This window comes from Diadema antillarum, unplaced genomic scaffold, assembly GCF_040938485.1.
Source record: "Diadema antillarum isolate AM-2024a unplaced genomic scaffold, OU_Dant_1.0 seq00000657_RagTag, whole genome shotgun sequence".
Taxonomy (NCBI): Eukaryota; Metazoa; Echinodermata; class Echinoidea; order Diadematoida; family Diadematidae; genus Diadema; species Diadema antillarum.
Window position 1 is genome coordinate 203,937 of NW_027271569.1, and position 60,948 is coordinate 264,884.

At 39.8% G+C, this 60,948-nt stretch overlaps 1 protein-coding gene across 1 annotated transcript; it reads right to left on the minus strand.

The window, feature by feature from the left end:
- Positions 1 to 37,987: 37,987 nt before the first annotated feature.
- On the minus strand, positions 37,988 to 49,223 carry LOC139736583 (uncharacterized). The gene is made up of 12 exons (XM_071647330.1): positions 49,065 to 49,223; positions 47,587 to 47,729; positions 46,472 to 46,617; positions 45,860 to 46,008; positions 44,412 to 44,472; positions 43,691 to 43,820; positions 42,950 to 43,088; positions 42,264 to 42,371; positions 41,547 to 41,642; positions 40,795 to 40,952; positions 38,714 to 39,955; positions 37,988 to 38,222 (listed from the first exon to the last, which is right to left on the minus strand). Exons 1-12 carry the CDS (start codon positions 49,206 to 49,208, stop codon positions 37,988 to 37,990), a joined length of 2,751 nt encoding a protein of 916 aa, XP_071503431.1. The 5' UTR covers positions 49,209 to 49,223.
- Positions 49,224 to 60,948: the final 11,725 nt, after the last annotated feature.

Here is a 60,948-nt window from a genome sequence, read left to right on the forward strand (position 1 = left end):
TGTATGATGCTGTGTATGTTTGGCTTAGCAATGCATAAAAGTAGAGATGCCATCCATAAATTTATTATATATATTTTTGTTTATGATATGAATTATCCCTTTTTCCTGTCAAGTTAAGGAAATATGTTGGGTTTCGTTTCAACCAAACTTACGTAATTTCTGATATCTTATGTAGTATGCCATTGCTCTAGAGAGGTATGTAAGTGGCAGTCCTGTATTAAAGGTGTTCATCAAAAGACTATTTGTTCCTCCCCAACCGCCACCAGGTCAGCCAGCACTGCTCTGCCCTCACACAGCGCAGGATAAGAGGCCTAGTGGCCGGTGCCAAGTACCCCTTGTTGGTCTGGACCTTGCTTCTTTTCCTGGAGGGTTTCTCCACCGCCGCCATCTTTGTGAGGAAAATCTTCGGAGAAGGTCAGCACACCTTTAACTGTTCGTTACAGCTCAGAGTGTGATAGGGGATTCTTGCTTTATTCGTTGTACTGTAATTTGCGGGAATCACATAAATATTGTGAAAGTGGAGATTTTTGCAAGACAGAAATTCTTTAGCATTTTACGCAATGTGAATTAGCACAAAGATAAAAGTGCACAAATTGGTTTGCTTGGTCTATATATAGTGTCGTTTTACATCTTTGATTTCAAGATTGGTATATTGTAGGGGTATAACTGCCAGTTATTTATAGCTGGCTTCATGTTCTCTGATCCTGTAGCATGAGTGACTAATATTGAGAAATTTGAAGACTATATAGCAAAGACCTGACTAAATGCCTTTTGCCGTAGTACATGTTGCCAAAATCTCAGCTGCCAGGACAGCAGTGAGCTGTTTGAAGTGTTTGCTCAATCTTGATTGTCTGTTAAAGTCAAAACAAGCAAAATTCATCTTACCTGGCCAAGCACAGAAAATTACACACTAGAAAATTTCTGCTTTTAAGGTAATTGTATCCAGTTATCAAGGAGAAGGTGTGCAAGTGATCCTCCACATAACTGGCTACAGTGAGCCATGAGGCAAATGTGAGTAAGTTTTTCAGATAGAACACTGAGTTATATATCTAGTAAGCACTAACACCACTGCCTATAGTGTGAAAACTGACTATAATGGAAATATCTCAATATTTGCAGTTCTTGTAATGTCCATATCTTCCCCTGAAAGTGTAGTCGCTTACCAGTATTTCGTAAGTCACTATATTGCTCATTCTATTAATGGTTTTTGTGAAAGCATGCTTCTTGGCTTTGCTCTTGTTTCATCAAACATTTGTGTACCAGTACCTTGCAATGGGTAACAAAGTACAGATAACTGTAAAAGAGAAGAAGAAACAAAACAATGAACATGTTAATAGCTGAAATTGATCGGGGAATTCGAAGTGGGGAATTAAAAGAAGTGAAAGAGGAAATTCAGGAAGAGCAACTTGAAATTTTTATGTATTAATTATTCTGTTGTAGTACCCACTTTCACTTCACTACGTGAGGAAGTAATTACTTTCAACATTCTCAACCTCCTCTGTTAATCTTGTTGCCAATACAGAGGCATACTGGGTGGTTCCCAGTCTGGTAGCCGTTCACTACTGCAGCCTGCAGGTGGTGGAGGAGCTGAACCAGCGATGGGGCAGGAACTACCTCCACAAGAAACTCTACATGGCCGCTCCGAGCGTAGCGGGCGAGGAGGTCAGGGACAGACACGCAGACACACAGATGGCGGACAGACAGACGGAGTGAGATGGGAGATGGATGAGAGAACCATCCCTGTGAGATGAGTGAAAGTAAATGGTGAACAAAAATGTTGGATGTATTGTTTATGTGATACACAATGAGGTCTATTTTGGATGTAAAGCTTCTTTAGAGTGATTCATGTAACATCTGATGTAATGAAGTCAAAAGGATGGTTGAGTTTTTCAATTTTAGCAGAATCTTAGTCAGAGGCAAAATGACAAACATACACGGTAAGTGGACATATATCGGCAATGGTCACACGAACCAACGAATCGGTCCCTCTGTGAAAAACGCATCTGAAATTTTGGTGGGTTTCAGATGCGCTTTTCTAATACTTGTATGTTGAAAAAGAACATAACTGGTATTAGAATGCCTTGCAATTCTACCGCTCAATTCAATGTTAGCTTAAACCGAATACAGCCAAAGGTTTTATCATTTCAATCAAGGAAAAGTGGACGTGGTCACATGCAAAGTGGTAAATCTAGTGATTCAACAGTTTATTGACTGTACAGCTTATACGCACAGTCTCCGAACGGTCAAATCACTTCGATTCAGCAGTTTTGTGATCGCACTTTTAGTGTGCGTAGTCACCAAGTTTGAATTGAATCAGGATGTCGCACACATCAGTGGAGCCTTCTTTGCTTTCTCTTTCTTTATTTTGCAAGACTATATGAGGGCAGCATTAAAGGGACTGTACAGTTCTGGTTGAGGTGAGGATTTAGCTTTTAACGTTTTGCGAGATATTCAGAAACCACTCTATGAGATGTCAAAGAGCATGCAATTCTAAGGGGAATCAAAAGTTTATTTGATGAAAATCGGTTTTGAAATGGCTGAGATATCCAAAAACAAGGTGAAACAAAGAGATCCTAATAAAAGGCGTGGCCTCTCGCCTTTTATTATCATCGCTTTTTTTTGATATCTCAGCCATTTGAAAACCAATTTTCATCACATAAACGTCGAATCTTTACATGCTCTTTCATATTTCATAAGAGGTTTCTCATTATCTCACTGTGGAATGTTATAAACCTTAATCCCCACCTCAACCAGTACTGTACAGTCCCTTTAAAGGATGATGCAATATAAAGGCACAGCTAATAGTTTATCACTTGCAGATAAGATGATCATTACTGATCCTCCTTATATATTTGTTTATATAATACATACATTTTTTCTGCCTTCCAGGGCTCTTTTCCTCTCAGAAAACTATAGTCAGCCATGATTTCTTCTCCTGGGAGGATACTTCTGTTAAAAAAAAAGAGAGAGAGAGAGAAAAAAAAAATATGATGAATATTTCACAACACAGGGTTCCAGAAGAACTTGATATATTGTATACTATAAGCAGGGAGGTGAAAGAGAGTTACCTTCAAGTGATACCTTCACCTGATCATAGTGATCATATTGAAAACTTGTGCCCTATTATTTCCCACTGAAAATCCCTAGGTACACACCAAACAGACGCTTGAACAAAGGTAAAGGCATGTGTGATGCTTGCCTAGCTCAATGCAGCATATTACCTTATGCCAAAAAGCACAGGTGTGGTTTCTCTCTGACTTTGATTACTCTTTCCTCGGCATTCAATTCTCTGCGGGTTCCGTGATTGATAATCTTCCCACCGCTGACCATCAGTGGGGTCTGCTGTGCTATCAATACTGTTAAATCAAGGAGCTTCAAACAGAAGGAGATACAACGCTCACTTTCCTTTAGAAGTAAGCTGTGATGCCGCCGTCGTAAAACAGTGGGGGGTTGACCCTGATCTAATCTGCTGGAATGACACTCTGATCGCAATTCAAAAGCCCCACGGAAAAATATGTCATCGGAAGTCAACGCTCTTGCAGTGCATTGTGGACGCGAAGCGATATAGCTGTACTGCACTGCAATATTCGGTGATAGCTCATCGACAAGCTTCCGTGGCGGACAAAACAAAAATGACTTCGTCTTCACTGGAAGAATTTGGTGATAGAGAAGTGATATGTATTTGTTCCATCCCCAAAACATCTAATCTCATATCCTGTTCTAATGTTTCGTGTACAATCAGTATTTACCACTCCGAATGTGTTGGACTGCAGCTGCACGGGAGTGCTGGAAAATTGGATTGGGTTTGCGAGTTATGCGATGGAGACAGACGACGTATTTCTATTGGAAGGGGATGTTGAACTTAATTCGGAAACTAAAAAAAGGTATCGTTGAATTCATTGTTCTTACTGAGTGATAGCATTACACATTTAATAAAATTTCGATAGGTACCTCCTGTCCAAAACATTTATACGTCGACCAATGGCGAGGCCTGGGCCTAGCTTAGCTAGAGCTCCGTATTGATGTTGAAATCAGACATTGTCAATACGGAGCTACTCCTAGGCCTATATATGGCCATGTTTGATTCACACACCAAAAAATGAATTCCTTAATATTTCACATTTTTTATAAATTGATGAAAAAAAGGTGGTTCGAAGTTTATTTAAACATTTTTGGAATCCTGATTACCCCACCTTATGAAAAGTATCATGTGATCTAATATGATAAAAAAAAGTTTTGGTGGCCAAAATGCTGTGTATAGCTCCAAACCACATCAATTTCACACATGTGGGACTGGGGAACTCATTGAGGTTTTGAGCTAAACCCAGCATTTTGGCCACCAAAACTTTTTTTTTTTTTCATATCAGATCAAATGATATTTTTCAAAAAGTGGGGTAATCCGGATTCCAAATGTACATATAAACTTCGAACCCCTTTATTTTTTCATCAAATTATAAAAAAATGTGAGATATTAACTTAAGCAATTTATTTGTGTGTGTGTGTGAATCCACAACATGGCCATATATCTATATAGGAGTGTTTATAGCTCGGTATTGAAAATTTCAGATTTCGACATCAATACGGAGCTCTTATAGCTAGGTTGGGCCTGGGCTTGCGGCGCTGTGGAGCTCTATTCATGGAATGGAGTTGCCCTTGCTGGCCACGGTCGCAGCCGGACATTGGGAGCTCCAAGACAGGAGCAACACAGGCTAGTGTCGCAGAACCAATTTTAATCAGGACTTGTCATGCTCACCGGTAACAGTCAACTTAGAAGCCCCCAACTCCCAAATAAAATAAAACGGTAGACTCGACGATTGTAGTTGTAGATCTAGGACTAAACTAAAGTAAAAATACAATAAAAGGGGATGCAAAGTCGCTTGTGCCGTGTCTGTCTGTCTGTCAGTGTCGGCATATGCAGCAGGTGGTCTTTCTTATCAATGATTTCCCCTTCATTTTGGATCATCTTGTGCAGGACTTGCGTAGCCGCACTAAATTCTCCTCCATGGCCTTCCTTTCCTTACGCATTTTTTCCAAGCGATTACGCATCTTTGTTTTTGATAAGTGAGCATGTGGCTTGAAGCTTGACATATTGGCTGTTTCTTTTTCCTTCCTTAACCTTTTGCGAAGAGTGCCCAGATCCGTCTTGTAGATGGTACAGGTACGGCACCGTCCAACATCACCTTTGAGGATGGGGCAACTGTTGTGTCTCAATGACACATTTAGCGAGTCATATTTACTTGGATGATGGTATACTGGACGGTTCATAACATCTTCTGGGCTAATATCACCAAAGTCTTCATTGCCTGGGCAGACATATGATTTCGTGATTGCTTCTAAAAACTTTAGAATCTGCGATGGAGACATATTGGGTGGAAAATCTTTGAGAATGTCAATTCCCAGATCTACAACCTTGCTATAGTGGCGAACCCTCCAACTTCCGTCACATTTAATGATGCAGCATTTCTCTGACATCCCTTCATCATCCAACTCAATAATAATCACCTTCCCTTCTCTATAATTAAACACCATCTTTCCTTGGAGTACATCCTGCACATTCCTCACTGCATCTAGAATGCCACCATCTTCCTCCTCATGTGAAACACAATATTTACAGTCCGGTGTGTGAGGCTCAAAATCGGAAACAACAATGCTGACACTTGTAGTTTGCCTCTTGCGTTGCTTTTCACGCCATCTCGATAAATTCTTCGAGCAAAGCCCATAAACCGAAGGAGGATGAACTTCCTCAATGTCTACAGAAACATCGATGTCAAGAGCCCTTTTAATAACAGTAGACCATGTTGACTTCACTTGGTGTCTCTTATTTGGCAATGTGATACCATGATGTCTACAGATGTCCTTAATTTTTTCCCTGTGTCTGTCCATTGCGGTCTGAAAACGAGTAGATGAATACAATAATTGATTATAATAATAACAATAACAACAATGATAATGATGATAGTTATAATAACAATAATAATTAAAAAAAATAATTCTATAAATAATTCGATGATACTTAATTACATCAGTATTCTAAAGCTCTATGAAGCTGAATACACAACAAAATCACACATATTTCTTTTTTTTTTAATGTTTTAATGTGTCATGTGTTTTTAATATAATTCACATGAAAAAGAAAACCTAAAGGAAGAAAAAATAACTTTAGGAACCTAAAGGAAGAAAAAATAACTTTAGGAACTGAACATATATTCAGATACTCAATTTCTTACCATTTCGGGCGATATACAGTGGCACTCATCCACATCACAAATGTATTCATCCGCTAGTGATATTCATCCGTGGAACTACATTTTTTTTTTTTTTGTCACTGCGTCCATCATTACTCATTACACTACTGTATGTTGGCAGATCCAAGGTAGTTTGTATGGCGCGTCCGCGCATTTAACCTAGATAGCTAAAGTCAACTCCCTTATTATACAGTTGAACCTCTCTTATCCGGCCTCCCTTTATCCGGATCTCTCTATTATACGGACGCAATCTCGCCATGATTTTTTTAATAATAATTACGGGAGGAAAGGGGGATTCCCAACTCCTTGAGAACTCCTACACAAACACACATGAATTACATATTACTCCCAACATGATTACCATACATTACATCAAATTTCCTTCAAAATTGCTTACCTTCAGACATTTTAACATCCCCAAACATCCCCAAATGTAACAATGAAAGGGTTGCAGTATACACATTACTACATGTGGTCCTACAATGGGCTACATCAGTACATGTGTATGTATGTACATGTATAAAGCATTGAGTCTCCCGTATCCGGCCAAATCCCTTATCCGGATGAGCCCCGGTCCCGACTTGTCCGGATACGAGAGGTTCAACTGTACTCATACTTTAGGTCCCCCTCCTGGCAGCACAGAGCGAAGAAAGCTTGCATAGCGCGTTCTGCGCATTTAACCTTGATAGCTATTAAAGTAACATCGAAAGCTAAGGCAAGTCAACTCTCTTATTATACTCATACTTTAGATCCCCCCTCCCTAGCATATTGAAGAAAGTTTGCATAGCACATTAAACCAGGATAGCGATCTCAACTGTCTTATTACACTCATACTTCATGTTCCCCTTCTCTCAAATTCATACCGGTATTTTCGCTTACGTTTAATACGATAATTGCCACAGAAAACTATTTCGGGTATTTTACAATCGGGCATCTTTCGAATACTCTCATTAGACTACAGCTCATATTTCATAAAAACAATTTCCAGTGTATCTTTTAGCCTCACATTACGTCACATAAACAATATAGATAAAATGAATTAATTCTTACCTGTCATATCTTGAAATGGGCAGATTCCGAGATTCATGATAATCCATAAAAATAGAAGTTCAAACATCAAGAATTCAAAGAAACAATCAGCGGAACAGATGCAAATGCGATGCGCGTTCAAATTATGACACAAAGTCGTCGTCATCAGATGACCACACGAACTTTGAAGTGAAATTTTCCTTGGTGTACAGGTTTTTCTGTTTGACATGAGAGTGACATTGGACCACGGCGCTTCAGCTTATCACCTGCATCATCGATTGGCTCGAAGTTGATAGCGTGGGCGGCTTTCGGGATTTGGGCGGATCGTTGTTGATGACGCCGCTGGTGGAGATGGTGGTGTCGGAATGTCGACGGGAACTGGTGACGGATTCTCGAATTTCTGCTGATTCTTTGCAACGAATGACAGAATCGTTCATGTCCCCTTCCACTCCAGGTTTCCCAGCTGACCACGAGTCAAAGAGAGGATCACGGCAGCAAAGTTGACGGGGACGATCTAGGGGGTAACACTTCTTCACAAGTTCAAAGAACGTGTGGAAAACGTTCTTCGATGCAGATCGGTTCGGCCACACAATCTCCGCGAGATGTGCCTTGAAGTTGGCCATACTGGTTCCATTGATCCGCTTGAAGTGGTCATTTGCATGTTTCCATGCCCCCTCTATGCTGTTCGTATGCACCTTGATCACTTCACCGCTTAGGACATTTCTGTACTGCTTTTGGAAAGCATATTTGTGCACAACAGTGAAGTGTTCGTAGCCGCGGTCGTTGAGGCTGGAGTAGGCGGACCAGCCATCACTGTAGATACGACTACCTGGTTCAACATGTCTCTCAATGAGAGCAGTGAGAGTTGCCCCGACGATCTACAGGGTAGATGATGAGCCTGTTTGTTGATCTCTCAACCATGCCGAATATCCAAACCTTGTGCCCAGGGTTTGGATTTCTTCTGTGAAATTTGCACCTTCTTCCGAAAAAACTTTCGTCCAGCTCAATCTCGCCTTGGAACTTCTCAGACCAAACGTTTAAGTGCGCACTGTCGTAAAAGTACTCGTTCCTAAAAATACCATTGCTAATTAGCGTCAATTGAGATATATTTACATATTCAACTTCTTTCAACCAATTATGAAGAGCCATTTTCTGCACCATTACAGATATGCTCCCTCGTATATACAATACAATCAGAATTAATCAAGTGTTATTTACAAATCCAATCTGTGCATCGATAGGGTAACATCGTCCAAATTACAACATATCACTCTTCACTACATGCAGGTACGGTCTCCGGGTAGGTGGTCTCAACTACTCGCTTCATCAGGTGAATCTGTCCATACATTTCTGTGTACCACTCTGACTCAACTGTAACTTTTGTCGCCACCCGAAATCCAATTCTCGGCTACTTAACACTGATTACTGATTCGGCTATAGTGTAGGCCCTATGTTTTTGTTTCTTTGCTCATGTCAGATGTCGTGCATTTTATGAATGTGTGATAAGGAATATTAGCAAATATGTAAATGAAAACATATACCCTTTCATCTTTCGTATTATCCAATTTCAGTCAAATTTTAAACATTTGTAGATTTCATCATTTGGATTTGGGAAGTGTCCTGTTCGTCTTCATTGATTTGAATATTTAACAGAATTAAGTTAATTAGATATGCAATTGATTTAAAAAACAAGCCTATGCTATGCATCTTACCCATTATTTGTCTAAAGTCAATGCAATATTCAACAATTGTAGATTTCAGTATTTGGAAATAGGAAGTATTCTTTTATCTCAAATGACTTATAATATTCAATCAAATTGATTAAGTTAAGTAATTAATTTTGTAAAACTCTACAAACTTTCTAATTACTTATCCAAATTCAATGAATTAATTTCAACATATGTAGATATTAAAATTTGGATCCGTTTTATCTTAATTGACTGGAATTTTTAAGCAAAGTCAATTAACAAAAAATTAACAAAAAAAACAATAATTGATTAAGTTAATTAATAATAATAATAATAATAGAGAGACTCTTATAAAGCGCACATTTTTATCTAAAAAAGATACTCAAGGTGCTATGGAACAGAGTACATATTGTGTCACATTACAACAGTATCACAGAAAATAATAAGACAATAAACCAACAAACAATAGGCCTATATACGTACACATACTATACATACAGGTATACAATATTGTCAATTTAAATTCAATTTCAATTTCAATTTCAATTTATTTTCATACTTCTCAATGAAGGAATGTACAGCAAATATAATAAAAACATAGTGAATCATAATATCCGGCTTGGATGTACAGTAAATTAATGTAAGAATATAAAACATATAGTGGTCAATCATCGTACGTTTGGTTTTATGTATAACGCTAAAGAAATATGACGGAACCTACTTAAAAGCGAGCTTGTTAAGCGTAGGTCCCAAATTCTGAACAGAGTGTAAAGATGAGGAGCACGGATGCAACGTAGGACCAAAATAAAGAGAAACAAAAATGAAAGGCAAAAATACCTGTTGCCCTAACAGAATCTTCTCAATACATTAATAGTGATATACAGACAACCACATTCTGCAGATGTAAGAACAGTTGATTTAACAATGTTGACAATAGTGTAGTAGTATGATTTGAATAACGGTGAAAAGAGAACAACTCGACATGCGAGTCCTCGGAGGAGATACGGGAAACCTAAAGAGTGAACATACAAGTACTAACATTCAAAGAAAATTTGGAATTCATTAGAAAATATATGTCTTGAAATTGAAAATATTGAAAATATTGAAAAATATTGAAAAAATTGAAAAAATATTGAAAAATATTGAAAAATATTGAAAAAATTGAAATTGAAAATATATGTCTTGAGATTCTTTTTGAAACCATCAATGGAAGATGCTTCTCGAAGAGATTTTGGTAGGCCATTCCATAGTTTTGGACCCATATATGAAAAAGCCTGGTCCCCCCAATTATGCTTGATTCGAGGTACCTGTAATTTTAGCGAGTTTGATAAACGGAGATTACGTGGTGGTTGGTGAAGATGAAGAGTATTTTGAAAGTAGACAGGGGCAAATTTGTGGAATGTACGGCAAACAAGAAGAAGAATCGTGAAGTTAATACGTTTTTCTACAGGAAGCCAGCGTAAGGACCAAAGTATCGGAGTAGTATGCACAGTTTTCTTCTTAAAAGTAAGTAATCTAGCGGCACAATTTCTTCTTGAAAGTAAGTAATCTAGCGGCACAATAGATTCTGAAGACGTTGCAGTTTACTGAGTTCTTTTTGTGGAAGGCTGCAAAACAGAGAATTGCAGAAATCTAAACGAGACGAAATAAGAGCATGCATCAGTTTTTTCTGCTGCTGATCTAGTTAAATATCTCCGAATTGTGCCCAGGTTACGCAAATGAAATCTTACAGATTGGGATACATATGAAATGTGGTCTTTGAATGTCAGATTTGCATCATAAACAACACCAAGATTACGAACTTTGTTCGAAGGCTTGATATTATTATTGCCATTTCTAACACAACATGTATCAGGGGGGACATTTCATGAAGGAACTTGTCGGATAAAATGTCTGACAAGTTAATTATATCCGACAAGTTCAGAGAAATCAGCCAATCAGACTAAAGAATTTCTCAAAACTTGTCGGATACAATTGACTTGTTGGATATTTTATCCGACAAGTTCCTTCATGAAATGCCCCCAGAATTCACTTTAGACATCTGTTTGGATCCTATCAGAATAAATTCTGACTTACTGTCATGAAATTTGAGACCATTTCTTTCCATCCATGCCTTAACATCATCAATACATAATTCCAATCACTTTACAGCTTCAGAGAGTTCAGTCCTGGTTGGTGAAAAAGATACAAATATTCGTATATCATCTGCATAACAGTGATACTGAATGTCATGTCTTTCAAAAATGTGTCTAATCCTTGAAAGATATAGTGAGAATAGAAGTGGTCCACCTACAGACCCTTGGGGGACACCACAGGTAAGTGCAGCCGGATCAGAGTTACTGTCATTGATCTTAACATATTGTTAACGGCTGGTAAGGTATTAGATTGAAACCACTCTAATGCAAGTCCTGTGCTGTGACACCAACAGATCTGAGAGTCTGGGTGAGAATGGAATGGTCAACAGTATCAAAAGCTGCCGACATATCAAGTAAAACAACTGCAGTGATATTCCCAGCATCCATCTGTCTCAAACACTGATCAGTTAGATCAGTAAGTAATGTCTCTACACTATGATCAGGGCGATATGCTGATTGGTGGCTATCAAGAAAATCATTCTCCTGCAAGTAGTCTCGTAGGCGTGAAAAGGAAACATGTTCCATAACTTTGCTAACAAATGGCAGGTTTGAAATTGGTCGATAATTGTTTAACACGTTCTTATCTAAATGAGGTCTTTTGAGGGTTGGAAATATCACTGCTGTTTTCAATTTATTTGGAACAACACCTGCTGCAAAACTGACATTTATTATGCTCGTAATGGCAGGGGCAGTCACTGATACACATTTTTTTATCAGATCCGTACAAAAAGGGTCTAATTCACATAACTTATTTGGAGACTTCATAATCATATTCTTAACCTCAGTTACAGAGGTTGGATTTGTGATGTCCTGTTGTTTTATGGGTTTTGTTACAGTTAACAGAGACATCAAACTCAGTTCAACATGTTATACTGGATGTGTGTGTCCATTTATTCTCGGGAGTCTTATCCCTCCATGACTGCTCACATGGTTCAACGATGGTTCAACGAAACAGAGACTAGCGCCCTCATAGTTCAAGACACTACATCCCTCCTCTTCTTTTTTTAGCCGGAGGCTTCGTTATACATGTATAACATTTGTCATTTAACCATTTCCAGTTTAACAACAACAATTTGACCTCCTAGACCACATCCATATTCATAACTCTGTAACTCAACAACTGTCAACATCAAAATCGTCGCCATTATGTGATGTCCTGTTGTTTTATGGGTTTTGTTACGGTTAACAGAGACATCAAACTCAGTCCGACACATTATACTGGATGTGTGTGTCCATTTATTCTCGGGAGCCTTATCCCTCCATGACTGCGCACATGGTTCAACGATGTTTCAACGAAACAGAGACTAGCGCCCTCATAGTTCAAGACACTACAGGATTTAGTGAGTCTAATTTTGAAGTAGTTGCAACTTCAGCTTCACTTTTAACCACACAGACACATGGTTAGGATAAGCGTATATTTGCTATCTTATTGACAAAAAACCAATTAAACTGGTTAGCCAATTCTTTTGTCAGAATCATGCTCAGGTAGAGGGGATTTCTGTTTTCTGCCAAGAAGCTTGTTTACAACCTGAAAGAGTTTCTTTGTGTCTTTTCCACAGTCATTAACTTGTTTAGAGTGATATTCAGTTTTCGCTTTCCTGAGTAGTGAACGGACATACTGACGTTGTTTACAATACAACTGCTTATCAATCTCTAACAACAATTTCTTCCATTTTCTTTCTAATTGCCTTCGACGCACTTTTGCACTTGCATTTTCTTCATTGTACCATTGAGTGTTTGGGCGAAGGTTAATACAGCGCTTCTGGAGAGGGGCGTACTTGTCCAGAATCGTCAACAAAGTAGAGTTATAATTGATGAGTACTGCAACACCGCCGCCTCTCTAGTGCTTACGTGGAACATGTCGGAATAAAAATCCACTTGGAGTAAGAAGGCCAACCGTAGCAACATCATCTTGCGACAGCCACGTTTCGCATACACCAATGACATGAAGATCATTCTCAGTTGCAAAATCAATGAAATCTGCAGGTTTATTTTTCAGTGATCTTGCGTTCATCATGGAGAAGGAGATATTCTTTGTTGACTGAAATTTTTTCTCGTGACATTGCTTGGTACTTTGCTTTGCTGTGGAATTGGATGTACTAGAAGCAGGAGAACTTGTCTGCTGGTGAGTCATATAGTGCCTATTCAATCTCTTTATACTTTTTCCTCCACAATAAGGCTTTCCTTTCCTTGTAATACCGAGATCAGTTATCATATCCAAAATATTATCATCCAGTTTACACCATTTTCCTGAGGTAGAAGAAGCTAACGATTGCAGGGTGTTGCAGTCATAGGTTTAGCGGGCAGTAGGTGTATCATGTAATTCAGTCGGTGTATACCTTCTCTCAAGGGGCCCAGGGTGAGGACTGACATCTCCCGATAACAGGAGTGAGATGCGATGAGCTGCCACAGAGTTACTACTTAAGGAATAGCAGCTCCGCAGTATTTTTTGTCTCACAGTATGTGTACGCACATCGCATAGAGATAAGCATGCATGAAGTACAGAGTTTCCATGTTCAATGCATATGCATCTTTCTCTCAAAAGAAGAGCAAAGAATGCAAGTGCTAAACAGCTAGCTAACTCCATGTGTATCAGAGTGGCTCGCTAAAAGTGTCGACATAATACCGGGACCATTGTCTTCCTCAGGGTATGACTTGATGACGTCACAACAGAATCAGTAGCTGCTGTCGTTGCTAAGGTGTTGATAACGCGGGTTGAGAAGGGAAGTGATGCTGTTGCGCAGGTTGTTATAGGTGACAGACGCAGTGGAGACACCAAAAATATGCGTAGAGATGGTCCACACCAGGGAGTGTTGTTATAGGAGACAGGTGAAGGGGTTACTACAGGAGACAGACGCAGTGAAGATAACAGAAAGATGTGTAAAATCGTCACACACACAGATATGATACCAGAATATAGTTCAAAGTTCAGTAGAGGAAGTCCAATTTCCACGTAAAGCCAGTGACGTCACAATGAACTCAGTTGATATTGCATGATTCTGCTAACAAATTGCTGCATGCCTAGATACCTTTCTCTGGGTATGTGGCTACTACACACAGGATGTGTCTGTGCTTAATTTCTTATACAAGTCACACATGTAGTGGAAGTAATAAAAGAAATATTTACAAAACTTACTCAGCTCTCCTGAGCTCCTGGGAGGTTCCACCTCTCAGTACTTGGCTACTACTGGAGCTCTCCCAGTATTCCATATTACTCCACAGAGTGAACAGTTCACCTTGTACAATTAAACTTCTTTGCATTGTACTCTAAAACTCCACTGTTTCATATAAACTCTGTAATATAAATCAACTATAATATAAAGATGAATCATTGTTTACAAAACAATAATTTTACAAACTTATGAACACACAACAAAAGAACTTAGTTTTTGTGATGTATGAACATTTATGTGCACACTTGAATGACTACCCTGGGAGTCATGCATATTCATGAGGATGATGAATATTCATGCATTTCATATTATCACACAAATTCAGTTGTCAACTGATATAGGTGTAGAAATGAAGAGCACACTATGCTTCCACTAACATGAATACAACTCACGATTATATCTTCCCCAGGATGTAACCAACATTTCTCCTTAATGAGAGATAAAATACATAGGTCATTCTGTTACTTGTGCTCCTGGATGGCAAAATCAATCAACCATTCATGAAATTGTCTTAAGATTTGTGAAAATCATTCACATTACCACATTACTTTGCGATGAATATGCCTTAGGATCGTATTTGGTTTTAAAGCGTTATGTAAATGTGTTCGTTAGTATAGCTTGCATACATTTAACTCAGTATTTTTTTTATATATTACATAACCATCCAATTTTGCTATTATTGTTTTCGTTGAAACAAGGACGTTTCAATTTAGGTGGTGGGTTGTGTAACAAAATTGGGCTTTGGCCTGAGAGGGCAGCAGATGGGATCAAGATGGGATTGTGCTATGTCAGGCTGGGCATTTGAATTGACAACCTTGTACCTTTTTTTTTGGGGGGGGGGCGACATCTTGACATTGAAAAGAAAAATTGAAAAAGAAAATGCAGAAATAAATTTAAGAATAAAAGTGTGTTTTTTCACTGTTCGGTTGAGTGATATGAGCCTCACTTTCAGGGGAAGCCCCAGCTACCCTCCAATACAGGCACGCACACACAATGACAGATTTCCACCGCCGCGCAGTGCGGGGATTGTGCCGTACATACACATTATGGCAATTTAGGCGATTTGTGACGATTTACAATTTACTCTTAATTCACTCTTTGGTTCCACTTAGTGGGCACAACTGCTGGATATGTCTCTGTAAATTCGCTTTTCCGGATATAAGAGCACTCCCTCGGCATAGTACTTGGTGCTTTTTGTTTCTACCACTGTTACCAAATTCTTGTGTGCTGGCAGCCAAGGAAGAGGCGTGATAGGGCTGGGGGGGGGGGGGGTCACTGTTGGCAGCATGCAGGGTAAGGGGTTCACTCTCCACATGGTCGTCGTCATGTTGAACTTCCTGGGCATTGTCGTCCTCATCAGGGTCGTCTTCGTCATTCTCGTCGTCAGTCATCATCATGGTGAGCATTCCCCTTGGTTTTCCCTTTGGGGGTGTGGGGATGATATGGGGGTCAGGGGTGGGCACAAGAGAAATGACGGCAGGGTTGCTGGGCTCGGCCTGGACTGGCTGGGGCTGGACTGGCTCCGGCTCCACGATGACTTGGACTCTTTGCTGATTGTGCCTGCCTCTGAACAAATCCTTCCGTTGAAATCATGTTAATTATACACAAGTTCTCATGTGATATACGGGCTTAAATTGTTTGAGTCTTTATTAGTCACATATACAATGTATGTCTCTAGTGGTGTAACCTGAAGACATGTTCATAGAGCTGTAGTAAAGGTTGTAAGCCTCAGCAAAGGCCTTATCCAAAGCTGTATCCACTTCACATGTAAAGCATGTTTCTCGCCCCGAACAAAGTTTGTGCCTTGATCGCATCTGATTTGATGCACTGCTCGTATTTTCAACAAAGACCAACACAAATCTCCTTGCAGGGCAACCAGTACCACTTTTCTCTGTCCAAGATCCTCCACAGATCCCAATGACGCTGTTGGTACACCAGGAATTCAGCAAGGTAAACTGGGGGCACTCCTTGTTGTAAATACACAGTTTATACTGTGGCATGGGTGTTGGCGCTGGTCGCAGTTACCAGTATGGCAGAACTGGTACTCTCGAACTGAAAACTAACCAAACTGTCAGTGTCAAGCAAAGGTCTTGTCTTAGGAAATTAGACACAACGTAGTCGTAAGAGAGCTTGTCGCTGTCATGTCGTAGTGAATACACATGCCCCACTTTCCTTGCTCTTTGAAGCATGGGTACTGTACACATAGATTGCATAGTCATTCCTCAAGAGTTCCTTTGCAATCTGATTTCGATCGTCAGGGTCAAAGGGTCCATCGAGCGAACCTCGCACTTCAAATATGGTCAAGTCGGTATGGTATGGTCAAGTTGATGGGGAGACTTGTCTCCCTCCCTAACATCATCATATTAGTGTAATGTATAGTGTATATCTCTAGAGGTACTTGCAGAAAATAAGGATGAGCTCCCACACAAGGTCCGCCGTTCAAAAGAGCTATTGCTTCTTTATTGACAACAACGACGAGCAGGCACAAGGTAATGTGTACAGCCGGTGTATGAGAATCGAGCAACTAAAAGATCGGTCTTTACTCGATGACCCACTGACCAGCTCTCTCATGAATGTCCAGTCTGATCTTATGGCCAGCGTGTAAGTCGTCCTCAAAGTCGTCACCGAAGTCGTCGGAAGTCGTCCTCAAAGTCGTCACCGCAGTCGTTGGAAGCTGTCATCAAAGTTGTCACTGTCCATCACCGTCCACCGGAGGCCCATATCAAGAGAACACCAAGTGTTCTTTGCGAATTGTAGAGATCAGCTGAGATGAAAATATGAAACCGTCTCCCTTTTTGCCTAACTACCGGTATACACGGCCCTGTCGCTGAAGGTTGCGAGATCAGCTGAAATAGGCATGCAAGTATTGTCCGAAGGGTCGGCAGGAGAGGTAAATTTGTCAGGCAAGTATTACAAACAGTCAGCCTGGCACTGTTGATGATCAGCATGCATGGAGTCCCGACAAAGCCTGCACATGAAACGTGCTCATCGTGGGTCCATAAAGGACAGCTGCCACAAGTTTCATTCCGGGTTCTCCACCATGTAATGTATAGTGTATATCTCTAAAGGTACTTGCAGAAAATAAGGATGAGCTCACACACAAGGTTCTCCGTTCAAAAGAGCTATTGCTCCTTTATTGACAACGACGAGCAGGCAAAAGGTAATGTGTACAGCCGGTGTATGAGAATCGAGCAACTAAAAGATCGTTCTTTACTCGATGACCGTCTGACCAGCTCTCTCGTGAATGTCCAGTCTGATCTTATGGCCAGCGTACTTCTGGACACATCAGCAAGATTGGTAGAGAAGTGGGTGTGGTACTTGGACCAATCATAAGAGGGGGAAGTCATTTTTGGAGGGAAAGTTAGCTTGGGGGTGGGTCATGTTTAAGATGAGACTGACCTGGATGTTTGGAAACAGTGGAGGAGATGAATGGATCTTGAAGCTGAGTGGGTCATAAGCGGTCTGAATGAGAGCACCTGTTTGGGGGAAGTCTGTGGCAAGTGGTCTAATCCTTTGAGAGCCTATGATTTAAACATGATCTAAACATTCACGATATCAGGGAAGGTTTGCAGACTGGGAGAAATTGTACAAGATGGTTCATTGAAAGGAGGATGACTTTAAAGGCGGGATCGTACTGAGCTAGTTTTATACAACTGAATGTAGACATTATCAAACTGTCCTAAATACACATTACATTAGGGCTTTCCCCCATCGAGTCTTGGGGTGAACTTCTGTAGGCGCTGGTGGCATAGGGGAGGACTTTGTCCCAGTCCTTGTCACCGCCACTTTCCCCAATCTGCATCGACACAGCACTCAGTAGTGTGCGTTTAAATCGTTCAATCATCCCTTTAGATTTTGGATTGTAGGCTGTTGTTCTTTTTTTTTCTCATGCCTAGAAGTTGACACATCTCTGCAAATAACTGTGACTCAAATTTGGTCCCTTGGTCAGTGTGCAGCTCATGTGGGACCCCAAAGCGACACACAAATTCTTCTACAAATTTCTTGGCCACCGTGTCAGCCCGTGCATCAGGTATTGCGTACGCTTCCATCCATTATCCGTCGTTCCATCGTTTATGCACGCGTGTGTCTATCCTCCATTGGTTCTACACGGTACAGGGGATTTTCCAACTGTCTGCTGCCCTCTCAGGCAAAAGGCCAATTTTTGTTGCAATATTTACTAATATTCCTTACACACGGTATGTACGAAATATTAGTAAATATGTTAATGAAAGTGTACATTTACATATATATATATATATATATATATATATATATATATATATATGTATTTATACACATAGATGTCTCCATGCATGCATCAAACTGAAAATAGCAGAAAGTCACAGAAAACGAGACAATTCCCTCACGATATATTCTGTTTATTGCAAGTTGCGAACCGATTACAAATTGTGACAAATGTTCATGAATCAACAATGACGAATTCGACCTTTCTGTGCACCAAAGTCCATGATGTATAGTATTGCAGCAACACAATAAAGTGAACATTTTAAGAATACATTACAAAACAATGGTAAAAATGAGGACAAACTTACAACTTTGAAATAAGACGTATTGTTATGGTACAGTGCAAATCTATGACAAGAATGTGCAACTTCCAAAACTGCAACATGTCTGAATAAGTTTAAAGAAATGGTAGTTCAAATGAGGCACAAATGTATGCTAGGATTGAGCAATACTGCTCATAAAAATCTGATAATACTATACAAATTTTAGAACTGCATCATGTCACAAATGAGGTAGATGAAAACCTTTTTTCTTTTTTTTTATTGTATGTTTTATTGAATCTTATCACAAACATAATCAAATTAGTTACAAATGATTTGCAATGATTGGAAAAACAAATGAGTGAAACACACACAAAAAAGAAAAAAGGGTGATGAGAAGTTGAAAATAGCCTCCAATATTGAATAAGCAAAAGCCACCGAGATAGTGAATAAACTACATACATAAACTTGAACAACTAACTTTATTATCACAAGAAGGAATTCTTGGAACTGACATCGTACTGTCAGCCCTAAACTAGAAATTATAGGAAAACTAAACCTTAATCCATCAAAGAAAAAAATTTTGCAGTCATGTGCATACATGCCTATACACTGCAATTATTGGGTATACGTATGCCATTGTGTACTACAATAGAACAGTTTAAATAGAGGAATGTAGCTATAAAAGTGGATATTTTCGTGCGACAGTAAAGTTATTACAAAGTGATGGTATAAATGAGGTATACAAATTTACAAACGACTTTCAAATAAGGTGGTTATCTATTTCAGATGAAATACAGATTTTCAACTCCGGCTGACTAGGGCAATAATGTTTTCACACAATGCAATTATTTTCTGACAATAATGTACACAATTCAGAACTGTACACCTTGTCAACATTGCAACGTACAATTCCTGTCAAAAAGTCCAAAATTGTTGGTAATTTCTGTCCCAGTGTCCTCAGTATTGCACATTTTGCACTTAATTTACATCTGCGTGAGACTGCTGGCTTGAACCCTCTGGCGGTGCGCAATCTTTCTACACTTGTTGTTCACTGCTACACACAGCGAATCTGAAAATGCCCGAGTAGTCGTTGTCCCCGGATATTGCACCTCCGCTTGCTGAAGGAGGGCCCCGAAACACCACGTTTTTTCTCAGGCATTCCTTTCTCAGGCATTCCTTTTGTACCCATACCTGGCCATTGAATACCATTCCTCCGTGGTAGTTGCTTTTGGCTAGCTGTTGGCGGGGGATGACTTTGTCCAAGAGCTTTAGCACCAGATCCTTGGGTCCTGGGCTGGCGAAGTAGATGCAATCATACTCTTCTCTGTCCATAGTAGTGCTGGTGATGCTTGATCCTAGAAGGACTCTTCCATCTTCAAGTTTGGTGTTTCTTCATGATGTCTTCACTGGGATCAGGTTATCATGTCTCAGCATCTCATCCCTCAGTGGCTTGATCTGTAACTCCATGCGCTGGGTGTGGTGTTGCAGTTGAGTCAAAATATGCACATATTTAGGGCCTGGTGGCGAAAACAGCTGGGAAACTTGGTAGGCTGCCGATGGGGGTGGGAATGGTGGAACTTGGTGTCCAAATGGAGCTTGGTACCCATACGGAGGAGCTTGGTATCGAGATGATGCAACAAGAGAACCTGCCCACAAAGCTTGGTAGCAGTCCTGTGCAGCTTTGTCAGATGATGAACGAGATGGAGTCGGCGGCGACGACTCATGCAGTGGGTCATCACTGAAGTCACTTGGCACGCTGTACTGTTGATAGATGTTGGTATCATCTTCATCATCGCAAGACAGAGTGACTGGAGCTTGGTCGTTGACGGCAGGCAGAGCTTGGTCGTGAATGGCAGGCGGAGTTTGGTCGTGGATGGCAGGTGGAGTTTGGTCGAGGTCAGCAGGTGGAACTTGGTCTTGGGCGGCTGGCAGGGGTTGGTCCAGGACAGCCAGCGGAGCTTGGTCGTGGGCAGCTGGCGGAGGTTGGTCCTGGACAGCCGATGGAGCTTTGTCAGCCCAAACCCAACCCTTCGGTAACCCTCTGGTACTCGGTGCTGGGTCGCTGGGGAAGTGAAAGCAAAGATAAAGAACACATAAAGTAGAAAGCAATGAACAAGTACATACATATAAAACTACAGTAGATAATAGTGTATAAAGATAATTACAACAACTACTACTGCTACTACTATTAACGCATATCATACTGCCTGAAAAGAAAAGAACTTAAAATCGCACTCACTGTGGCCGTGGTGTGTTTTGGAGAAGTGGAATGTGATGACTTTGACATTTCAAGGACTCTTTCAAGAAGGGTCTTGCCATGGCTAGGAGGACAGAATGTTTATTTTGGCCACCGCAACCATCACTGGAGAGGTGTACAGATGCAATACCTTGTCACATCTACGTCCCGCAGAAAGTCAAGCAAACATGACACAATTTTGCATGACCCATGTTTGATGATGGTTTCATTTGAGAGATAACAGATTTCTTCTATGATGCCGAGATTGTATGCAGTGAAATTGTAGCAGGCCAGTCTATTCTAGTAAAATATATCACGGGACGGGTGGACAGTGGCAAATACTGAACTTGTTGCAAATCACAAGCTGCACATGCGTTTGACTCGTCTCTTTTCTGTGCTGTGTCTTTGCTCTGGTTTTGAGTTCATGAACCTTTTCAATTTCAGCATGATGGGCTGTAAACTGGACATGGGTTGCCTTTTTTGCCTTCGTCTTGCAGGGTCTCATGTTTTGGACAGAGTCTACAAATATCTTTCTTTGGCCTGTGGATTCTATAATTCAGCCGTGTGATGACTCCCTTGTACGTTGAAATAGAAACATCTTCACCATATTCCTTCACAAACATATTGTGTGTTTGCCTTGTGGTCAGGTCACTAAGGCACAGTTTGTACCACATAGGGTCATGGGGAAGAGGCACAATAATGATGATAATGAAATAGTGATAATGATGATAATAACAATAATGATAATGATAATAACAATAATGATAATAATGATAATAATAATAATAATAATAATAATAATTATTATTATTATTATTATTATTATTATATTAATTAATATTAGTATTAATAATAATGATAATAACAGTAATAATAATGATTATAATAATGATAATAATTGATATTAATAATGATAATAATAATATTGATAATAACAATAATAGTAATAATAATGATGATAATGATAATAAATAGTGACATTTATAAAGCACTTGATATTGTATTTCTGAGTGCTAGGGAAGTGAAAGCAAAAATTAAGAACGAGTGAAGTAGAAAACAATGAACAAGTTCATGCTCATACAACTACTATTACTGCTACTACTAACACGAATAACAGTACACTGCCTGAAAAAATATGTTTTAAGGGGTGATTCTGGCCGTAGCACAGGTGTAGTACGTGTACATGCACAGATGTACACTGTATGTACAATGTACATTGTGATGTACTCATACATTCGGTCAGGCACAGACACATTCACGTGGAGAGCAAGCTAGGAAGACGTGAAAGATATCTATCCCTAATTTTGACCATGGTCTGTCAGGTATTTCATGTGAGATGAGTGGCTCTGATTGTTGCTTCTTTCTGGTAGATTGGCAAGTTGCACATCTGGCAACCTTGTCCTCAATTTGAGCGTTCATCCCCGGCCAAAAGAAGATATTCCTGGCTCTCATCTTGAGTTTGACTATACCCATGCGAGACTCGTGAAGGATGTTGAGCATTTCTTTTTGTAAGCTTGCGGGGACTACTATTCTATTGTCTTTCATTATCAGTCCATCCATTTCCACAAGTTCATGTCGAAATGAGTGGTACGGTTTGAGTTCATCCGGGATTGCATTTTTGTTCTCCAGCCAGCCACTGTGTATGCATTCGCAGCATTTTCTCAGCACAGCGTCGTTTCCGTCTGAAACTGTTTGAGCCTGCTGCCTGACATATGCATTACGCTCTCGACTGCATCAATGTCAATTTTGATACTAGGCTCGTTTGTGCGGGCTGGTCGAGTTTCTTCCGGCAGCAAGCGGCTTAGTGCGTCGGGCACGAACATTTCTTTTCCAGGCTTCCATCGCAGTGCAATTTCGTACGCCATGAGATGAAGTCTCATTCTTTGTAGTCGCGGACTTAGTTTGTGCAGTGGTTTCTCGAATATGCCGATCAACGGTTTGTGGTCGGTATAGATTCGGATTTTCTGACCATATACATAGTCATGAAACTTGTTACACGCCAATAGGATTGCAGCCATTTCTTTTTCTATCGGCGCGTACTTGCTCTCAGCAACAGTGACTCGTCTTGATGCGTATGCAATGGAGCTATCTTGACCTTGCATCAGTACAGCACCAAAGCCTTGATTGGAGGCATCCGTTGCCAAGGCAACAGGCTGTGCTGACTCACACTAGTGTGCATGAGATGCAAGTAATACATCACATACATGAAACACTAACATACACACACAAACATCCTTTCACATGTCAGTCACAGCTACTGTAGGACATCCTGTCAGAACTTTACACTATGGAGCTGTACATATGTACGTATACGTGTAAAGCATACATGTACAGTACTCCTAAAAATGCAACACCCACACTCCAACACAATTGCTGGAAAAAAGGGGACAAACAACAACAACAACAACAGGTACCTCCATGATAAATGGTCCCAATAAGGTGATTACCTTGTACATGTTAGTATGGCAGCAAACAAGAATTTTGCTCACACAAAATGAGAATAAAAAGGCAATTAATGTTGTTTTGTTTGATAACCACAAGATTTGTCGACTTCAAGCACTGTATGAAATAATTGGTACTTGGCAACATACAGTGAGTGTATGGCCATATATGTATATTGCCATATTGGACAATACAATGATACATGAAAACAAAATCAATGAAAAAAAAAATGCTCCGTTAATCACTATCATCCAGGTTGCAGTCAGAAATAGCATCAGCATATTCATTTCCAGACCACACATCAGAACCATCGGAGTCATCTTGTTAAACTGGGATGCTAGGATTGTCAGGCAAATTATCTGTCCTATCAAGGATCGTGAGATACATTTCTCAAGTCTTCTGGGCTACATCCGTACTTCCAAAACTATACCTCCTCATGTAGTGTTCTCTTGACAGACACACATTCACTTCCTTCATGATTTTTTATATTGTACTTTCTGGCAGCCCACTGGCAATGTCTCTACCGCTGTACAGATGGTCTGGCAAGTCTCCTACCAGTTCATCCCGATACTCCTCCAGACATCTTCTTAGTTTGTCCTGCTGGGCAGGTGCAGGGATGTCGATTGGGAACTCGGTAGTGTCTTACACATCCAGATGCTCGCGTGCCAGACGTTCCATTCGTGATGGCTTAGCGCTACACTTACTCGTGGAATGCATGCACTGCATTATACAAATGTCACAGCACTCATGCTTCTTCGTGACACTGACAGTGCAACTGGACAAATGATTTGCCTGAATTGCTCCTCTCCTGCGCTCAGTTCCATTCAAGAAACGTTCCATTGCTGCTGACACTCCCCTTCCAGCAATATCCCCTGGATAGGTCACTATTGAACACAAGCTGTGCTTCCCCTCCAGTCAAAAACTGTGGAGACCTGGCTAGCAGAGACCTGGCTAGCAGAGTCAGCTAGCTTTGGTCAGCGATAACTATTGGCGAAGTTCGTCAGTGAGTCCTCCACTGAGGTCTGCTGCAGCAATATCCTCATCTCGGCAGCCCAGTTAATCTGATCCTTTGCCAATGCTTTGAGAGGCATTACAACTATCACAAATTCTTTCCAGAATCTTTGTCACCCTGCTGAGCATTGTTCAAGTAGTCTACGCAGAGTTGGGCTCCTTGAAACACAACGCTCTTTCCATGATTATCCAGTGGGTACACTCAGGAAGACATTGTGACCTCGCAAGAAACTGTCAAGAGCTTTATCTTGCTGGGACTTCAAAGTTGCTATTCCTAACTTTTTGGTGATGTGCAAGATAGAATCCCGAATAGAAGGATGCACTTTGCTAGCCACCATCATTCACAATCAGAGCAAATGCAATTATTTTCAGACATTAATGTGCCCAATTTAGAACTGCATCAGGTATGCCATGTACACCTTGTCAAAGTTGCAATGTACAATTCCTGTCAAAAAGTCCAAAATTGTTGATAGTTTCTGTCCCAGTGTCCTCAGTATTGCACATTTCACACTTAACAACTGCGTCAGGCTGCTGGCTTGAACCCTCTGGCGGTTGACAATCTTTCTTCACTTCTTGTTCACGCTGCACGAAGCGAAGCCGTAAATGCCCAAGTAGTCGTTCCCAGATATTGCACCTCGGCTTGCTGAAGGAGGGCTGGAAATGCCAGGTTCTTTCGCAGACACTCCTTCTGTACCCATACCTTACCATTGAATACCATTCATCCGTGGTAGTTGCTTATGGGTAGCTCTTTGCGTGGGATGACTTTGTCCGAGATCTTGAGCACCAGATCTTGGTTCCTGGGCTGGTGAAGTAGATGCACTCATACTATTCTCTGTCCATAGTAGTGCTGGCGATGCTTGATCCTATAAGGACTCTTCCATCTTTGAGTTCATTGTATCTGGGTGATGTCTTCACTGGGATGGGGTTATCCCATCTCAGTATCTCCTCTGCTTGATCTCGAACTCCATGTGCTGGGTGTGATAATAATAATTATAATAATAATAATGATAATTACTTAATTTTGTATAGTGCCTTTCCAGTTACATAACTGTACAAAGTGCCTTACAGTGCATTATTACCCTGGTCACTGCATTCAAAGTGCACACACTCCACTGCACAATGAAACATTCCAGCCATGCAAGTGAGGCAACCTAATTTACAGGTGCACATATGCTAATCCAGTCACAGTGGTGTACACATTCTACTGGGTACCCATAACATCTGGACTTAAGTGCCGTGCCGGGGATCAAACCCACGACATTTGCATCCCCAGTCAAGTGATTAGACCACTTGACTACAACACTTCTACTTGTACTTGCCTGGACTCTGCTAGAAATCAATATTCAAGAAACAACTACAGCTATATCTGACTCCTGCTTACTGCAGTCGAATGGTACACCACCATCCTTCGCACAAGTATCCTTCAGTGCATTCCCTCTTGCCATAAGAGCTCTATTTATTATGTATCCTGCCCCTTTTGACCTTTAACCAACATATCCTCAGATCTGATCTGGTCATCTCCTCCCAGTTACACACACTAGTACCTTCAAAACATGTCATTTACCTGTTGCAATCTTGTAGAGAAGAAGCCTTGTCTGTGGGTCATTAACCGGGATGAAATTTGCAGATGAAACACTGAAATGTTTCACCACTGTTGCCTGATGCTTGCAGGGGCCACCTGTCTTACCAGCATAACAAGAGCAATGACCTACTTCCATGTCAACATCGTACTCCATGTCTTTTGATGTCTGACTGGTCACCTTGAACTGGTTGGTTGAAAGCTATAATGAAAACATATTGTAAAGCAATAGAAATACAAATGTGTAATACAACGTTCAGTTCTTGTCCGGTTTGACAGTGATTCAATGAACACTTCTTTTGTTAGGCATTGAACAAATTGTATTTACATCAATATATCAGCTTTCGACTTTCAAATACACACCCCTTATCAAAAGCATATCAGAAGAATTCATACTATAATTTTTTTACTTTTCGATGTGCTTCTAACTTCTCAAAAGTAGATATTAATTGTCATCAAGAATGTTTACTTTGATTTCCTGTCTGATGTCCTGATGCCTGATTGATTTGTCATGGGGCGTATATCTATAGAAGTGATTACATTCTGCAGACGTCCATTGGCTACATCAATAAGCTTCTGTTGATAATAGTCCTGTAGAAAGGTAGACATGTAGTCTGCTAGCTGTGGGACACTAAACGCCTTTGTGCGTTCCAGGATTTTATCCTTCAGCACACACATGGCCGCCTCACAGAAGTTGTTGGTGTTATTGCCACGTACTAATAGTTCCTGGCGACGACCAATTGCCCATTGTTCCTTCCTTCCATAATAGAACGTCAGATGCTTCTTGAACATCATAATCGTGCTAATTGTATCCACACTCAGTAGCCCCGCACACAATACTAATGTATTTCAAAAGCTCGCGCGAGCGGGAAGCGTGGCGCTCTGCAAAAATAGACACGATCACTAGCATGACATTTGTCCATTGCTCAATAGAGCGAATGGATGGCGAGCGTGACTGGGGCTTGAGCGGGAGACCTCCACCGACTGAATCGACAGCGAGCACGAGCGATTGACTCGAGGGGAGTGGATCAAATTTTAGTAATTGCCAAAGCTCCACATGCTCTCATTTCCAGATGCGCTCTTTCACAGCAGGCTGAACATTCAACCCTAGGTCGTCGCCCAGCTCTGAGATTGCATGCGGCTGCACGAAAATGCTGCCCCCCGACGCTGCATCCCCCAAAACATGAGGGTCCTGTGTGGCTAAGCCAGGCTGAGCATTAAGCTCCGTGCTGGGAAAGAGCGCAAAGAAGGTTGACAATCTTTCTTCACTTTTTGTTCATACGCTGCACAAAGCGAAGCCGTAAATGCCCAAGTAGTCGTTGTTCCCAGATATTGCACCTCGGCTTGCTGAAGGAGGGCCGGAAATGTCAGGTTCTTTCGCAGGCACTCCTTCTGTACCCATACCTTGCCTTTGAATACCATTCCTCCGTGGTAGTTGCTTGTGGGTAGCTCTTTGGGTGGGATGAGTTTGTCCAAGAACTTTAGCACCACATCCTTGGGTCCTGGGCTGACGAAGTAGATGCACTCATACTCTTCTCTGTCCGTAGTAGTGCTGGTGATGCTCAATCCTATAAGTACTCTGCCATCTTGGAGTTCAGTGTATCTGGGTGATGTCTTTACTGTGATGAGGTTATCCCGTCTCAGTATCTCCTCTGCTTGATCTCGAACTCCATGTGCTGGGTGTGGTGTTGCAATTGATTGAGTCAAAATATGCACATATGCAGGGCCTGGTGGCGAAAACAGCTAGGGAACTTGGCAGGCTGCCGATGGGGGTGGGAATGGTGGAACTTGGTGGCCAAACGGAACTTGGTACCCAGACGGAGGAGCTTGGTATCGAGATGATGCAACAAGAGAACCTGCCCACAAAGCTTGCTAGCTGTCCTGTGCCGCTTTGTCAGATGATGAACGAGATGGAGTCGGCGACGACGACTTGTGTGACGGGTCATCACTGAAGTCACTCTGCACACTGTACTGTTGATAGATGTTAGTATCATCTTCATCATTGGAAAAGTGACAGGAGCTTGGTTGTAGACGGCCAGTGGAGTTTGGTCATGGACAGCAGGTGGAGCTTGGTTGAGATCAGCTGGCGGAGGTTGGTCGTGGGTGGCTGGCGGAGGTTGGTCATGGACAGCTGGTGGAGCTTGGTTGAGATCAGCTGGCGGAGGTTGGTCCTGGACGCGAGTTATTGGAACAACTGGTCCTACCAATTCGGAAACCGTGAAAGCCGTGGGAGCAGATAATATAACTGTTTGATAAATACCGTGCTCCGATATCCATGTTCTTTAAGGTCTTGAGGGGTGGAAATATCAAGAGGAATCAGCTTGCCTTGTTTGTCCCTCTTGAAGCATTTAAATCCACCCCTGAAGATGGGAAACAGTTCTCTTATTTTGATTGGAAGCTCTCGGCAGTCATTTCAAGAGGTAACTTCACTTTGGCGACTTGGCTCCCCTCCCCATCAGTCAGACAAGAAGGCGGGTAGCCTGAAAATATGTAAACGCAGTTCAATGCAAACTATAAGCACAAGCTTATACATTGATGCAAGTGAGTTGAAATATGAGCTAGTTTTATACTGAATGTATAAAACTGAACTGAATGAAGACATTATCAAAATGTCCTTAATACACATTAAAATGTGGCAATCCAGGATTTAACTTCTTGAAAATCCTTTCTAGCCTAATTTACTCTAATAGCAGCTGAATAGGGTCTACAGCGTACAGTACATTCTACGTGTAACTAGACACTTGATTTTTTCACTGTTAACAATATGTATTAAAGTAACACACACACAAAAAAAAAAACCCTAAAAAACTTACATCTGGATCTTGAAATTCTGAATCTGGCAGCTCCTCTGGCGCTGGCTGCCCACATGTTTCTTCCGCGGCCATTGCGTCCATTGCGTTTTTCGATACACAGTGCAACTATCAGTGTCGTTGAGCGCCTGGAACTGGTCCTATGCAAGACCATGAGCAGTGGCAACGCTCAGAGCCGTACGGTTCTACTCTAATATAATAATAATAATTACTTAATTTTGTATAGTGCCTTTCCAGTTACATAACTGTACAAAGTGCCTTACAGTGCATTATTACCCTGGTCACTGCATTCAAAGTGCACACACTCCACTGCACAATGAAGCATTCCAGCCAGGCAAGTAAGGCAACCTATTTTACAGGTGCACATATGCTAATCCAGTCACAATGGTGAACACATTCTACTGGGTACCCATAACATCTGGACTTAAGTGCCGTGCCGGGGATCAAACCCACGACATTTGCATCCCTGTCAAGTGATTAGACCACTTGACTACAACACTTCTACTTGCCTGGACTCTGCTAGAAATCAAAATTCAAGAAACAACTAGAGCTATCTGACTCCTGCTGCTATACTGCAGTCGAATGGTACATCACCATCCTTCACACAAGTATCCTTCAGTGCATTCCCCCTTGCCATAAGAGCTCTATTTGTTATGTATCCTGCCCCCTTTAACCTTTAACCAAGATATCCTCAAATCTGATCTGTTCATCTCCGCCCAGTGACACACACTAGTACCTTCAAAACATGTCATTTACCTGTTGCAATCTTGTAGAGAAGAAGCCTTGTCTGTGGGTCATTAACCGGGAATTTGCAGGTGAAACACTGAAATGTTTCACCACTGCTGCCTGATGCTTGCAGGGGCCACCTGTCTTACCAGCATAACAAGAGCAATGACCTACTTCCATGTCAACATCGTACTCCATGTCTTTTGATGTTTGACTGGTCACCTTGAACTGGCTGGTTGAAAGCTGTAGTTAAAACATGTTGTAAAGCAATAAAATACAAATGTGTAATACAACGTTCAGATCTTGTCCGGTTTGATGGTGATTCAATGAACACTTCTTTTGTTAGGCATGGAACAAATTATATTTACATCAATATATCAGCTTTCGACTTTCAAATACTGACCCCTTATCAAAAGCATATCAGAAGAATTCATACTATAATTTTGTCAATGTGCTTCTAACTTCTCAAAGGTAGATATTGATTGTCATCAAGAATGTGTACTTTGATTACCTGTCTGATGTCCTGATGCCTGATTGATTTGTCATGGGGCCTATATCTAGAAGTGATGACATTCTGCAGACGTCCATTGGCTACATCAATAAGCTTCTGTTGATAATAGTCCTGTAGAAAGGTAGACATGTAGTCTGCTAGCTGTGGGACACTAAATGCCTTTGTGCATTCCAGGATTTTATCCTTCAGCACACGCATGGCCGCCTCACAGAAGTTGTTGGTGTTATTGCCACGTACTAATAGTTCCTGGCGACAACCAATTGCCCATTTTTCCTTCCTAGCCTCCATAATAGGACGTCAGATGCTTCTTGAACATCATAATCGTGCTAATTGTATCCACACTCAGTAGCCCCGCACACAAAATCTAATGTATTTCAACAGCTCGCGCGATCGGGAAACGTGGTACTCTGCGAAACTAGACACGATCACTAGCATGACATTTGTCCATTGCTCAATAGAGCGAATGGATGGCGAGCGTGACTGGGGCTTGAGCGGGAGACCTCCACGGACTGAATCGACAGCGAGCACGAGCGATTGACTCGAGGGGAGCGGATCAAATTTTAGTAATTGCCCAAGCTGCACATGCTCTCATTTCCAGATGCGCTCTTTCACAGCAGGCTGAACATTCAACCCTAGGTCGTCGCCCAGCTCTGAGATCGCATGCGGCTGCACGAAAATGCTGCCCCCCGACGCTGCATCCCCCAAAACATGAGGGTCCTGTGTGGCTAAGCCAAGCTGAGCATTAAGCTGTGTGCTCGTAGTGGGAGGGAGCGCAAAAAACGTTGGCATTTTTGGCCAGTGCCCCATCCCCTACCTGCAAAGCATCACTCGACGGCTGAGCCGAAAAAATTGAGTTCGAATTTAGATCAGCAAAATTGGTCAAAACGACCAGATTTCTGTTCTTGGCATAATTTTGTAGTCTAATGTATCATTTATCATCTGCCGAAATTTCGAAGCTAAAGGATCGATGGAAAGGCAAGAAACCATCGTTTTTCTGGGCCATGATTTTCTGACCTGCAGCACTGGTGAGTGCATTCCCTGTGCATGCACTTGGTGATTTGCCACTTCGGAGAACGCTGTGACTATCCTCACTTACATCTGAAATGACGAATGGTGATTCAATGATTCATGTGACCACAGATCCTCGAATTCACGGTTGATGCCATATTTTAAATGCAATTGTCTCTCAAATGAGCTGCAGTTATGAATTGAAAATTGGGTACAGAACAGTCCTTGATGTAGACTAGCCTGAAATGTGGCAAAGTGAAAATCCAACATTTTGACCATATTTTTACCAGATTCGTTGGTTCGTGTAGCTGCCAGTGATATGTGAACTACATACAAAGTACACTGTCTGATACAGTGGAAACTCGATATAACGAGATGGTCGGGACCGAGTCATTTTCCTCGTTATAGCCGATATCTCGTTATATCAGTAGGCATAAAAGAAGGCATAACATAAAGACATTAATTTGCACATGTGGGACTACCCATCATATTTCAATCAATACTGATAACTTGATATTGTGTGTGAGGGAATTACTCACCTTTATGGGTAAGAACATGTTTTTCGCCAAGGAAATCCAATATCAAGTCAAGAATGTGTTTCTTATTAGTTGTAGATCGTTTGAATTTGTAAATTTATATAGCTTGCGATTGTATCAAGATCGTATGTGGATTGGTATGTGGTTATCGTATGGGTGTGTGTTGTATGGAAGCTTGAATATGGTCTGCACAATGTTGTGTGTATATGTGACACATTCTGTATGTACATTATGACTGCGTGTGTGTGAAGATGGGGAATTCCCTATGTAGAAAGCCAATCACAGCATCAGATTGCCTCATTCCTGCTAAACGTCATGATGATGTCATGTATACATTATGGCCGTCCCACCACATTTTCTGCATGTATCAGTGTGCGCGCACACACACACTTCACACGTACAACATGCAGTGCTAGCTGGAGTGCACTGAAGAAAACGATTATGTGTGTACAAGACAGTTTTTGGCGCATCAAGCTTTACAATCTCGGAAGATGATAGCACAGGCGAAGTAAAGCTTTACCGAAGGCATTTTGCTTTACCTCGCTATAGCAGGTTTGATTGGCTATGTTTTTCTTTGTTTGGAAGTCACAAAAATTATCTCGTTATAGCAGTTATTCGTTATAGCCGATCTCGCTATAAGAGTAGCATTTTACATAGACTTGTGTGGAAGGAAATTTGGGACCGGGAAAATTTCCTCGTTATAACCGATATCTCGTTATAGCAGTGTTCGTTGTACCGAGTTTCCCCTGTAGTAACTTTGAACACAGAACAAAGAAAACAAAACTTGTGGGTTTGGTGTCAAAGGCCAGGTGCCAAACAAACAAACAAACAAACAACAGTTTTTGATGTTTGTTTGTTTGTTGTTGTTTTTTTGCTTCTATTGAAGAAAAAAATGTATGCATATCATTCTTAACTTAAAGCCGATGAACAATTGTAGCAAATTCATTGGTTTGAATGACTGACCTACGTTCTTATTCGGTGGGAGGGGTTTGTTGAATGGGCACTCTTTTTGCTCATGAGTACCTGGTCATGTTGACACTCATTTTAGTAAGAGTCCCACATACTCAGCTCTGTTCTCACTTTGCTAGTGATTGTCAGTCCTGACAACAGTGTGAGAGCTTTTAAAAAAGAAAAAAAAAGTAACATGAATATAAGTATATGTAAAGACAGAGAGAGAGAGATAGACATCCTGGAGAAAGAAGAAAGTGGTGTGCTCAACACAGAATCCATTCCTTGATATGAACCGACTTGCCACTGCAACTATTTATCTTGTGAACATATTCTTTCTATGGAAACTGACGTCTTCTGTTATATGCATGTGTAGATTGTGATTATGATGACATATTATAGAGAGTGACATGAGAACATAAATAATGAAAACCTCTTCTATTTCCTATTAAAAGGATTAATTAGATGTTAATTGCTCTCATTATTGTAATGTTTACTTTTAAATTTTGTGAGTGTTGCTAAACATCAGAATCATGTGACCAAGAATTTAGTAAGATGTATGAAAAAAAAAATGTGTGTGTGCATCGTTACCACCACTCATTCCAATGAATTGCCCTACACTTATTTCTCCATTATACTGCCTTTGAGTGATGTTCCCCTTTAACATCATGTAAGAGCATGAGACAAGAGTGAAAAACAGCAAGCAATAGCTTCAACAGCAGAGTGAATTCTGTGATATCAGTTCTCATAGAACTACAAGTGTTTCTTCTCTTGGGATTTTGTATTATATGCAAAATTACTGCTGCATTGTGTCATGTGCATGCCATTGCCTGTATGATGTGCCATACTATGCATAACCTTATTTAATAACAAAATTCATTTTAATGTTGACTTTCACCATTGCCATGAAAATCATGGCAGGGGCTTATGTTATAGTTGTTTTGTTTAAGTATTCATTGTGATAGATCGCTTTAATGATTTGCATGTCTATTTTGGTTTGTGGTATTTTCCCCCACACAGAATGCCAACACACGAAGAGGTAATCTTAAATTAAATGAAAAAAATTTGCAGTGTGCAGATCGATAGGGTTCACTTACTTTACACAAAATTATGTTTTGAATGTTTTGTTTTGTTTTGTTTTTTGTTGGGGGAGGGGGGTTGTGTTAGCTTTCTATGATAGTTTGTTTGGTTTTGTGATATTTTCCCCACATAGAATACCATCACACAAAGCAGTAATCTTGAATGAATGAAATTGCTATGTGCAGATTGATCATGTTCACTTGCCATCAAATGTATATTCTATTTATTTGTTGTAGTACATGATAAGTATATTTATATATTAATCTCTTATATTACATCATAAAGTGAAAAAAGAATGCTAATCATGACATCATCAAGAATCCATTTACATTTGAGGCTGAATTGTGCAAACATCTCTCATTATTGCAACCTGTGCTTCTAGAGTTGGTAAGAGTTGTGACAGCCTGAATCGTGTGACCAAAAATTTAGGAAGATGCATTTTCATTGTGTAGCATCGTATGATATCACAATGCCTTTTATACATTCCATTGAAAGGCATTCTTATACCTTGCCTTTATATGAATATGTGTAAATATATGTAGAGATAGATATATAGATATAGATATCAATGTCTTTGAGTTGTTTTTAGAGTACATTTTGATTATTGTTAAAAAAAGGATAATATTGGAACAAATCTTGTCCATGATCTTGAAGCCGACTATTCTGAAAAATGTTGCTGTTGAGCTGATGTTTGTTGAAAGAAGTAAAATGATGTAAATGTCTGAATCGGATGAAGTGTGTGCAACAATGCATGAAATATTATTGGAGATATGTGCCTCAGATAACATTTCAGTAAATGCCATATATTGTACCTTCATTTTTTTAAATATATAATTCTTGCAATATGTCTAGTTGTATAATGTCTTTGTATCGATTTTGTGCCTTTCTAAACAGTGTCAAGCAGTATGTGCCTTTTTCAAAAAACTTCATTAGTCATTCAAAGCCAGTGGGTTGCATATGATCATACAGTGTACATACATTTTAGACATTTTACCTATTTTATATGGGACTGATGATGCCCATTTTGTTTTCTTCTATAAGCATGATATTTTATTTGGGCAAATCTGTGCAAAAGAAGAATTTATTTGGAACTTGGGCCATTTTATAAAGACATTACACTAAATTCTACTTGTGTAGTTTGCATTTATATGTAGATGTCATTGGAGATTGGCGTATTTAGCCATGCGTTATGTGTTATACTTGAGGAATGCAGTATCATAAAGGTGTGCTATTCAACGATTGTTTATGGGCGATAAAGAGGCTGAAATTAATTTAAACTCTCAGTAGTATGCTGTACCTGCTCAAAATAACTCCTCTTGCTGATTTACCTCATGTTGCATAATATGTTGTTTAAAAAAAGACAAAACAGTAAGGACAAGCAAACAAGGGAATTGATGTGTTATGCATTACGGCTGAATAATTTGAGATCTGTGATGAGTAGGAGGTAAAGTATAATAAAACTCGATATGTATTGGCTCATCTATGGACCACGTGTATCCTTGCGCTAATGTGAGTTGTATGTGTGTGTTGAAATCTGCACAATGACGTGATTTCTGCAGAATGAAACAATTTCTTGCTGCATTCAGTAAATGCGCATGTGTTACCATAAGTAGACGGGAGGGCCAGTAATGATATTTGTTATTTTATATCATCATGCTGTAAACGTGGAAATATTTCTACATTTTTAGACCCACAATGCCACCGCTGGGTCTTATTTTGTGTCTGTACATTTACACAAACTGTAATCTTTCAGCTTGATTATTTTCATATTGATAAGACTGATTGTGATAAAAGCAGATTGGCTTTATATGAATATTTTTCTTTTCAATAAAGATACGCATATTATACTTCAAATGAAATAAAAGCTCTATCTCAGGTTTTGTGTATGTGACGTATATTTCAGAAGTATAGAGAAGAAGGATACAAATAATATACTATATATATACAACATGTATATATATATATATATATATATATATATATATGTGTGTGTGTGTGTGTGTGTATATACATGTATACATACATACAAACAAATATATATATTATATATATATACATACATACATACATACAAATACATATATATATATATATGTATATATATATGTATATATATATATATATATATATATAGAGAGAGAGAGAGAGAGAGAGAGAGAGAGGGGGGGGGGGGGGGAGAGGAAAAGGAAGATGAATATTTTTTACATTTTACTTCCTATCATTTAAAGCCAAACCACAGTAGCTAAACATGAACACAAAATATGCCTAAGTTCATCAATGCAGTATATTTGTCTTTATTATCCATAAACTTACATTTACAGCTGTATACACAGTGGGTACAAATGGAAGTGTACTCGAGATGACGGAAACATGAGGGACGAATCACTTATTACAATGTACGTAATGTCTTTGTATAGGCTTACGTGCTGATACGTTACTTTCTGTGAAAGGTAAAACATGTGCCTAAGATTGAGGAAAAAATAATAGGTGGTTTGATGAAATTGCATTTATCTTGGAAGATGTGTGACATTCCGCATTTTTTTAATCATTGGACGATTGCAATTGGACATCGACATGAAACCCCCATTCCCAACAAACAAGCAAAACAGTAAGGCCTCTTGTCAACATGAGTGTTCCTGTATAAATAACGGCTTCTTGTATTGTAATGGGAACATAACTAAAGTGTTAACAGTGGTACTGCGAGCTCCATGACTTGTGTATGAATAAATCGTTTGCCGTACAAGGTCGGATTCGTCCAGTAACATCACAATTAGTATCATCAGTTGCACATGAGAGACTTTGAGAAACTGAACCCCACTCTTTCAACATTGCATTCAACTCAACTCCTGTAACTAATAATAATAATAATAATGATAATAATAATAATAACAATGATAATAATGATAATAATGATAATAATAATAATAATAATAATAATAATAATAATAATAATAATAATAATAATAACAATACAATAATAATGAATGGAGCATGCATCATATAAAATCCCCCCCCCCCTCAAAAAAAAAAAAAATCAAGTGATCATCTGTACCGCATGCGAGGTCCCAATTTTTGGGGAAAGGGGTATTGTAGGGGCTCAAGTCAGTGAACAAAATCCCCCAAATCGTTCAAATAGGGGGTATTTTAGTATCTTTTTCCCAGAAATATTTTTTAGTAATGGTGATTTTCAAATCTTTCCCAAATAATAACCCTGAAATAGCTTTCCAAACAGGATTAGTGTCAACCCCCCGAAAATTTTGGAAATTCCGCCTGAGTGGGGCCGGGAGGGAGGGGGGGACAAAATGGCATCGGCCGCCAGTTTGCAAATTCTGCGAACGCAGCAATTAAGCCGACAAGTCACCTGGGTTTTTTGACCCGTCTTCGATACTTAACAATCTGTTGAACGATAATTTGATGAAACATTTGATCCACTTGTTGTGGTTCCTGTTTTTGCTTTTGTTTTCGTTACATGGGGTAGCTTTTTGTTGCCGGGATTTGTTCATAAATGGAATTGTAACAGAGCTATAAAATATCGATTTGTGAAAGAAAAGGCGAGTGGGCTCTCTAACAAAGGTGAGTGAAATTATACGTAATTTGAGTGATGTAGAATAATAAGTCAGACGAAAACTGAATGACAAACAAAGACAAAGAATCGGACCTTACGTCGCAAGATTCAATAAGACTAGATTTCACTGTTTTTCAGCTGCATCTCAAAATCTACAGAATAATACCCGTATGACAAATTCATCTTCATCATGATCACCATCGGCTAGTATCACACATGATTAGGGAGCCTTAGATTTGCGTGAGGGTGCAGCCTATACAAAGTAAAATGGCGACCCATAACATCTTTGCATGGAGTAGCTCTCTACGGTGTGCATCATAGCGGAAGCAAAAAACAAAAACAAAAACAAAAAAAAAATGGCCCAGAATACGACTGTGCGCGGAACAGTTTTTTTTTCCTCTCTGAAAGTCCGCGTCGCGAAAATCTAAAGCTCCCTATTATCTGCTCAAAGTGCATACGCCAACACTATCTTGGCGTCAATGATGATAGTGATCAACTGCCTCATCATTATCTGTACCGTTAGCTTAACTATCATAAAACTGATTTCTTTAATTTCTTTAATGACTATCCTCGTCATCATCATAATCATTATCATCATCATCACTACCACTACTATCATCGTCATCATCATCATCATCATCATCGTCACCACCACTCTATTATCATCATCATCATCAACAACAACAACAACATCATTATCATCACCACCACCACCACCACTATCATCATCATCATCATCACACTCATCATCAATAATCTACACTGCACTACACGGGTCCCCGTTCTCGTCCACGAAAGTGTCCATGTCCGGTGTTTTAGCTCGCTGGAAGGGACTTCTTGGTCGCGGGAAAAATTTCGAGTTCGACGTAGGACTCGGACTGGGACTCGCGCTCCTGGCGGAGAGACCATTCATGGCGGCGTGGTCCACGTTGAGGTAGTTGCTATTTGGCGCTTTGTTGTCGGCGAACTCCATTACACGACTTCCGGGTGACCTGGATGTGTGAACACAACAAAATAATAGACATATACAACGAGAAAATCATATTAATATCGCATATTGTCTTGTGATGAACGTGCTAAACTATCAAAATGAATAGAACGAGCGCTCTGGACACTAAACCTTGAGAGTTCGAGGCGAACAACAAGATGATGATAATGGTTGATGTTTTGTTCAGAAATGCACTTTCTCTTTAATATGCATGAATGGTGGGTAAGTTCAAAAATAAGTTTTCGAGGGGTTTCCTTCAGCTCTTAACAAAGATCAAAACACTAATGTTGTAAATATTCATCCATTTTTACATTGACCTGTGCTTCGAAAAAAGATGCTGAATGAATCATGTAATTAAAAAATAAATCGAATCACTGTTTGGGATGTAGGCATATCGTTTTGTATTAGGAGGAAATCAACAAGGACACATAAGCGATGGCATTGCATACATACACTCAGTCGAATACTACACATTAAACAATGTTGCCAGCTTACTTTCTTCGGAAGATGTTCTTGAAAGAATGTTTGAAGGAAGCCTTTCTTTGTCTGAGGTCTTTCATTTCATCCTCGGGAAGTTGACATGTTCGCACGAACATCTGTTCTGTGATGGCGTCTGCTTCCCTCTCCGTCAAACCCTCCACTGCCGCTAGGTCCGGCGCCTCTATCGTGCTGATAGACCTGGAGGGCGGAGACAGTCTTCTTGTAGGGGATCTCGATTTCGGAGAATGGGAGCGAACATTGTGTGACTTCTTTCGCGTTCGTTGAGAGGGCGGCAGTTCCGCGCGTCGCTCTTCGCGAATGATGTGCGCCTGGAGCGCGCCAACGTCGATGCTTTTCCTTCGCGTGTACAGTCGGCTGTTGGCTCCCGAACGGAAGTTCTGAGGGAGTGGCATCGGCATGTCCGAGCTTCGTGAGAACATGTGTGTTTTCATGTCGTTAAAGCTCCTCGAATTTGGGAGTCCGTCAATGTTATGCATGTTATCACTGCTCTTCGATCTTACCTGCGGGAGGTTACTGTAGCCGTTTAGCAGCGCGTGATTCGGCGGAAAAAGGCTGTCGCTCATTTCATAATGTCCGAACATCATTCCGTTATAGTCAATACTCTTCCTTCTTTGCCTGACCTTGGAACTCGCCAGCTGCTTTGATCTCGGCAAGGCATTCGCCGGCGTCGAGGGCACGTAGCCAACCTTCTCAATGTCGGTGTCGTCCTCGCCGAAAACGCCGAACGACTGCTGACGCGACAAACTCATGCGCCTTGCCCGACTCTTCCGTCTCTGACGCGAGGTGTCGATCACGTCCCCAGGTTGCCGATCGTCGCGGGCAGTGTACATGGCAGCATTGCTTCCTTTCCCGATCATCCCCGGGACTGGGACTACAGAGTTTTCGGGATATTGCGTCACGAGCTGACTATGCCCATCATTGACGACATCATCGTGCTGTCCACGTATCGTTGACTGATACGGAGGCGGGAAGCTCCAGTTGATGTTCACGCGATTTGTAGCCGCGCCGTCTGCTTGATCCTGTGCGATCGCAGTCTCTGACGGTACTGATCGCAGTCTACTTTTGGGCTTGCCCTTGGACTGTATCGGGCGACTAGCCCACATGTCCCGGTCTACGGACAGGGATGGGGGTGATGCGTTCGAGAGGCCTCGCTCGCCTTCCATGGAATGGACACCGCTGTCTCGGAGGTTGGTCTCTGCGCTGCTCTGACTCGAGAACGATGCTTTGCTGTTTCTCCTGCATAGAACACATAGTATTGATGCCTTCAATCAGTGTACTGTATCATCCATCCTCATAAGGCCATAAAGTACGAAAAGACCAGGGGGGCATTTCATGAAGCATTTTTATCCGACAATGTTGTCGGACAAATTTGCTCTCAGCCAGTCAGATGCAAGGATTTCAGTAGCTTCTAACAGTTTGTCAGAAAAATATCCGACCGAAACGCTTCATGAAATGCCCCCCTCCCCGATTACTTTTCTCTGAGGTTGTGTGATTCACGATTATCTCTCTCCACAACCCTCAATATTGAAAATGCAAAAAAAAAAAAAGAAGTTTGAGAAATACACCCTATACCGTTGTAACAAAGGGGGAGGGGAGCGGTGGGAGGGGCTGGAGTGTGACTATCGTTAATGTGAAATGTACCGTGAGTTGAAAGTATTGCCGTGTAATTAATATATTCAACTAAAAAAAAGTATTAGTACTGATAAGTCAATGATAAACTTTCTCGAAGAAGATCAACTTTAGGGGTGTGATTTGTCCTTCCTCTATTAATTCCACTGAGAATATTGAATATCAAAACGACTATTTGGATATAAACATCTATCCTTTAACCTACAAGCATCACTTCAAAAATTATAATTTAGCCTGACTAAAATGATGTCTTTAAGAAGAGCACTGCAGCTAAAGTGAAGCAATGGATCTCGATAGGATATCGATTCTATAACCTGTACAAATGAACATCGCTAATTTATCTACGGCGTCCAATAACGGGCAACCACTACAACCATATTGATCATGTGACTTTCCTCCCTATCTGTAACTTTCTCCTGGGAATTTAAACCTCCACATTCACTCACCTCTTTCTCTCCTGCGTTTCCCTGCTCGACGATGACGGCTTGTCGCTCGATGTCGACGTGAGTTTGTCCATATCCTGCACGAAGCTGCGAAGTCGTCTCAGACACGACTCGACGTGAAAGCGATCTGGATGAGTCTTATCCGTGTATTTCAAGAGTCGCTGGAATTCAGGGAAAAAGAAATGAGTATAAAACTGCAAGATAGTACACACTTAATCTTACACCAGCGTTTAAAGCGTTTGACAACGAAGTTTGTGCAATGACACGATATGTGGCTGAAAATATAACACTTGAATCCCTCCCTCTTCTTTTAATGGCTCAAATACTGGTGATCATTACTAGTTGTTCTCGTTGCCCCTTGCACGGAAAAGAGCGGGGAAAGGTTCCAACAAGTCAAGGTACACTGTATTTTCCCCTCTCTTACATTAATAGGGGTTCACTTGATTCGGCGTAGACATATAAGACACTTCAATTTTTTGTTAGCGAGCAAAAATTAAGTTTTTAAGCCGAAGCCCCCCCCCCCCCCCCCTTCCAAAAAAATATTGGAAACTGAAGTAAAACAAACTGGTTAACCTGAACACAAACACGAAACCAAGGTAGTCTTTCACAAATTTTTATCATTCTGTAACACAGGTCTCTACAGGAAAACACTTTTGGACGAAAGACCTTAAATACGGTGCATTCTCATGTTATCTGTTAGACAGAAGGTCACTAGAGCTGGACGATCGACCACGCAGAAAGCAAAAGAAACTAACCTTCATGAACCGTGCGTAGAAGGATATTCGCTGTAATGGCGCCATGAGGTAAGTGAAGGGGTCGCTCTTCTCGTGTCCATCTTCTGCAAGTTGTTTCTACAAATAACAAAAAGATAGGATGCAGATTTTATGTCTAACATTCTATTTTGTGACTCTAAGTGTTGGTACTGACCAAGGATTGAAATCAGTCGTGGATTATTCAATGCAAGAATACGTGAAGAAGTGTGATGTCACACTAGTTCATTATAAAAGTTTGTAATTATTATTGGATACAAATTTTACAGGAAACTGTATTGTATTGATATTTGATAATCATTCGAATTTTGAATTGTTTATCCATATTGAATGTATCAATTTCTAACACAGTACAAGGTGACATTCGAATTACACGTCATGTTTCTGTGTGGTACAGGTACAAAAGAACCGTAAGGCTGTAATGAGCTTCATCTAACTTCAGAGCGTTGAACGTTAGTATCTTGTAGCATGCATACTAGGTCTTCTACCAATTCAAGGACACAGTTTACGTCGATTCAACAAAATGTAATCTATGCAAATTCCTAGCAACATTGATCTAATGCAATAATGTTGCATGGTATTGAGCATGATTATTTATTACACGAATCAATAGCATCGATGCTAATAATGATGTACGTTTACATGCGGTTTATGATTTAACAACAGTTAATGCTTGACGAAGTGGAATTGGCGCGTTATTACCTCGACAAACTTGTAGAAGTTTTTGGTGGTAGACAGATGATTGGCGAGCACGGAGAGGCTCTCCGAGAAACTCTTGACGTAGGTGGCGTACGACGCCAGAAGAGATGACTGTAAAGAAAGATTGTTGAATAATCGTCAGGCATAGACTGTACAGTTTGAATTGTGATCCTTGTCATTGTTTAGAGTGCGTCCTTCAAGAATATCTAGTTTTTAGGGTAAAACATTCTTCTATTTAAACAAAACCCGACTACATTGTTCAGAGGAATGTCTATAATATGCTCATGATAAGGATTTTTTTTTTCGATGTCTGTGTCCACCATGTTTGATATAAGAACAGCACAGCACAACATAACATAGCAAAGCTCAAGTAAAGAAAATGATCTGATCAGATTAGCCTATACCGCCCGCTCGATGATAATGTTTGGTCATTGTCATAAGCGTCATAAGCGTCATAAGCGTCCCCCCCCCCCCCCCCCCAGTTTGGATACATTGACCGCCAGCCTTGCGTGCATCGAACAACTTTGCGCTGTGTGTATTTCCCCTATCATGCGAACCACTTCCTTGGCTTTCCAGAGTAAAGATGTACATATATTCCTTGTAAAGGCAATTCGTGTAGCAATGACACGGCATTATCGCAAATTATGATACTAAAATCATTGCTCTGTCTGGGCTGTGTTCCAACTCACCCCGTCACTCCCCGAGATCCTGGACAGCACATCTCCCATGATGCCTTTCCACTTGACGTCATTCAGCCTGGCGTCCAGGGCTCGCAGGAACGCGGAATGCTCCTGGTAGAGCTCGCCCAGACAAGGCGGGAACATGACGCTGTGGAGACACAACATTCAGGATAGCGGAAATGAAGACAGTGTGGAAAGGAATTAGTAGGCCTGCCTGGAAGGCGAATAGGCGATCATTAACATTTTCATCACCAATAGCATGTGTATAATTAGTCCAAATCTAATTAAGATAACAAATACAATGAAGAGATCTACCTCAAACACTCCTTGTATTTACAGTTTATTATAAAAGTTATCTACAAACTTGATGTCTTTTTTTCTCGAGAAGAACTCGCTCTGAGATCTGTTATATGGTAATGTCTTAATATCAAAGTCTGTGATAAAAAGGGCAGGTGGTAAACGTGTGTATATTATATAGGTATATGTACAAGTAACAATACAATCTTAGAGCGGATCACACACAAATATAAACATAACATCTCACAGACATTAGAATCTTGAGGAGGGTCATAATCACGTCATTACGTGAAACGGAATTGTTTTATATATCAGAGATGGTTTGGAGATACAATGCAACAATATGAGGTTCAATCTGGCAGACTGGTACCAATTATGGCAAGCAATGGCAAGGCCTCAAGACTCATAATCACGTCGTTACGTGAAAACGTAACTGTGACGTTTTGAACTGACCTGATATCGTTGATTGGGACGATGGACTCGATAACGAGTGGCTGCACGATGCCCTCCTGGACGAAGCGGAGCTGGGACACGTAGGTTTTCTCCGAAGACAACAGCGACTCGACAATCATCAGCCTCTTGTCTGACGTAGATCATGATGAAGTAAAGATGATTATAGACATATCAAGGATTCCTCAATGCCGTTGCATGCAACAGCGTGTTATACTTTAGTAATGGTACAGCTAACGTGACTTTTCCAATATCATGATGGTTAAATGAGATTAGCAAGTTTAATCTTTCACATTGGAGAGTGTCCTCCTTTGTACGGCGGGAACGAATCAAAAACAAAATGAGGGAAATAACGCAAAATATAAAAGAAACTGCAAAAAATTGCTTCGATTCTTATGGATTACATTTATTTTACGTCCCTTTGCGTCTGTGGTTTTCATCAAATTACAAATGCGTGAACGTATTGAGCATGTATACGCAGATACGTTTTGTGGTCACATCTCAGACAAGTGTTAGCCTTACATTGCTGTGAAGTACTCACAGAACAACTATATATGATTTGTATGATTATGTTGGAATTGCAATATCATGTTGGAATATACAATAGTGCTGGACATCCTAATACTTATTTCATGTATTTGGTAGCATTTTAATCCCTTTCTATGAAAATTTTTAATGTCAATCTATTCAAGACTGATTTTGAAGACATTTTAGTCATACATACTTTTCTTGCTGTCACTGTCCCTTCCGTTCACAGACATTCCGAGTTCATTCTGCAAATTGCCCTGTTGAATAAAAACCATAAGAAAAAAACATCGATTCGGGTTACATTGAAAAAGAATTCATTATCAACGAATATATCGGAGGGTTATAGATGCTGGATCATTGACATTCAGAGCTAATAATTATGACAGTTTCGATGTTCAAAGTCGCGGCTGTAACTTTATCTGAGCGTTCCAGGTAGAAAAAAAAAATAAAGATGCACAAAGCAAAAATGATGATGATGATGATGATGATGATGATGATGATAATAATAATAATACTAATAATAATGATAATGATAATAATGATAATAATAATGATAATGATAATAATAATACTGTTATTATTATCATTATTATTATTATCATTATTATTATTATTATTATTATTATCAACAGTAACAACAATACTACTGCTAATGATAATGATTAAAAACAAAACCAAACACACATACATGCAAACATGGTTGCGAAGTTTGGGCAGTATCGTACTTTTTTGTTTTTTACAGGCGAATTTTGGACAAAAAAGGGCAAAAACTATCCAAAATAAAAGATAGCTTTCAGTCAAACATTTGATTAGGATTTTACGTCACCCTTTTATAAAAAGTAATGTCAAATCATATCACGATTACAGTTCACTATTGGGATTTTCAGCAACATGATAAAGTTTAGTCACTCGACGCACAAAGGGTTATTACTGCAGTGTATTGATAATATAGCCGGTCGAGTGGCAACTTTGCAGCTGCCTCAATATAAAAAGAAATAGATGAAAGAGAGAGAGAGAGAGAGGGAGAGAGAGAGAGAGGAAGGGACATAATATAGAGATTAGCGCAGGTGTGGGGGTATGATATTATCAAACTCTCTTAATCTTTTATATATTGTGGGTCCTATATCTAAGAGAGAATTACGCTATAAGACATAAACCCGCTGTCATAGCAACGCGGACAGACTAACCAACCTGCATCGGATATCGGCACACCTGCTCTTGGCTTACGACTACGCGTTCTCACGACATGATATTGATCGATGTGTGTGTGTGGGGGGGGGGGGGGGCGAAGGGGGATATGAAAAGCTATTACAAGCATGTTGTGCACTTTGAAAAGAGTCATTTTAACCTTATCTGGAGTAACGAAAGAACAATATCATACACTGTATAATCATCATTATAATGAGTGTGAGTATCTTTCTTTCTTTCAACAACAAATTGAGTTCATGATCAACTTAATGAATAAAAAAACTGACAACAAACTCACTATTGTGACGTTTCGCCAATTATTCCAGTTTTTTTATTCAACTAATTATTGATCTTGTACTTCGACGGGAAGAATGAGGAGAATTAACATCAAATTGAGTTTATATTACTTTGATATTAGAAGAAATGACACATTTTTAAGCACGCCATATGACTCACATTTCTGTTGTGGAGCAAACCATCTGCCGAAGGCGAGGCGAGAACCGCCCGTTGCCGATGGTACTGTTCGGCAAACTGTCGGCTCAGCTTCGTCATTTGTTCGGCCGTCTCAATAGTCGAGTCGTCGGAATCGGAGAGCTCGGGCTCAACTGTATTTTAGAGATAAGGGTCAAAAGGTAAGTGAATGTGGGCGTATTTTGTGTTTGGAATGCAAAAAGTGCATCAGTCAAAACTTACAAAAATGTATAGTTCGTAAATGTCATGTCTTACAATAATAGATCATTGTTTATGTCTCTATTGTGAGTTAACATTTATTGTTTCCAACCCAAACAAAGAAATAAACTTGATGGTTTCGTCTACCGAGGTATGTCACCGTCATCTCCCTATTCCTTTCAGCAATCAAGTAAAATAAACAATGTAATTGCAGTGGTCAAAATGCTTACTGTATGGTAATTCTATTGGTGGCATTGGGCAATTTGTTGCGGGTGGGCAAGTGTTTTACTAGACAAACAAAAAGGAAGCCTATAACTTTGAAAATTATCTTTCAGGAGTGCCTATTTCAGCTCTAGGTACACATGCAGGTTCTGCAGAAATCTCTCCTCCTTGCTATACCTGGACTGCTGCCTGCTTCCGGTAATGAGTCAATGAAAGGCTGAAGCATGGGCGGGACCGAGTCCTTGGGCTCCTCGAAGTCTCCCCGCTGGTAGCCGCTCTCTTCCGACTGCCAAGAGCGCCGAGAACGATAGCTCTGCGGCGGCCTGTGTGTTGGCGAACGGGAGATGGCGCATGGTGAAGACATCAATATGGAACCAGTGCGTGCACAACAATAGCATAATCATTACGTCATTATTTTTTTTTTTTGAAGTGCAGTCTATACTCGAACATGTACACTGTGTTATTCTCTATGTCACACCAACCTGTTTGATCACACCGACATGCACCTGTATAGGCCTACTATATGGGCGTAAGTTGGTGTAAGATTGACGCCTTTACATCCGAACCATACACACAGGCGGAGACAAACAGACAGACAGACAGACAGACAGACAGACAGACACACACACACACACACACACAAATACACACACTTTCTCTCTCTTTCTTTATAACATATTTATTACTTATGTTGTATTACGACCGAATGTGCCTCAAGGTGTTTTTCTTAATTCATGGGCACCTGGCATCATGTGTCATGTAATGTGAAAGGTGTAAAAAGGAAATCTCCCTATAGATGTTAAAGGATCTTCAAAAAAAAAGTGTGACATAGAAGATGGTGTAACCATGGTCTTGACTAGTCTGGCTCATCACAGCATCAGTACCAGGTCAGAGGCATTGTGTCAACCGAATTTTCGTGATTTTTTTTTCTATTTTTTTTTTTATAGCGCTTTGTTACTGTGACATCACAAATTGTCTTACAGTTCTTATCTGGAGGGGACAGCAAGCGCATGTTTGCCACAAAAAAAGAGAGAAAAAAATCAATAATGATAATAATGAAATAGAAATTCATAACTTTTAGACAGGGTGTGTGTTATTTTCCTTTCCTTTTCATTTACTGTTTCATTCATCTTTCTGCTTTAACAAAATCCAGACATTTGTACCGGGAAAACGGTCTAGTCAAATTTAATGTTTTATGTATTACGAATAAATGAAATGAAATAATAGGTGAGGGAAAGCGGCCCTTTGAATGTATTATTTAAATAATTATGGTATTAATCGTATTGCCTTACCTATTGTTGACGAAGCTGGCGCTCTCTTGTATTTGTTTCTTGATGGTTTCCTGCTCTCCTTGAAACTCCAGGAGCTGCCGCTTCAGGTCCAGTGTCGTCTGCTGACCCTGGGCGACTTTGTCCATGGCTCCTCCGAGTTGTCCCTGATATGACGACAGAATGACGTCATGATTACGAAGTGAGGGATTAAACCATAATCTTCTCATAAGAAAGTCAGCTACTCGGACTTTCTCTCTCGGTGGATAGATGAATAATAATTACTGTGATTACTGTGATCATCACCTCCGACTAAAATCCATTTTATAATGTTATATACTAGTATTCAGGGAGTCTCTCTTTTATAATTCCAAGAAGTGATAATGCTGATTGAAAATATTATTTACTGCATTTTAATCAGTTTGCAGATAGCAGTAAAAAACGTAAAAACACATTGAAAATTATCGAAATGATGATTGGTATCAATAAGTATTTGCATTGCACTTAAACGGCAGATCCAGAATTCACAAAAGATAATAAATCAAATCATGCATGATGCACTTTCAAATGTGTAAATGCGCGTGACACGTCACATATTCCTACTACTTTTTGATTAAATGCACAGATTTGAGATATGGGTTTGATGTTAACTAACATTGTGGAACTGGGGTCTATTGAGTCTGCTATTTTAAATCATATAGGATACGGAAATAGATTAGCAACTTGGAGATCAATATGGCAAAATCAGAAGATGAATCCGATGACCAACTAAGCCATCGCCTTCGTGTGAATTTGACTGATATACTCTTTAACAATCAAAGATGATCACCTGCATTATGGTACGAAAATACACCTGCTCTTCCTGAGACCTAAACACCTTCGCAATTTATGAGTCAGACCATGATCAACATTTTTCGTCCTTTGTGTCTATCATTTTATCAGATTACAATGAACCATATAACGCCCCACTTTATCCCACTTTGTCTCATTTTGCCTGAAACGTATGCTGTTTAAAATCCACTAAAAATGGGAAAAAAAGAGAGAACAAAGTATATAATATAATAATACACACAAAATACACGAAAAAATAAAACAATTCGTGGAAGAAAGAGATTAATATTAAGTCAGAGCGTGAAGATGTGCTATATGGCTGACTCGATTGCAATCTTACAAATACATTTGTACAGAGAGTAACACTTGATTAAAAGAAAAAAATCAGCCGTCACACAAAACGACCCCTTCTCTCATTCTGAGCTGTAGAACGACTACATGTATTTGGTATCCTATACCTATATTTAGGCACTTGCAGCTGAAAATCCAGGCATGTTATATTGATTGCATACCTCGTTCACGTGATGATTGTCGCTGGCATCCGGAATGATTTTTACATTGACGACAATGCTATACCACCTGTTGCAAGGATTAAACGTAAGGTAGAAGCAGAAATAGGGTACAAATCCATGCTTTGATATGGAATAATTTGAATAAAATATATAATATACCTTCATGGATTCGACCATCTCGGTGAGTTGTTCCACCTTGCTGTCGTTTTCCTGCTTGTGGGTCTCGAGCGTCTCCTGAAGCATGCGATCGCCATTTTGGATTCTGGATAGCTCCTGCATGGCCAGGACGAACCCATCCTTCATCTCCTGGACGAGCTCGTGGAGCTTTTTGTTCATAAACAGAGATAATATAAAGAAATTTTATCTTCGCAGGGCTTATGAAAGATGAGGATTGTTGTGTGCAAAAAAGAAGAAAATATTGAAGGAGCTTATTTGCATTAAGAGATGCAGAAGTTGTTGAGACTTCTACTATGACACGCTGTCGTGACAGCGCAGGATAAACAGGGCTATAATTATGTGAAATAACAAACTGACTTAATAAAATTGTAATAATTAGACCTATAGATTACTGTTACAGGTTAAAACTTTGATTGAGAGGTTGCCCTCTGAGTAGCTATAAAACTCATCACTAACATAATTATCAGCCACTTAAGATTTTGCTGTCAATTATATGAAATAATGCTTTTATCTTATCGCTTGTTTGTTTTTCCTTTCTCTGCAATTATACAGTGCTTCGGGGTTTTCCGCCCATGACTATTTTAGGAATGCATCAACCCAAGTATTTGTGACAAAATCCATTACTCAGAAAAACCAAATGAACAACAAAAACAATGTCAATTCAGATTGAGGCAATGCGTATGATGATTTTAAACGCGGTACAGAATTCCATTCGTACTCTTATCAGGGATGCGTCGTCTTATGGCAAATTCAAGAAAGGCAATGTAAAAAAATGTAAAAATCTCATGACGGTAGGCGTGCACCTCATTATATACAGAGTCCGAGCGCAACATTTTGTTACCCTTCGCTGCTGGCAGAGGAGACTGCACTTTCGGCAACCTGTCTCCGTTAGGACTGCATCACTTACTCGCTTCTCCAATCTCCCCCTCTCTCTATGTCTTTCTCTCTTATTCTTTTTGTTTTTCTTATTTCTATTTTCATGTCACATGGCGAGAACTGTCTCCCCCTTTCGTAATAGGTCGAGATGAGAAAGAAAAACACTGGCGGGCACGCTTCCCGCGGACAGCTCACTCTCTCGAAAATGAGACAACTCGTACAGTGTTGAACGCTTCTGGCGCTCAGGGTTATCCGACGGGTGGCGGGAAATTATTAGATTTTGGTTTATTTATGTTGCTCTCTCCGTGCCTTTTCACCCCTTTAGGGTGGAGCAGTGTTGCTATTGCCGATGAAAATATCTTCGCCAAAGATTTGATTGAAATTCGAGGCTAACCTTCATAACATGCTTACATTTTGAACAGTTTACATTTGACAGGAATAACACGACGGAATCGATTCAAATCCTGTTAAGGATTTATTCTTGGAGATTATTTTGCCTTTCCAAAGGAGATGCACGATTCTATGAAACAAACACACACACTTTTTTGATAACACAGAAAACACACACACATACAAACGCGCGCGCACACACACACGCACACAAACACACACATACATGTATCATAAATCAATCTCCCTCTCCAGACCTGTTCATATGTCATTTTCTGCTAAATTTCGCAAGGATTTCCAATTATAACAAATGTTTCAAAGATAGCTAGTCATTTAAAGAACGATGGTTATGAAACAAAAGAGAAGCAAAGAAAACACACGCACACGCACAACACACACACACACACACACACACACACACACACACACACACACACATACACACACACACACACACACACTCACTCACAAGTAAAGAAACCCTGCAACGATGCAAGGGTATAGCCTGTATTTCACAGATAATAAATAATTGATTGACATGAATGCATACAGCGAGCTCATGCGTAACACGAAAAATCGCAGCGGTCCGTGTCGCAAACACTTGTTCAGGAGTGGACACTTAACTTCACTTGCCAGCGCTATATACATGGCATCAATTTCGCCCCTTTTAAACGGCGAGGATATGTTTGCACTGTCATTCCTTTCGTTCTTTTGTTTCATTCATACAGTAAGAGAATTCTTCTCCTCTTCTTGTTGTTGCCTTCAAGTCAATCCTTTTCTATTCTTGTTTTTTTCACTGTCATTTTCTGTCACTATTTTAGCACGCTGGCTGGTATTGACTCAGTTTACGTCGGTAAATGTGTACTTTTGTGATAACAAGTAGGGGGTAATGCCAACACGACAGGCGTGTAATATGCAGCCACACCAACAATTACGCGCGAATGATGCGAATGATGTCAATGGTGCACTTGGTTCTACTGGGCCATTGGGGGAGGAGAAAAGTGGCATTCTTTGTTCAATGCTTTCATCCCCCATTATATTGAAACACTGCACCTACATTGTATCTGTTGAATCAATTTAAGCAATACTTCTGTATCTACAGGTGATTCTGGGATTGATACACATTTTGTCTTGTTTAAATTCAATTTAATTCAATTCCTGCTTTATTAAGAAAAACACCAAAAAGAGTGACTACCCTTGGTTAACATCAAAATTCTAAAAACAAACTGTGTGTACATAATATTAGCGAATATCACAATCAGTTTTTCCTAATATTATACACGGTACTCATTGGAGGGCATGCGTGATATAAAGACTGAATGTTTCGAAAAAAAAAAATCTTTCAACACATCAACCTGAAAATGTTTCATGTTTACACCCCCAGGCCACATTATGAAAATATATTTTAAAAAGATAGCAATAATGTTATCAGAACAAAAAAAAAATGGCAATTGTAAAATTCTTACTACAGAGAAAGAGCAATTACATAATGGAAATTGCACACATTCCTTCCAATACGTAATACATATCAAATTTGGGATATATACAATTCAAATCTTAAAACTAGTGAAAAGATTATTACAAAATAGATAACTATCATCATTAAGATACCAACAGTTAAATATTATTACAATTATAGAGTGTGGTAATTAAGGCTTTGGGTTTGAAATGAAATTGTCAAGGGTTCGAATCCCGACGTATCAAGAGATGTTATGCCAACAATTTTCCTCCTTGAACCAGGCGCGTAAAAGAGTGCCTGACATTGTTCTTCTTCTTCTTCTTCTTCTGATTAAGTCTGCCTCCTTCAATAGACTGAAGATTCTTGCAGACTGGTGCTATTTACATTATAATACAATTTATTTACAGATATTTACAAGCACATAGAAAATATGACGAAAATAACTAGCCACTGTGATCAATCGTTAGACGGTTTCGAAATGATCCCACAGATGGCTCTGAAACAATTTCTGACGACAAAGAGCTCCAAAGAGGTTCTATAGAACCTCTTTGTTCAGCTCATACTAGCAGGCTGCCCCCTCTGTCAGAGCACTGTCAATGCTGTAGAGACTTCCCTGTGATTGCATTTATTTACGTTTGTTACTATCGTCATCATCGAATACGAGTAAAACTGTTTTATGGAGCATACCCATAAAATGCGGATTGTGGCTGCCGAATGGACGAACGCACACGCAAACGTATACGCACAAGATTTTGCACACTGACATCCCTACGCCCACATGCAGTGGTTTATTCGCGCTGTTCTTGAAAAACATAAACACTACGTATACTACGGGAAATGTCACCGAAGCCCCCGAGCACCTAACTAGACGGGTAGACCCTATATCTAATATAGAATGAATACAGAGAAAGGGAATTAAATTAGATTGAATCAAAATAAGGGAACTGACAGTGTTGCATGAACTGGAAGGTTGGTTTTTTGTTTTTTTGTTTTTCAGGCACAAAGTGGCTTAGGCGATGCACTAAATACAATACACACACACAACCACACACACACACACATGTAGAGAGATAGCATAATTATATACATTTTATATATATGCCATATATATATCTCAATGTCATATGTAGATAGATAGAGAGATAGAACTAAACATTTATGAATAATTTATAAACATATAAATAAATATATATATATATATATATATATATATATATATATACACATGATATAATCATGATATTGTGTGTATATGTATATACATATAGAGACAGACAGACAGACAGAGACAGATTGATAATTTAGATAAGCAGAAAAGGGGGAATTTGAAGTATATCTGTTGGAGTTATCAATTTAGAATGTTAAGCTTGACGGAGGAAAATGACCTGATGATAATAAAACAGTACTCAAGGAGCAAACGTAATGATGTCCCTGTTTCCCCAACGACAGCGTCGCGTAACGATGCAGCTCACCTTTAAAATACAAACTCTTTTCGTTTTTTCTTTCTTTTTTTACTACCTTTGTCAATTGACTCCTCTAAAATCAACTTACACGCCCGAGCGCGAGGCACTTAGGACCTACTTGTGCAAAGAGTTCGCCATGTCGGTATTCTAAGCACCCTTTGGAAGCTAAGCGAGTGCAAAGATTACAGGCATAGTATTGATTTATTCCAGCGTATAGTAACAGCATCCTAACGTTTACCCCACAAATAGATGCTTACCAATGTCTTAAAACTCTCGTGGATGCGACTCTCTTTAGCTCGATAAAACCGTTCTTGGAAGTGGAAAAAAAAGGAAGCATGAATGAAACTAACGGTACACCTGCTGTGTCTTGGTGTACTGCCTCTTCAATGCAGCTTCTTGATTGGTGCTGATTCTTTCGGTCGAGAGAGAGAAAAAAAATGCCTCACAAGACACAGAATATTTATCGAAGCTCAGCGCCTGTTAATGGTTTATCTCGCGACTGATTTGAGATTTATTTTATTGTTTCATTCTATTAAATTTTTGTGTGCGTGTCGGGGGGAGGGAATGAAGGAACATGATTTTGTGACGTGTGACGCTCGTAATCATTGTATGAGAGGGATTTATTGGTTTACTGTTGCTGGAAACTAAAAAAAAAAATACATACAATAGTAAATGTATCCAAGTACTAATTTCAATATCGACGTAACATGGAATTCTAGCATTAATGCAAAACAAAAAGTGTGCACGCATGTCACAATACATTGGGCTCTCGCTTTATTTCCTTTCCGCGATTAAGCTTTGATTGAGGGCGTCAACATAGCAACAACAAAACCCACCTGGTTCAGTTTTGGGCATTGCCATAATTTTGGAGACTAGACGGGACAAGATGTATTGGAACATGAAAAACTCCTTATGCCCTATCATTCACAGATGTGATAGAATTCTTGTAAATTACACACACAAAAAACAACAACAACAACTGTCGATTATTACTGTACAAACGGGTGTCATTAATCTGATATGTCACTGTCAATTTCCGGAGCAGGCCTGACTGATAGATCGCTATTCTTTCCGATCGCTGTTGTTGTTCATTCATGTCTTGCGGGTATAATGCCCTGAAATCATTGTCGTCACGAGATATACATATCCTCTGGACATGCTAAAATTGACCCGACCGCGCATTGGGGGACAATCATGTAGATGCAAAGGACTGCAATTATCTTATCGATTGCTGCTGTTGTTTCAGTATGGTTCGCGAGAACTGCGAATCGTGTGTCCTCGAAACAGTAAAGAGACCGTGAAAACAATGCAAATGTTCAATGACGGAACAGTTCTGAAGCCTAGATACAGAATGTGCAGTCTCTTTCTTTCTTTCTTTCTGTTTTGTCTTTTTGAGTCCAGTATAGTAAAAGCATTAATCCTTTGGGGCTTAAGTCAACTGATGAACCGAGAACGCATACAGAGGTGTTCAACCTCCGCTGCCTTACGACGCATTAGAAGCTACTTATCCGGTAAATCCCGGGAGAATGTTGGGTTCGATGAAACGTAGCGTAGCGATCCATTTGAAGGAAACGTGTGGGCATACATACAAAGAATGTGAACGATATTATACCTCTAGTTATAGATGTATTTTATTATCAGAACATACGACTGTTTCTTGAATGACTCTCCATGTCATTCAATTGTCTTTTCTTCTCTTTTTTGTTGTTGTTGTTGCTTGTTCTGTTCTGTTATGTTTCTGGCAAGCAAACTGTTGTAGTCTGGTACCTCTATACCTGGAGAAAGGTGAAACTGTTACAGGAAGATGAGCTTTACAATAGTATCACCTCATGCGCGCACACGTGACTGCTACGAAAGAGGAAAGCTCTGACTCGCAACATAAAACCCGTTGCACCTCTTGGCTGCTCAAGAGTTAAAACCCGTTTTTTTTTTTTTTTTTTTTTTAATGAGACGGAAACGTGGATTACAGGGGAGAATAACGTTTTAATCGACGAACGAAGAATTCGAAGAATGATGACAGAATAGAATATTATCATTTGCCCGCGCTATATATAGACGCATCGACATAATCATCAATTTTTATACGCTTCCAAAACAAGAATCTCCTTGCCCCAGAATGGCGAGCCAGCAAACCAAACGCGCATTTCTGATTGCGAGATTCTTAGTGGTTGATACGGCAGAGCTTTCTTTGTTTGGTTCGTTGTACGATACTGAGTAGCCAGCAATCCAAAAACTCTTCCTTTTTAATGAAAGACCGGGAGTGGGGCATTTCATGAAGCATTTTGAAATTTGCTATCAGCCAATCAGATGCAAGAATTTCAGTAGCTTGTAACAGTTTGTCAGAAAAATATCTGACCAAGCTGCTTTATGAGATGCCCCCTGACTTCAATCTCTGTGGTCTGTCGCCGAGTGCCTCATGAAATCATGAGGCATCTCATACTTCTTAAGAATTTTCGTTTACGTAGAACCACTGTCTAATGTTTGAAAGGGTGGTCTTTGTTTATTCCCCCAAAGATGACATCTATATAGTGAGTTACTGTTGTAGTTGATAAATACTTTACTGTCTATATTCAATAAAGTGTATTTCCACATATCCATTGGAGGTTATTATTACACGGTCATCGACAGGATTTGCTTTGCTTTGTGTGTTCGTTTGTCTGGTCGATATTTACGTATTGCTAGCCCATAGAACTCGACAACCATGTGATGTTTCATGAGAATTGACCTTGACGGTGTTATCATCTGGAAAAATAGGTTCAAAGTTGCACCTTTAAAGGTGCAGAACAATGTCATTTTGTGAGCACCTTAACTGGTGCAACCTTGCACCTTCCAACCCATAAAGGTGCAACTTTGCACCCTTTGCACCCTTAAATGTGCAGATTAATGTCACACTAAAGGAGTACCTTCACTGGTGCAACATTATACCTTTAAAGGTACGCCCAGTGTGACATTGGTAAAGGTGCAAAGTTAAACATATTTTTCGAATAGAGTGGAGCTACTTTAGAGCAGAGCGCTTCGATTCAATTCAATTCAACTCCGTTAATTCGTCCAATGAAAAAAAAAAATACAGGAAATTCAGCTTGAGATTTTTACATAATGTAAATGATGGTGCTTACATAAAAAAAGAAAAATAAACGTCAAGAACACGAAATAGTACATCATAAATGAATACCTGTATAAAGGCATGACTAAAAAGTAATTGGCATAATGTTAAAATCTCCAAAAATCTTTCTCTGTTGCCTACACAACCGTTCCCAGTCCCAGCTCCCCCCCCCCCCACCCGCGATAAACTGAAACAACCGCAACAAACTCGCCCTGAAAAAGCGACACAAAAAGCAAAATTTAGCGCCTGCGTAAACAATAACAGTAATTACATCATTTATATGATTTCCTCTTGAATTCCACAAATATTGAACATAATCATTATACAAATTATCTTAGATATATATTGATAATGAATGTAATAATATGTCAGCTGCCAGAATAAAAAAAAATGAAACAAAGGGAAGATTGACAGAAGAGAAGAGGAAGGGACAGGTCAGAGGGAAGATGGCGCCTAAAAACAATTCCTAAACATAAACATCAATAAATATTATATCATGAGTCATGAAATTGTAAGATCCCAAGATCAAGTGATGACGGTGATAGTGATTATGAAGATGACGATGATAATGGCGGTGAAGATGAAAATGAAGATTGTGATAATGTTGCTGTGAAGATAATGGTGGTGGTGATGATGATGATGATGATGATGAAGGTGATAACAATGGTGATATAAGGCATAAGGTCGTCGGTGCAGTTTTAGTCCAGTACTCTACATCAGTTCCAATTAACGGGTACTATTGAAATCTCTAATTGCAAATGACATGACATTTAGCTTTTGGCTTTTATATTGATATGTGCTCATCAAATCTACATATTTTACGACATACAAAAAAAAACCCTGATGCATCACTCCTCAATCACGATAATTTTGCTAACGTTATGTGTAGCAAAGTCGGCGACTTAGGAGTTTCCAAATTGAGTTGTGGGCTCTTTACCTCACCTCTTTTGGAAAGAATACTTTCTGATAAAAGCTCCTCCTGATATGACTTTTAGAAATCTTGCAACTTTTCTTTAAACGACGCAGACACACACACAGACACACATACAGACTCACACACGGACATACAAACATAATCCATTATGCACTGAGTCTGGTGAATGAATAGACATTAACACGTCTTAATGGACCGCGAGACTTTGTGGAGACATGTTATAGCGATGACAATTATATCGATTTCCGATGACAGAAGTCAAGAATAGTGACGCGATAAATGACCATTACTGTCTCTTCTTCTTCATGGATGTTTGTATTGTGTCATTCGACCAGTTGTAACTCCACAATCAACTTTGTTCTCTGAAAGGAGGTTCTCTGATCAACCAAGCATTCAAATCAACTCTCTTCTTCAGTCTTCACAGATCAACATTACTGTATTCATCAGAAAGAGTTATCGACGAAGTATTAAGCGAGTTGATTTGTTCGGACCTTTGAACAATGCCGTCCTGATACATTTTGGAAGGCTTTTTTTCTTTAGGTACCGCTTAAACCTACGAAACTTTATGACTACTATTATGCCAAGTGGCTGAGTGTGAAATATAAGGTAAGTTTCTATCGTGTTTCCAGCTCTCAACTTCCCGCTGGGCAGTTGCAGCGGTTAAGCAGCGGTTGCATGGAACATTACATTCCCTCTTCTCTTCTCTGAGCACCATATTCATAGGCATAACAGAGCGAAATGGGGGGAAACGTTTAAGGGAGATTAAAGACGGAGTTAAGGCATTTCTTATTTGTTTTCCGAGATCGATAGACTCTTTGTGACTCCACGGGGTATCCGTTTCTTCGCATTGTGGTCTCGAATTCAATAGCGCACTTGTGCAGAACCGGTCGGTAACGCCTCAATCGATACCAAAGATATAGATACATCTGTGTGTCTCGACCCCTTTGACATCGTACTTTTCTTTCACCCACCCCCTCCCAATCCATCCCAAAACCTGGACTACCCAATTGATATCCGTCAAACCCCCATCACTTGCCAGACAACCGATTGAGCTTTCTTATTTTCTCTCTTTTAGCTGCTCGCTCACCGTACTTAACTAAATCAAAGGGACCCCCAGGACTCTTCCGATTCAGCTAATCTTCGGAATGCATTCTTGAATATTAACTTTCAGTTACATAAAGAGTTTTCATCTGTACGTCACAGACACAGACGGGCGACAATATCCTCACCAAGGAAACGGGGGAAATTAAACGCACTAGATTTTTTTTTTTGGCCAGTGTGCGCTGAATCCGCATCAATCAATCGATCAATTTTCATCAAAGAATAATATAATTTGCATGGTGATAGATGACAATTATTGAAAAGAGATTGTTTGTCAGCGAAAAAAAAAGTAGTAAAAATGATGCGGTACATGGATTGTGATATATATTTTGGTAAAATAATTCATCAGAGTGTAAGGAGTATGAAACTGATATATATAATATTGTATGTTTGTATTGCACAATGTGTTTCCATCAATGAAGAATACAATTTTGTAGAGACAAAAAAGGGCAAAATTCATTCTGTATCGAAATGCTTCGAGTAGTAACTATAGGTTGAGCGAAATATTAACTTCATCAACGTAGAAATGCTCTACTTTGCCAAATGCTGAGCATCCCTTCACCGAAGACCATCTTTCGAAGTGAATTGTTTTAGAATTCATAAATGTAGCAAAATAAAGATAGTTCAATCATTCTCCTGCATTGTGTTTGCTGCAAGCTCACAAGTTTCGTCTGGATTAAAGAGAAAGACAGGGGAGAACAAGTAATGCCCCGTTGACAAATAGATCTAACAATTTACATCATCATTTTTTTTTCAGGTTACTTGATATTCATCTATGCCTTACCCCGCCCCCGCCCATAAGAAAAAAATAAATAAAACAGCCTAAGAATCCTTGGATTATGCTGATAAATTATAGTTCTGATGGGATTTCGCTCGCTATCATTACGTTATTGTTGATTATGTGCCTCGTGTAATCAAAGGAATCATTATCACAAATGTGGCTAATTTTTGTGTCAATCCCCTCCTGGTGAGGGAGTTTGCCACATACCTATACGCAGAAAAACGCGCATAGTTCGTTTTTTTTTTCCTTTTTCTTTGGCTCATATAGATAACTATACAAAACAAAAACAAAAAACCGCTTACATTCGATAGCAAAACCAAGTCTATACATTTATAAAAGCAATTGAGATACACCGTGCACTCCCTCTGTTACGATCACGTAAACTCGTTCCAGCGAAGTGAAAATTCAGGCTCCCATATTATCATCTACATTAAAGTTTATAACAAAATTTCGATATATGAAAATCAAAGAAAATCGCCGGTTCCGGTGAATTCGTTATAACGAGAGTGCATTGAACATACATGACATACAAGTTCATTCGATAAACACATTTTTTTTTTTGTCGCGGCTAAAAAATAAGAAAAAACAATAATGGCGTGGACTGCCGCCGGTATGAATGATTACAATAAGTTTGTAAGGCTGCTAGCTTTGGCATCACTATATAACTTTTATGATAATTGCTCTCATGCAACCTCATGTTTATGGGTAGTGTAGAAATACTAATTTCTTCTTTCAAGAGTTTGAACAGACAATGTAAAGAAGGAAACTTTTAGAAACTTTTATATCTATCGGAACTCCGTTCCCCCTGTGAAACGCAGGTTGTGGTGGATTTCGAGATTATATGTTTACTTGCTTTTTGGAGGTAATTTTTTCTTCACAAGAGTAATAACAAGAGGGGAAAATAACATTTCTGGTATAGTACGATGGAATTCAGACCAGTAGGTGCGGGCAGTCGTGAGGTTAAAGATTTGAGAAAATTGCTTCTTCTTTTTCGTGCATGATCAGACTACAAGTCAATCTTTCTCAGTTTTCATCTTGCTCTCAAACGTTTTGTGTTTTATTTGTTTTGTTTTGTTTTTCTGTTTCGTTAATGCCAAGCAGACTTGCAATTTGGTATCTCCATGCCTTAGTGATTAAGGGTTCAACTGTAACTCTTCCCAAGGGACAGGAGCTCTATATTACCTCATGCGCGCACACGTGCACACCCGAGTTCAACGGAAGAGGGAAGCTTTACACCCTCTACAGAAAACGTGCCGCACCTCTTGGCTGCTCAAGAGTTAAAACCTGTTTTTCATGAGATCAAAAACTGGGATTATGGGGAAGAATAATATTCTAATCTCCGGACGGAGAATTTCGAGAATGATGACAAAAGGAACAGAATCAAATCAATTCCACACTACATCGACGCATCGACACACCACGTTTATGCCGCTTTCCCAGGGCCCTTCTTGCCCCGTACGTGATGACGAGCCAGCAAATCAAACGTGCATCGATGAATCCGCGATTTTCATTGGTTGATAGTAGAGCTTTGTTTCTTAATTTATTTTTTGTTTGTTTCTTCGCTTGTTTGTTTGTCTCATGTATGATGCTGAATAAACTACAGAACCGAGTAATAGTCGACTGATGCCGAGGAGATGAAAACAACTTGCCACCTCTATTCCCGTACAGCTATCACCAGTTTTTCTTTTTTGTTGATGTTTTGTTTTTTGGTGTTTTTGTTTTTTGTTTGTTTGTTTGTTTGTTGTTGTTTTTTTGCTTA

Excerpts from the sequence above, each read along its gene's own strand:
- LOC139736583 (XM_071647330.1), bottom strand. The coding sequence starts at position 49,208 with ATGAAGGATGGGTTCGTCCTGGCCATGCAGGAGCTATCCAGAATCCAA. Across the intron at positions 47,730-49,064 it reads AGATGGTCGAATCCATGAAG|GGACAACTCGGAGGAGCCAT; the intron begins GTATATTATATA and ends TCGTCATATCAG. Across the intron at positions 43,089-43,690 it reads GTCCCAATCAACGATATCAG|CGTCATGTTCCCGCCTTGTC; the intron begins GTCAGTTCAAAA and ends GTGTCTCCACAG.